This window comes from Impatiens glandulifera, chromosome 5 (assembly GCF_907164915.1).
Source record: "Impatiens glandulifera chromosome 5, dImpGla2.1, whole genome shotgun sequence".
In the NCBI taxonomy this organism is placed as follows: Eukaryota; Viridiplantae; Streptophyta; class Magnoliopsida; order Ericales; family Balsaminaceae; genus Impatiens; species Impatiens glandulifera.
Window position 1 is genome coordinate 16,863,404 of NC_061866.1, and position 72,089 is coordinate 16,935,492.

The 72,089-nt window shown below is 34.6% G+C and overlaps 2 protein-coding genes across 3 annotated transcripts; one reads left to right on the forward strand and one right to left on the reverse strand.

Moving 5' to 3' along the window:
* Nucleotides 1-22,313: 22,313 nt before the first annotated feature.
* On the forward strand, nt 22,314-25,421 carry LOC124938038 (WPP domain-interacting protein 2). Its single transcript, XM_047478402.1, has 3 exons — nt 22,314-22,507; nt 22,837-23,835; nt 24,659-25,421. The coding sequence occupies exons 2-3, from the start codon at nt 22,854-22,856 to the stop codon at nt 25,261-25,263; spliced, it is 1,587 nt and encodes a 528-aa protein (XP_047334358.1). The 5' UTR covers nt 22,314-22,507; nt 22,837-22,853; the 3' UTR covers nt 25,264-25,421.
* A 20,205-nt stretch (nt 25,422-45,626) lies between these two features.
* LOC124939923 (phosphatidylinositol/phosphatidylcholine transfer protein SFH13-like) lies at nt 45,627-53,037 on the reverse strand. Of its 2 annotated transcripts, none has more exons than XM_047480385.1 (16): nt 52,722-53,037; nt 52,025-52,093; nt 51,483-51,786; nt 51,040-51,139; nt 50,601-50,867; nt 49,548-49,625; nt 49,313-49,417; nt 49,177-49,226; nt 48,988-49,087; nt 48,390-48,488; nt 48,198-48,311; nt 47,491-47,629; nt 46,752-47,143; nt 46,227-46,301; nt 46,097-46,119; nt 45,627-45,889 (listed from the first exon to the last, which is right to left on the reverse strand). In XM_047480385.1, the coding sequence occupies exons 2-15, from the start codon at nt 52,029-52,031 to the stop codon at nt 46,099-46,101; spliced, it is 1,851 nt and encodes a 616-aa protein (XP_047336341.1). In that variant the 5' UTR covers nt 52,032-52,093; nt 52,722-53,037; the 3' UTR covers nt 45,627-45,889; nt 46,097-46,098. The 2 variants fall into 2 exon arrangements, with proteins under 2 accessions (XP_047336341.1, XP_047336342.1); XM_047480386.1 differs by lacking the exon at nt 52,722-53,037 and adding an exon at nt 52,645-52,671.
* Between the last annotated feature and the right edge of the window lie 19,052 nt (nt 53,038-72,089).

Genomic DNA, 72,089 nt, shown 5'->3' on the forward strand with positions numbered 1-72,089 from the left:
TTAAAATAATTTTAGAAAAAAATCAAGGATTAAAATAAATAATTTAGAATGAACTTCAAAATTATTTATTTAACCCTAAAATATGCCTAAAAAAATGGTAAAATATTTGCCATATTTATTTAATTTTTTGTGTATTTAAAATTAACAAAAATAAAGCCAAAAAGGTGAAAGAAAAATCAATTTTCAACAAACTTTTAAGGTTTTAAAATAAAAATAAAATTCATAATTGAGTATATCCGAAATCGGAAGATAAAGTTACAGTCGCAACCGAAGCCATTAGATGAACATCGAATCTCCATCTAACGCTCCAAGCATGCCCTCATAGCCCATTGTTGCGGAATGAGCACGCACTCGTGAAGCACAGGATCGGCTAATGCCCGTTAGCCAGATTGCTAATGAAACGCCTAGACGCAACGACGCCTTGATGGATCGCTGACAGAATGCGAAACGCGTGCAAAATGACACCATTTTGGCCTCCGATCATCTTCCTCATCACAAAACCTCGGGGATAAGGATGAAGATCTGTCTTTGATTTTTCCAACTTGGAAGTCAACCGATAGTTCAATTCTTCGACTGATTCAAAAGCTTGAAATGATCACCTTTTCACTTTTAAGTTTTCTAAAATTATTTTGAGATATTATAGGTACAACATTTATCCCAAATAATTTTATTTTTTATTTTGGCCTTAACCCTTTATTAATTTGATTAATTAACACATTAATTAATTCTAAATAAGTTTTAAATAGGTTTTGGCCATGGGAATAATTATTTTGACTTCATTTATTCAAAAATAAGTCAAAATAAATATTTTAATATTATAAATTGAGATGTAAATTTGTAGTTCTTAGAGTCATTAACATAAACAATTTATATAAATAGTTAATCTAATCTTGTTTAAAATTGGAAGTTGATGTGGTAGGTGTCACCATAGGCGAAATTGAGTCATTAAATAATTTAGCTTATCTTGCATGCATGCTTGGTTAGCTTTCATAATATCCACTTCTTTCTCAAGATATGCCTTATTGAATCAACTCCTTCATAGTATTAGGCCTTATACCTCATCCCATGTCGGTTACATGGCCATGTATCTGTGGTCCAAAAGACTTCTCAACCAATTCAATGGTTGAAATCATAGAATCTATTCTATGACTGCACATTGTATCTTTCAAAAAGTTATACTCACAACATAAATTAAGTATATAAAAAAGATATAAAAAATTATAATATTATAATACTTACATATTTTTCTTGTGTATCAAGATTAACTATATTATCTTTTTTTCTTCAACTATCAAAGAATAGTTCTTGAAAACTAGGAGCTTGTCCATTTTGTATTTCTTATAAATATTAAATCAAACACAGTTTTATGTTGTAGCTTATCTACAAAACAAATATAATATCTTACCATTTTATATTCAAGTTGTGGAATGAGTTTGCTTCTGGTTCGCTGCCCCATACTTTTATGTTTTTTTATTGTTTGAATTTGTTTTTCTTCTTTATTTTTTCAATCAATATAATTTTAGAAAATATAAATATTTAAATTACAAAACAATATATATAACAAAAATAAATGAGATAAGATTACTTAACCTTGTAAACTTCGCTTAAAAAGTGATGGTTTACAAGCTATTGCCAATATTCATTTTCAATCCAGGTGAAACATTTTGTAAAATTGTCCTACGTCTGCCATCATATTTCTTTACATATTGTGTATACAAGAAACATCTATCATCTCTCCATCTCTTTTGCATGTGTTGTAAGATAAACTTGCGATATTCATCTATATCATCATTGTACGATTTTTCTAAAAAATAAATAAATGTTTCAAAAAAAATATATTTAATATATTATAAAAGTAAATTTAACTCACCTTTATTAACGCCCACGTGTTTTTTTTTTAATCTTTTTCACTAATGTGTGTCCATGCTAGAATCTTATTGGGACAAATTGTTGGATCTCGAACAATCATGCCTAAATGACGCGAAAACTTATCCTAATTCACTTTACCTGTTCGTTCTTATTATGGAAATCCTAGACTACATCTTTAAAATTCTCATAAGGAACCATAAATTCAAATTTCACCCCTACTGTAAGTAAGAAGCAATAACAGACGTTTGTTTTTGCTGATAATCTATTCTTAGTGTCTCACACAGATGTCGAATCAGTTGATACAATCAAGGAAGCAATGACAATATTTTCTAGTATTAGAGGTTTATTCATTAATTAAGACATAAGTAAAGCTTTCTATGGAGGAGGAGTGAAGGAAGATTTGAAGTAGAATATATTTAATATCATTGGGATAAAAGAAGAAACACTTCTAGTCAAATATGTTGGAGTCCTCTTATCTACAAATCAACTTCAAAGCTCACAGTTTCATCCACATATTGAAAATGTGATAAATTCTATTTTGGGTTGGGCTACAAAAAACCCGTCATACGTAGGAAGAATAGAGCTTGTGAAAAAAAGTTATTATGAGAATAATTGCCTACTAAACAAAACAAATAGTCATTCATAAAAAAATCATGACTGAACTGGATAAGTTGATAATATGCTGGGCCTTTAATCGTATTTCTTCAAATGATACATTGGCCAACTCAATGAGATGGGCAGAAACCTGCTCCTCTTCTTTGGAAATAGTCAGATCACCTTCAAAGATTTGCATCTGCTCGTCTTCAATAAAAGAACTATCATCAAACAAATTCAACCTGGAAGACTCGGTGCAGTGAACGTGTTGAAGGACTATGGAGCAGTAGTTATTCATAATTAAATCAAGTCGCTTCAATGCATTCTGCTCTGCAAGAGCGTCCCTATCAAGCGGGTTGAAATTGGCCTTTCTTGCCTCAAACATGAGAAAGAGAGCACAACCCATGATATTCGCCACCACGAGATCCTTTCTTTTGAGGGCTTTGGAGACCTTAGAAGTCTTTGCCCTTTTCAGGACTCTCTTCTCCATCTTGATCAATTTCTTCCACTCCTTTTCAATCTCGCCCCCTTGGATAATTTCATTAAATTGAGTGACTAACTTGTGATTCATCCCGGTATCGAAGATTTCAATCTTCTTAGCCCCTTTCACTTCAACTTGCTCCATGATAAGATTAACAATGAAGATAACCTCCGAAACCTTTTCCGGAATATCTTTAGCAATGCCTTTTCCCTTTCTAGAAACTAAGGATGGTTTGGGAGTGGGAAAAGGTTCTCTGATGGTGATGCCATGAGCGCCCCTAACTGCTCTTATGATTTTGTAAGGGGACATAACCTTCGGAATGGCCTCTTTTAGAAGTATATACACTCTTCCCGTTCCCTTAGCATCGGATTGTTCTTCAACAATTTTTTTAATAAGCGGCTCAACATTCGGTTGAATGGGAACTTGTTCAGAGGATATTACAGCAGCAGGAGTTAGAGCACATACCTTCTCTGTTTCATTAACAATATTGGCATAACAATAGCCTCAGCAACTACTGATTCTTCAGAAAGGACATGTGATAAATTCCTGTCAAAGCATTTAATATTTGGACCAACTTGTTCAACAGTCGGTCCTTCAGCTTGATCCAACACAGGAACATCAATACTAGGCACTACGGCCGGAGGAGTAGAGGAAATTACCTTGTTATACTTCTTGGATGCCTTAGACGCCTTAGACACCTTCGTCTGATCAACAACATGACCAGAGGATCTAGCCTGCTTCTTCATCAAGTTGGGGGAGGGCGAAAGAGACGAGATTGAAATAGCGGCAAGGGGAGAAATTCCTTGTCTTGCCCTTCCAGAAATTGAGTCAACTGCTCCAGAATCATTTTTTGACGTACTCTTTTGGTTATTAGAGCTACCCGAAGACTCCATGAATGAATATTTGTCTCTTTTAGTGCCCGTAGAAAGGATGGATGTAGCCTAGCGTTTAGACCAGGTGACTAATTGGCCACCCGTCTGTTGGCTAGATGAACCATAATTCATTTCCTTCGAGAGCTTCAATCTTGAAAGGGTGTTCTTCATGGAGAAGTTAGTGAAAATGCGACTAGGGCTAATATCCTCGCCCATATGAACACCCACATGCTCCTTGAACCAGCCGAGTTGGACTAAGAAGCCTACACTCTACTTGTTCCTTGAATAAACCAACTGGCATATATTAGAAAATAGGGTAGATGCCTAGTTGATTGACATACCTTTTGAAATAACCGTCATATAATCGAAGTGGTTTTGGCTATACAGGTCGAACGAACCTGCCCTGCCTTGAAGTGCTTTCGAAACAATGTCGTTTAGAAGAATAAAATGCGGCTTCAGGGCCTTTTTCTTCCCGTTTAATCTGATAGAACTGCCATAGTTTAAGAAGACGATCTGTATTTCAGAAATAGTTTCGACTGGTAGCGCGATGTCAAAGGTGTGACCCTCTGATGGAAGTTCAAAGAACTCAGCATACACCGATTCATCGAAGGAGCTAGACTTTCCGTTCACCATTGCCGTTATCGAATCTCCAATCACATTCGCCGTCTTGAAAATTTGCGGACCTCTTTTTCGTAGAAAACATAAGGACCGCCGAGATACTTCCTGAGGCTGGAATACTCGAGAGAATAGAACATTTCCACGATATCCTATTAATTGAAAGAGTAAACAGAATCAAAATCTACCTGTAGGGTATTGTGAGCAAGAGGGATAAATTTATTTTCAGCCATTTTGAGAGTAGGAAACGGATTAGTATGAAAATAGGCAAAATTTCTTAAAGAGAAGACAGAGAGAAAACTAGGGTTCTAAGAGAATATGAAGCGTTAGAACTTAGAATACACGCAAAAGTCTTTAAATAGGATTCGAACAGTCACATGTTTAACCGTCCTTTATTGAAAAAGAAACCCATCAATTAATTTTAGACGTCCTTTCCCAAAAGTAGTCATCATTAACTTAGTTTTTACCAAAAAATATCTTATTATTTAAGGGTATATTAGTTATTTTCTTTAACATTGAAAGACATGTGTCTTCAAGTTATTCGTATTTAGAAAATAACTTTTTTAATGTTTGGGCGGGAAATATTAGATGACAGCGCATATTGACAATTGTCCTCAATTAATCTAAAGATGGAGCGTCTAACTACACACGTAATTAGACATCTAACTTTCTATCTATATTATGGCGTCTAGGTTGTATAGGCATCTATTAGACGCGGGCATCTATTAGACACAGGCGTATAATTATGCTTGTCTTACAGACGTCTAGACGTCTATTATATGTAGACGTCTAATTACGCTTGAACACCACGTGTTAGACGTGTGTTTGGTTAGACGTGAGTGTCTAACTACACTTGTTTTTTAGACGTCTAACCTGCGTAGGTTTTAAACCAAGACAATTATCCAACTCATAAGCACACACTGCATAAGCAAGTATACGTCTAAATACTTGCTTTTCTTTTAAACGTCCTGTCTAATAGACCGATTAAAGCTTTCGTCTGCGTGCATCTGTCTGAACATTTTAAACATTAAATTTCCCCCTCAATTTATGCATATTTAAAATAAATAAATAAATAAATGATTTGAGGTCCTCAAGACCTAAAATAATTTTAAGGATGAAAAACTTATTCATGGGAGTGGCAAATGTGCCACTTGTTGATCTTCTGAAGCATGTTCTCAAAAGAGTGTGCTCCAAGTTTCCTCCATACAGCTGTCATGTATAACCTACACAAAAAATGTATTTACACCTTTTGGTACCCACATTCACTTGGGTCATCGGTTAATCAGTCCCTTAGGAATCCATATTTGAGTTATTCTTATGGACTTCCCATTTTGTGTTGTGATTAGTGTGTATGATTTAGGCTTAGCAGACGTCTTTCTATTAGCAACTGAATTCTTAACTTTAGAAGATGGTTTTTGTTTAAAACTCCTTGACTTCTTGTTAGGTTTTGATATGCAAGACTTTCTAGATGCTTCCTTTCTAGGTTTTAACCAGCTTATAGTTGAATGAACATAACTAATCTCATCCTTTAAGGTTAGATCCCGGCAGCTTGGATCAGTTCAATTATCAGTTAAACTCAATTTGACAAAGCTTATTGGTTTAAACTTGTATGTTTCTGAGTTTAACTTTTCACTGGACTCATCTTGGATAGCTTTATCATATCCTAAACCATATTTGCATCCGACAGGCCTTAATAGACTAATATGATATTTGACAGCTTCTCCAGACCTTGTCCAAGAAGTGACAATATAAGTTAAACGTTGATTTTCAGAAAAGATTGTTTGAACCTTTTCTTTAAGTTTCTCATTTTCAGATAAGATCTCGACCATGTTGTTTTCAAAAACTTTTGAATCAGTATTTTAAAATAAAATAGGTTTATCGATTTCAGATTTTGATCTTATTTCATTTTGAGATTCAGATAACTTTCTGTACTCCATGACCATGTCATTGAGTGCAGTAACTAAGTCATCTCGTGAAAACTCTTCTGAAGAAAAATCAAATACCTCAGAGTCTTCCTCTTCTCTTTCCATGAAGCAAGAAACCTCTTCATCATCACTATCACTAGATTATGAGTCATTAGAGTCGCTTTGGTTCCACTTAGCCTTGTTGTCAGCCGCCATGAGGACCTTTAGTTCATTTTCGTTGTCTTTCTTCTTCTCATCATGTTTTGGCTTCCTATACTCCGATTTCTAATAACCTAGTTTGGCATAGTTAAAACACTTCATATTAGCCTTAGAGTTAGTCTTATCATCATTGTTATTATTTGAAGAGTTTGAGTTATAATTTCTCTTCTTCATGAATTTGCCAAAATTCTTCATGAAGAGAGCCATCGCGTCGCTGTTGAGCTACTGCGCAACCGTCTTTATTTCAGTGGCAACTAGTGGCTCCTTAGTAGTCACCAAAGCCTTGGTAATGATGGTGGATGTGGGGTGCTGCTCTTCATTCCTAGAGTTCGACTCGAACTCATAAACCTTCAAATCGAAAAGCAAGTCAAAGAGCTCTATCTTATTGAGGTATTTGGACTCCCTCATTGCCATAGTCTTGATGTCCCACTCTCTGGGTAAGGCTCGCATGACCTTTATAACAATCTCTCTGTTGTTGTAGGTCTTTCCCAAAATAGATAGAGTGGTAACAATTTTTCTTAATCTTGCATCAAACTCAGACATCGTTTCTCCAAGACGCATCTTAAAGTTGTCGAACTGTTGGGTGGAAACCGTACTCTTGTTTTCTTTGGTTTGCTCGTTTCCTTCATAAAGTTGAGTGAGTCTTTCTCAAACCTTTTTTGGCAGACTCACATGATATGATGTAGTTAAACATGCTATCTTCTAGAGATCTGTATAAGATATCCATGGCCAAGTTATCGAGGTTATTCTTCCTTTTGTCTTTATTTGTCCACTTAGATCTGTCTTTCTCTATCTTGATGGGACCTTCTGTTACGACACTCCACATGTCATCATCTATGGAAGCAAGATGAGCACGAACTCTCTTCTTCCACATGATGTAGTTTTCTTTCGAAAACATAGGAATCTTGGAGGAGTTGGCGTCTTTAGTCATGATTCAGGTTCTTGTTGAAACTTGAGAATAGAAAACGAGACTCTAATACCATTTGATAGGATTGGTGCTAAAAATAGAGACTAGGGTCTGACTATTGATAACAACTTATGATAAAGGATTCGATAAAAATTATGTGAGGGATTAATATCTGTTTTATTCATCAGAAATCCTTCGAACTCTTAAAACGGATTCAAGTGCGTAATTATTCGTCAGATTTGAAGCTTTGAACCGATGGAAGATAAATAAATAGCAGAAAATAAAGAACACAAAAAGTTTTTTATGGATGTTCGGAGCAAACCCTCCTACGTCGCCCCTTCTTTCACAACCGGAAGGATATCCACTAAATACTTTGAATCAAATACAACTTACTAAGCTAGCTAACACTCTGTTGAACAGAACAGCCTCTGTTCAACTTACAATATTCTCAACAATATTCTCACAGGTAGACAATAATTAATTTTCTCTCTTGAGCTTGAATGATGATAGATATTAGTAAGAGCAAGAGTAAAACTTGTGAATTCAATAACTGGTAAGGTTTAGAAAGTGTTTCTTTCGTTGTCCTTGAGCATCTATTTGTAAAAGAAGGGAACCAACGGTCTAATATTCTTCATGGACACGTGACAAGTGTCCATTGGAAGGCCGCCCATAATATCAGAATGCAGCAAACTCTGAGCAAATGGATTGTGGCCGTACCAAACTTGTAGTGTGTCGAATATCCTCTGAAGTTGTCTTGTACTAAACAGGCAGTTGGAAAGATATTTGCATATGTGGCGTTCGTTCATTTGATACAATTAGCTTGCTTGTTAGACTGTACAGAAGTGGGTGGAGCAGAAATAGTAGACAGCTAGTTGATCGTGGTTAGACGTATGCTTTCTTTAGACATCTGCTAAAGCAAGGCATTAGACGTGCTCCGTTAGACCAAGTCTAAAGGAGTTAGATGTCTTCGTCTAACTGCGCGTTCTTTAGACAAAGTCTAAAGAAGTTATACGTTCTCGTGTAACTACACATCCCTTTAGACCAAGTCTAAAGGAGTTAGACGTCCTCGTCTAACTATGCGTCTCTTTAGACATATCTAAAGGAGTTAGACGTCCTCATCTAACTACGTTTCCTTTTAGACCAAGACTAAAGGAGTTAGACTACCACGTCTAACTACGATTCCCTTTAGACCAAGTCTAAAGGAGTTAGACGTCCTCGTCTAACTACGATTCCATTTAGACTAAGTCTAAAGGAGTTAGACGTCCTTGTCTAACTACGCATCCCTTTAGACTAAGTATAAAGGAGTTAGACTTCCTCGTCTAACTATGTATCCCTTTAGACTTATCTAAAGGAATTGGACTACCTCAACTAACTACGCATCCCTTTAGACCAAGTCTAAAGGAGTAGACGTCCTCGTCTAACTATGTTTCTCTTTAGACCAATCTAAAGGAGTTAGACTACCACGTCTAACTACGATTCTCTTTAGGCCAAGTCTAAGGAAGTTAGACTACCACGTCTAACTACGTTACCCTTTAGACAAAGTCTAAAGAAGTTATACGTCCTCGTGTAACTACACATCCCTTTAGACCAAGTCTAAAGGAGTTAGACGTCCTCGTCTAACTATGCGTCCCTTTAGACATATCTAAAGGAGTTAGACGTCCTCGTCTAACTACGTTTCCCTTTAGACCAAGACTAAAGGAGTTAGACTACCACGTCTAACTACGATTCCCTTTAGACCAAGTCTAAAGGAGTTAGACGTCCTCGTCTAACTACGATTCCATTTAGACTAAGTCTAAAGGAGTTAGACGTCCTTGTCTAACTACGCATCCCTTTAGACTAAGTCTAAAGGAGTTAGACTTCCTCGTCTAACTATGTATCCCTTTAGACTTATCTAAAGGAATTAGACTACCTCAACTAACTACGCATCCCTTTAGACCAAGTCTAAAGGAGTAGACGTCCTCGTCTAACTACGTTTCTCTTTAGACCAATCTAAAGGAGTTAGACTACCACGTCTAACTACGATTCTCTTTAGGCCAAGTCTAAGGAAGTTAGACTACCACGTCTAACTACGTTACCCTTTAGACCAAGTTTAAAATAGTTAGACTACCACGTCTAACTATGTTACCCTTTAGACCAAGTCTAAAGGAGTTAAACTACCACACGTCTAACTACGTCTAATTAGCCTACTTAGACCACATCTAAGTTAGCATAGTCTTATGCACCTGCACAAAGCAAAATAGATAACTTAGCTTTATTCTAATTAAACATCTAACTTTATTCTAATTAAACATCATCAAAATTCAGTTGTTTAATATTTTATAGCTTTCATTATTTCTAAGTTAATTAATTCTCACTTAATTAACTCTTTTTTTTTACTTTGTTTTTACTTTTTCCCAACAGTATCACGTAACCTATCATTAACTATCATCCATATAAAACTTGGTGCTACAATATTATTGTCTTTTTATAACAAAGCAATAAAAAAATAAAAATGACCAAATATTTTAATCAAATTTCAATAATATTAATGTAACACATTAATCTAATAAAATCCAACCTCTACATGTTATAATTACTGGTCAGAAAAATGGAATTCTCACGTTTGTATAAACTAAACTATGATAACTATTTGTTTAATGAATATTAACAGGGTGAGCGAAAGATTTGTATCTAGTGAAATAGTTTCTCTCTTTAATTTTAAATTGTACATGTCACCTAAAAACATTTAATAATTTATGGTTCTTCAAATTTTATTATTTAAAAAAAATTATTTCATATTTTCTCTCACTTTAAATTTTTTATTATAAAATTATTATAAATGACGTCGTTTCACCCTATGTTGTCATCTTCATTTGAATTTTCACTCGAAATGACGTCGTTTCACCCTATGTTGTCATCTTCCTCGCGACCACGATCGGGATAAGAACAATCATATCACCATGTGTTTTTTGTTTCTCCATCTTTTGACTTCGTTCAAAACGTGAAATGATCACCCTACTCTGGTGATCATTTCCCCTAAGCTTAGGAGCATCATTTCTACCTACACCAACATCTGACCAAAAATAGCCAAAAGACCATCAATGAGCAATCCAAATGTAGGATATCCACTCTCAAGCCCTCAATCAAGATTTTTAAAAAAATTTCCATTAAAGCTTCAAACATTCTATATTTTCAAAATTTTCTTGTAAAGCCTTAAGTCTTTGATCTAGGCATTCACAAAACTTTCTTGAGAGTTAAGAAGTGTTCTACAACTCTTAATAAGCTTCCAATCATCCTCTATTTTGAATTACCAGTTTAGATTGAAATTTGTACATTTTTTTGGGGAAAAACAACTTAACGTTATTTCATTAAAAATTTCCAAATATGGAAAAAAATCTAATGAGTTTATGTATTTTTCTAGACAAGTCTAAAAAAATTTTAGTTCGTAATAGACTGAAACAAATGAATTACACAACACACAAACAATTGAAATCGTATATCTAAATAATTTTTTTTGTTCTCGTGCCTTCTTTGAATGTGATTTTTCACATCCATCTTAGTTTCCAGCTTTTTTCAATCATGGGTACTCGTCTCAGCATTTATAGATTTGAGTTGTTTTCAAATACTATGTCTTCCCATGTCTCCTATACACTTGTTCTTATTCTCTAGTGCACCATTGCATTCCTTTCTCGCCATTTGTGAAAGACGATTGTACTGAAGCCGCTTTTGAAAACACTTGACTTAAGTGATCTATTGTTTCTTCATTCCCTTCACATAATAGACAACTTGGATCGGGAATTTTCAGGTTCTTTCTGACGCAATCTCTCATGTTTAGCCTTTCCCGAAAATCAAGCCATATGATGAATTAGTGTCTTGGGATAACCTTTGACAATCAGACCATATTAGCCCAATCTACTATTTTTTTCCTTCTCTCGGATGGTATTCCACACTTTGCTTGAAATCATCTTCTCGTTTTCCTCGTCTTTCCATCGGTGTACGTCTACTCTTTCGTTGAATTGGATGTTACTAATATGTTTGAAAATGCGACGCCCCACCAGTATTCATCTAAGTAGAGAATTCTATAGCCCGTCATTAATGTCTCTAACCTTGGCAGCTAGGTAATCCCGTATGATCCTCACGTTTCTGAATTCCTCTTAATTGATTAGTGGTTGGTCCTCATACCATGGATCATGCCAAAATAGTGTGTTTCTGTCGTCTCCCCCAACTAATGTCAAAAACTCCTACAATATTGTTTATTAACTTAAGGATTTTCTTTAATGACCATCCCATACCTTCGCTTATTTTGGATGAGAGAATGGTTTCTTCGTGTTTCATAAACCAGGTGTGGACTCACTTGATCCAGAGTAATTCTTGTTTTCTCTCGATGGCCCATAGGTGCTTATTCGTCGACGCTTTATTCCATTCAACACAGTTTTTGAGTCATATGCCGCCTTCTTCCTTTGCTTTTCAATGTGTGGCCCACTTAACCTTCTTACTGCCTCTCCCGTTGCTTCCCCAAATAAAGTTTCTCATTAGCACGTCAAGTTCTTTCATTACCTTCTTCGAGAGCACAAGTTTTTGCGACTAGTAACTGATGATTCTCATTACCACGCTTTTGACCAGTTCAATTTTTTCATTTTCTCGATTAGTGGTCTGTAGTGCGAGATTTGGATCTATTTTTCCTTGAGTGGTATGCCTAAGTATCTTATCGGGAAGTTTCCTTCTACGATGCCCATGATGTTATAGATGTTTGCTTTCGTTTCCTCTTTTACTCCTCCATAGAATGTCAAGATCTTGTTCTCATTGATAGTCAAACTTGTAACCTCATAAAAAAATATTAGTGCATCTCATACAGTTTTTATGGAACCAACGCCAACATGCGCGAGAATGAACAAATCGTTAGTAAAGCATAAATAGGGATCTCCTCCTCCTCATAGAATGGGTGGAAGATGTATGGGGTATTCTTTCAGAACGTCGTAAAGACGTTCTCAAAGATCGTCATGATGACAAAGAAAAGGTATGATGATAAGGTATCTCCATGCCTCACGTCGTTTTCACCATTAAAGTAGCCTCCATGGATCTCATTGATGCTAACTATAAAACGAGAGGTAGAAACGCATTGCATGATTCATTTTATAAAAATCATGGGAAAACCCGATACGACCATAAAGTCCTAAATGACTTCCCATCTAACAAAATCAAAGACTTTTTTATATCAATTTTGAAAGTCACTCTCGGAGATATTTTTCTCTTTCCAAAACCTTTGAGGAGGTTTTGTATGAGTAGAATGTTATGTGAGATAGTACGACCGGGAATAAAAGCAAATTGATTTAAACTAACTGTTTTACAAATCACATTTTTAAATTGTTTTGAAAGAATTTTTGAAATTATTTTGTAAACAAAATTGCAACATCAAATCGGTCTGAAATCTTGAACCTTTTCGGGAAATGAGGTTTTGGGTATAAGAGTCAAGACTGTAGTATTCCACTTCTTGAGAATATTCCCGTTCTTAAAGAATTCTAGAACCCCTCCCATACTATCGTGACCCATAACCAAACAATTTTCCTTGAAGAATTGAGCATTAAAACCTTCTGGACTTGGGCTTTTATTACCATTGATGTTGGACATAGCCTCTTTTACCTCATCCTGTGTGACAACCCTGATTAAGTCTTGAGTGTCTTCAGAAGAAACCTTTTTTTTATCAATAATCACGTATAAGGTGTTCAGATGACTTGATTATGCTTTCATTTTACTCATAAGCTCTTTATAGAAGTTGATGGCTAGATCTTGTACCCCTTTCTATCCCTATACATATTCACCCTCATCATTGTTTAGCCTGTAAATATTGTTCCTTAGATTACTCGCCATAAATTTATGATAGAACAAGGCAGTATTCTTGTCACCAAGATAAATGCCTTAATTTCTGTTTCACAAAGTTCTCTTCTAATAAGCTCACCTTTCTGAAATTGCCAAGTGCATCTTTTTCTTCCTCGTTAAGTTGCTCATCATTTTTCCCCAAGTAACTTGCTTTGGACTTCTACTAACTCAATTTTGGCTTTATGGACTCCTTTGAAGATGTTACTAAACTTCTTCTTGTCAAACTTTTTTAGTTGAATTTTTAGAAGTCCGAGTTTTTCTAAGACCCTAAACATGTTTGATCCCTCCACATTTTTGGCCCACACTTTACCCAATATATATTTGAAATTATTACTCTCCATCTAAAAATTAAAAAACTTGAAAGGTATTTTGAATCTCTCCTCCTTCTCCTAGAATAGTTTGATAGGGATGTGATCTGAGATTCTGAGATTCAAAACGTGTAGTTGGCTTCTCGGGAATTGAGAAATCCACTTCTAATTGACAAGACTTCTATCAATTATGATTTTTCAAATATGTCCATCTCTTGAGTTGATGACCACGTAAAGAAGTTCCCTGAGTTGGTTGGTTTCGATGCATCCTATGTCTCTGGTGAAATCTTTGAAGTCAATCATATCTTGGGTAATATAAGACTCCAAGCTTCAGTCAATTTCGCTTCTCGTAGCATTAAAATCACCAAGGACAGCCCATGGTTTATCGCCATTAATCCAGTTCCTAAGACAGCTCCAAAGCAGTCTTCTCTTGGTACTAGAATTTCTACCATATATGATAGCAAGTTGGAACTCAACTTTAGTGATTTTTTCCTTAATCCCAACTAGTATTCTTTGATCATATGAGAAAAACAACTTGAATTTGACAATCATTAGATCCTAGACAACACGGATTCTTCTAGTTCTCGAGTTTGAATTATGAATGAGTTCCCACCTACTATCAACGCACAACATGCGAACCTTGTCAACATTATTGCTTTTGATTTTCGTTTCCAGAATCCCCATGATTGTAACCTTCTGATTCTCAATAATCCTCTTAATTTCTTTCCATTTGAGAGGATCATTCAGACCTCTTATGTTTCATGTAATGATATTCATGAATGGATATAAGGGTTTGGTTCCTGTATTTTAAGACTTTCTTGCACTACACGATATGTCTCATCATTAGTGAAGTCATATGCATCACTGTCCTCATTATCTTCAATGACTATAGATTGTGTTCTCTGAAATTCATACTCATCGGTGATTGGATATGCTACATCCGGATCAACTTTACCAGTGCTAGTAGCCCCTTCTTTTTGTTCGTGAGTGTCTGCATGTTCTCTTATGTTTGGCCTTTTTGACTTTGGACTTCCTCAATACTAGATTCTTGAGCAGTTCCTATTTCGATTCGACTCACTTCGGAACTTAAGCTTTCTACTTCAATACCTCTCTTGTTTAGGTTCAATTCTGGATTTTTAAATTCTTTGAAACCAAGTATTTATAGGTCATGTTCAATAGTTTCAGCAAAAATTCAACATTTTTGAGCCTCGGATTTTCTTGGTCACAGTCCAGAAAAGTAGACTAAGGTCCAATACTTCCTTATTCATTCTTGATTTTTAATATATTTCAATTTATGCATTTTCTGTCCTTACTTGTATTTCCAGCAACGTGAGGGCTAGACCCATGGCCTAGAGATGTGGCTTTGTGAGAACCTTGAAACATTCGGTCTTGACCCTTATTTATATCATCTTTAGCACACTATTGTAGCTTCTGGTTTTCTTGGTCAAGACCTGGCTTACTTGCTTCATAGGGACCCATAATTCCACGGTCCTGAACCACGTTTTGAGGGTTCAGGATTCCTCGGTTCAGACCTATAATTTGAGAGGTTTATTGGCTATGGTTATGATTTCCTCGGTCGCTTCTGGCTTGAAGTTCTTTGTTTCTTTATCATGGTTAATTTTACTATTCTCTTGGGCTTAATGGTCATTACAACATTGATTGATATTTCTCGCATGGTTTTGACCGGTACTTTTGGGTATCTCTTCACCATGACCGATATTAATAGTGTTCTCTCGGTCCAGACCAGTTTTTTGGAGCGATGCACAATTCGGACCGATAGTTTTGGTACCCTGAGTAAATCCTTTATTAACTTCAACATTCCCAATACCTTCCCTAACATGACCGATGGATGAAATCTTTTCCTAACCCCAGACCCCTGATGCATACCCAGACCTTTATTCTGACCCAGACCCTCAATACTTTCAACCAGATGCTAATCTTAATCCATAGCTAGACCTTGATTCTGACCCTCAGCCTGGTGCTGATCTTGACCCATAAGTGGCGTTTGATTCTGATCCAGATCCTCATTGTTTTTAACCTTGTGTTGATCATGACCCTTAATTCCAATATCCATACCTTTATTATTATCACGACTTTGGTTCCCAACATTCTTCTATGCCCTGACCCATTTCATCTTTTTTGTGATTTTCCTTTTGACCCTCATTTGGCCTTTAGCTTTATTTTGCTCTTGATTTCTAGTTTTGTAACCTTCTTCCTGTATAACTTCTTTAGCTTCAGTCCAAGGATGATTTCCTTCATTGACAGTTTCAGTTTGGACTTAGTTCATTTTCTAATTATCTGCAAGAATGTTAACATTGGAAGAGGCTTCTTGTGTTGTTCTAGTTCTAATGTTCTGATTACCCTTGTTGGTATCTTATTCACTTCTTCTAGATGCATGATTGCTTAGATTGACATTTCGAGAATTATTTGTAGGGCATTTATTTGTTGAATGAGTGAATGTAATGTAATTCACACACCTATTCAGATGTCATTTGTACCTTGCACCAATTTCAAATATTTATCAGTCTATCCTTAAGCTCCCCCTTCAGCGGAAGAGAGCTTCTTGGGTGAATCACAACGCTTACCCTGGATATAGAGGCTCTTTCATAGTCTTCCATAGCTGGATCAAACATCAGTGGCTTGCCTATTATGCTAGAAATATAGGCAAGGTTGGTCGAATTACACAAATGTGGAGGGATATTCTTTAGATTGACCCATATCATCTCAAGCTTTGGAGGTCTGTGATTAGTGTTTAACTCCTCACTCCATTTATATAGTATTAAGCGTTGACCCTTAATAAAAGTGTATTTGTTTCGTTGATTGACTTGATCTTGCTTCCGTTTCTGAAAGATAGAATGTAGAATCTATGGTCATTACCTGTAATTCTTTCAATTCCAGAACTTTCACATTAATGCATAAGGTTTGTCTTCACGGTTGGATAAGGAACTTTTGTATTTCTCATAAAGTACCCAATAATAATAGAGTCCCAAGCTTTCACGAATTTTTCTTCAATCTCCGCAGGTAGTTCAAATCTATATGGATAATCAAGGGTGATAACTCTTGGGACATAGTATCTATATAGAACTTTCCCTTCTCTGTATCAGGTTCAGACCTATTGCTCCACACCTGGTCATTTTTCCACGTTTTATTTGGGTTATTTCTGATAGTATACATTGTCGTTTTATTGCACTTTAAGACCTCCTTCATGGTATTAACCGACCACTGAACTATCTCATCATATTGATCTTTGTTGAATTTGTTTCGGTCTTTTTGATAGAGACCATTTTTAAGTAGAGACCATTAAGTAGAGACCATTTTTAAAAACGGGCACGAAGGATGAAGCGCGAAATTCCTTTCCTGAGTATCACCAAACTACGAACCAAAAAGAAACTCTAGTTACAAATACGTTTGTATACGTATCATTTTATTGATTTTAAACTGAATTAATTAACGACTCACTATCAAATAAATAATCTTTTAAATTAATTATTTCTACTTAATTTAAATACATATTTCTAAAAATAAATTTTAATTTGATTATTCAAAATTGAAAGATTATTTGAAATTTGATCTTTGATTAATTATTTTTATAATTAATTTGAAAAGGTCAGATATTCTTATAAAACTTTTTAAATAATGTTTTATTTAAAAAAAGAATTATGACATGTAAATCGATGTTGAAATTTTTAGGTTTTCCGGGTTATAAAAATAATAATATTGTTATAGTCTAAAAATTCAAGTACCAAATTGATGATTAAAACAATCGCGAACTAATCATCGATATCGCGACGATATTACTTTAAAAAATAATTAAATTTACCTTTATTAAGAAATATTTAGAACAATTCTAATACAAATTCAGATATTAAAAAAATAAAGATTACATGAATTTTTAAGTAACAAAAAAAATATTCTTATTTAAATGTTTATAATAAGATAACAATATTTTCCTTTATTTTTAAACACCCATAAATTAAAACGATATTAAGATTAATATTTTACTGCTAGCATATATTATAATTAATATTATCAATATAATTTGATTTAAGTTATTTAAAGTTATTCATACGAGAATTTACTTCTAGAATAAGTTATATTTATTTTAATTAAGATAGATGAAATAAGTAAAAACATTGCAAGTATAATTTAAAATCCAAGCAAAATTTACTGCCTTCTTACAAGTGTTTGTAAATTTATAAGATTTATTTGTATTAATTTTAAATTTGGTGAATTTCCGTGCTAATTGTATGAAATTTATTTATTTTTTAAAAATTATATGAGATTAATTAAATCTGATCTCGTTATGCTTTAGTAAATCTTTCAGCATTTTAGAAATATTAAGCATATATTTACTTGATCCATTAAGATTCTTTGTTACCTAGCTATAAATATTCATTTTACTTATAATTCATAAAGTCTATAATTAATAATACTTTATTGTGAATATTAATATTCACATTGGTCACTTAATTACCAAAACAAAACAGATTCACCGCATTTCAAATTAATTACTAAGTATAAGAAAAGGTTAATTATTGACCCAAAAATCTCCAATCTTGTCATTTGACTATCATCAAATTTCAATTAATATACAACTTATAAAAAGTTGAAAAATATTTCAAATTTATAAAATTATGGGTTTTAGTGAGTTTTTTCTTCTTCGATTTGTTTACAAAAATAATTGATGGTATCTTAATTTATTATTCTAAATAATACAATTATAGAATTGGGGTCAATAAGAAAAAAAAACCCTTAAAAATGTAATACATTTTGATTGATAAGCATATTCTCTTATAAGTTGAGACTCTTTAATGATTACATAAAATTAATACTATGAGAAATAATAGAATTAGATGTGTATTTTTTATACAATTTTTATTTTGTATATTAAAAATGTTTTAATATATATTTTGCAATTAATTAAATATTTTATCATCATATTATTTTGGAATAATTTAAAATTTTATTATTTGATTGGAAAAGATTATGCAGTCAATTTAATAAAAAAAAATTATATCAAATTAAAAAAATACACTGTAATATCAGTACAAATGAAACTAAAAAGCACTATAATATAATATGAATTGTGATTTTAAAGAAAATCTTTTAACAAAAAAATAAGAATTACTCCTAATTTTAACTTTGACTATTTACAATGACATCGAGATTTTTAAAAATAGGCCCGTTCTCAAAATATTTTTATTGTTTTATATTTATCATAAACATATTAATTTACAACTTAAAAAATATAGATTATAAAGAAAATAGTAGGCTAAATTCAATTATAAGACATCGAAATAATGATTTATTGACATCAAATTTAATAATAATTAAAGAAATGTAAAACAAAATGAATAACATTTTAATGAGGTAGCAATAAAGATAATTTCTTAATATTATTTTTGTTGGTTAATATCAAAAATAGGGTTTTATATAGATGTACCTTGCATTAGTTTTTATATCTTGAGGCCTAATTTATTTTAGTAAGAAATAATAATTATAATTTACAATATAAACATAAATCCTAAACACAATTACTATAACTTAAGAACTTAGTTTTGTCATACAAATCACCTCTCCGCAACACTTTCTTCGTCTAGCTCCACATTTATCTTCGACTTATCACGAGCGTCTAGGTAATAAAATCAATTTACATGTGTTTCTACTCGTTATCTAATTTATTGGGTGTTAATATTTTATTCAACTCTAATTGACGTCTCTTTCACAATAAGATAATTGAAACACCAGATCGACGAAGTTCGAGCTCGTCATAGAGGAACAAGTCACCACACAATGACGCTTTATGACAGTGACTAGTAGGTTGCAGTAACATTTTAGGAATGATGATAGCTATGTATAAATAGGTAAAGTCAGACATCCGCCCAATGTTGTTGAGGAAGGAGTTACTAGATCCGTTCTAATTGACCTATTTTCGACTTTATTTGGCTATGGTGAATCATCTTCCGCAACAACAGTAAGTTTAAATTAATTTTTTTCTTACTAAACATGCATGAATAGATTCATAAATTTAAGTATTAGGTTTTATCAAGAAATGAAAACAACTATTTATTTAGCTACATGAGATTGGAACGAATCAAATTAACAAGCATGACACTATACATCCATGTCCCCACTTCCGTTCAACTTTCTAAATGTTTCCAGTTGAAATTGAACTCTTGATATTTTGGTCTCTTAAATAAAAAATTACCACGAGACTATCTTGGTTATCAGTTAAAATCAAAAGAAAAACTTGCGGATCATGGTGTGCACGATCATTATAGTCACTCTCTAGTACGTTGCTCATGCGATCTTCAGCCGGACAGGCATGACTCTATAGCAGAACGTTCCAACTTATGTAATGAACGTCGTCTTCTCTTTATCTTCTAAAGCCATCTGTACTTAGTTGTAGCCTAAGAATTCATTGATGAACGAAAAGATTGTATCTCCTCATTTGTGGTAAAAAGAAAGCTATCATTGAGACTCGCTTTGTTGAGGTCTCGATACTCCACGCATACTCGAATCTTTCTATTCTTCTTCACGACTGGAACTACATTGGCGATCCACTCTAGGTAGTCTACAACTTCAAGAAATCTAGCACTGATTTTCTTCTGGACTTCCTCTTTCATCTTCTCCATGATATTTGCTCGTATTCTCTAGAGCTCCGATTTTACCGGCTTGGCATCCTCGTACAAGGGTATCTGATGCTGAATAATCTGACGGTCGATACCTGACATATCTTTATAAGACCAAAAAGAGTACAAAATCGTTATGTATTTCTTCAACAACAAAAAGTCTCAAATTATATGGTTTGAAAAGAAAATGCATGAAATCCAAATTATAAATAGCTCAAATTTGACAATTCTGTCAAAATAAAATATAGTACTCTTTTACAATATTTAATTGACTAATATTTGTAATAATAAATTTTAATAGTATAATTAATAATATAATTAACTATTTTTGTTACATATTAATAAGAACTAGTTTCAAAATTCTCAAACCTATATAATTAAGTTAGTAATATTAATATTTTATTTATTTATAAATGTCTGGTAATAATAAATTAATAATGTTTTTACCGTTTAGTCAAAACTTTATTTTATATAATTTTAATAATAATAATTTCAAATTATGATATTTGAGATAAAATATTAGAAATACCAATTGTCCCAAGAAGAAATCCCAATTTGATAATTTGATCCCTAATATGCAGTCTAGATCTTTAGCTACCAAATTCTCTATTACTCTATTTTGGACCAATCATAATGCAGTATTAATATTATAGTAAAAACTCTTTCACCAAGTAGTGCTTGTTTCACTAATTTGAGCGTTATAAATACCTAGGTGAAGTTTGCTTCACCGGGTAACTCTTGTTTTAATTTTTTTATTTTTTTGCAGAATTACATGAAAGAATAAATGCTTTTACATTAACGTATGTTTTAACATAAATGTGTTAGTGGTTTTACATGAATATTTTTTTTATATATTTAATATATAATTATATAAAATATAAAATAATTTAAATAATGTTTTTTTAAATACCTTACAAATAAATTTAAAAATATTTTGTTTTACAAATTCATTTAAATATTTTACAAAAAAAATTGAATATTTTGTTTTACAAATTCATTTAAATATATTTACAAAATAATTTAAATATCTTTCAAAAATAATTAAAAATATGTTGTTAAGTGTATATTTTTAATATATAATTATATAAAATTTTAAATAATTTATCAATATATATTTCCATACATTACAAACAAATTTATGTATATTGAATATATAAATATATGTATTATGAAATAATTTGTACAAATTAATTTGAATATATCACAATTATAAAATATAATTATAATCATTCATACAAAATTAAATTAAATATCTCAAATCACATAATTTATGATTATTATTTTAAAAAAAAAATCTTCAAATAAAATTATATTAATTTATAATTATTATTTTATATATATCAGAAATAAAATTATATGAATTATTATTCCATCGTTTAAATACATCATAAATAAATTTTTAAACATAATTTATAAATTGGAGTGAAGTTCGTTTCACTCAACAGTAAATATATGTCAATTATGAACAACCTCATTTAAAATGGTGTAGATCGTCTCTTCAATTGGTCATGTAAAACGAAGTGAAGAAAAGAAAGCTTCATTCCTTTCCGCTTCTACTGAACCCAGAATGAAATACGGTTCCGAGTTCTCTTTCATCCTTTCAACACAGTTTTAATTTATTAATATAATAATGCTGATGAGTTTTGATTAGTCCGCAACAGGGGAACACCCCGTTCGGTAGCAGAAAATCTGATCGGATAATTGTAACTATTAATTTGAAATTTCCTTTTCCAAATTTTCTCTTTTTCATTTGACAAGAAAATAAATCAAACAAAGCTTTAGACCAAGTATCTACAATCTTTCCGGGTTGAAGAAAGAAAAGGAAAAAAGAAAGCCGACAGAAAAAAGAGAGCTGGAGGTCGCGACAGTGGGGACCAGGCAGCGGCAAAGAGTTTTTCATGATCTTCGTACAAAATCGATCATGATGGAAGCGAAGTTTGGATGATTGAATCGTGACCGTTGCTGAGAAAAGGCCGCACGTGAGGAGCCCTAGTTGAAGATAAGAATCTACTGCGTTTCTTTGGGATTGGGCTATTTAAGCTGAGAGAGGCAGACGTCACCATGGCTAAAAATCGCGAAAAATCCTAAGAAAAAGACCTCCTTTGCGATCTCTTGAGTTTATGTGAGCTATGAGGGGCCTCTTCCATTGAAGATCGCTGCTAGAGGAGCAGGTGAAGACTTGGAGTCCTTAGATCAATTTTGAGCGGTGGATTCTTCTTTGATTGATTTGGGCTTGGATTTTTCTTTAAGGTACAACCCTAATCTAGTATGTAATATCTGCTAGATTGTGTATTCAAGCTGAATTGTGGATAGAATGTGTTAAATTTTAGATCTTGATTCTGATTACGATCAAACGCGGCTTCCCTCACTTAAATTGAAGATCTTGATTTTGATGGCGATCATGTGTGGCTTCGCTCACATGAATTGAAGATCTTGATTAAAATTAAGATCTGGTTGCCTTTTCATTTGCCTTTGCTTAATTTTCATGAGATTTTCTTTTTTGGCTGAATTTTGACTTTGGTAGCCATCTAAGGCTGAAACTAAAGATAGTCTAATTCTTCGATGCATTACGCTTGCAGGCAGCATAGTTCTGGTGATGGATTTGCAAAGTGAGAGCTCTGTCCTTGAATCAGTGGAAGCAAATGGAGCGCTTGACTCTGACAAGCTAGTACAGGTCAATGAACACCAGACAGAAAACAATGGAACTTTGGTGGTTAATGTTCCAGCTGCTTCTTTTACCCCACCTGCCAAAGCTAAAGGATTTGGGTTGAAGAAATGGAGGCGGATTAAGAGGGAAGTCAATAAAGATGGATGTTATAGTTCAGATGCTGGTAAGACATTGAGACGTGGTTCTGTAACTGTAGCAGATAAGCCTACAGGTTTGTCTGCTGAGATTTCGATCAAGAGTGATGGATCTTTATCATCATCTACTAATGCAGAAATGAGAAATGTTGGATTCAATGCTGGGATTGCCTTCGATTCTGGATCGGCAATTGGACACAGTTTTGATGCTGAGACAGATTCAGACAACAGTGAGGACCACAGTAGTAAGTCATCTACCGCAGCTAGTATTCCAAAGTTGAGTCGCAAGACTGCTTCATGGATGGGATATCAGCCTGATAGTAATAGGGTGAAGAATCAAAGTGATATAACTATTGTAGCAGATCCCTTTCAACGGGGAAAAAGCCAAAAGGAGACCAGTAAAAAGGCAAGAGGAGAGCGAATCAAAATTGAAAAGGAGGAGAACTCTCGTTCCAGCATGGAATCTGACTCTAGAAGCACCAATGTTTTGTTTATTGATGGAAAATTTTCTATGAACAATGGGAGGAGATTCAATGGGAAGTCAACAAATTGTGATGAAGATAACTTGGATGAAATATTGGATGGAGAACCTAAAATCAACTGTGAACACCAAGATGATTACGATAAAGAAAATGGAAACTCTGAAGATACTTTGCAGGATGATTTTGCTTGGACTGCTAAAGGAAAATCTGACAACTGTATATCCTCAACTGCCCATGATCCCCTGGTGGAGTCTATACTGGCATTGCAGTTTGCTCAGGAAATGCTTGAAAAAGGTGTGCCATTCTTCCTTAATAGAAACTGTTCTGTTTTATTATGTTTTCAAGGATTCTAGGTATTCGTGCCCTGCTTTTTGTTGTATTGCGTGTTCATTTTTATTAAGGCACGTTTGGTACTTTAGTGGGGGCAAAATGAGGATGTCCCTTGACTAGAATTATCACACGTGTTTAAAATGGAAAATGGATCTGCCTTGTAATGGATTCAATCTGTTTGAGAATGTTTCAGGTTTCATGCATGTTTAAAACAACATTTATTGAGGGCCTATTGTCGTACTTTGCTGTTATTGCTAACCTAAAAATCTATTTAATGATAATGTAAGAAGTCTATAATTGATTGGTATCTACTATATTTGACATTCTATGTCACAGATGAGTAGGATTTTCTTCCACATTAAATTCTGCTGCCTTGGCAATATGAGAGACTATTATGTTCCTATTGACAGGAATAATCATACTAACTGATTTTTGTGCAAAGAATGGGGTATGGATACCCACTCATCATTTTATTGTGCAATTTCCAAGTGTTGTTTGGGAAATAAATTATGAGAAAAATGGCTTGGTGTAATTTTTTCTTTATTTGGCTTATTTACCTTTTTTATAACCATATATGTGAAGTTTATTATTATTTTATTGTGATACTCTTCAATATTGAGCATCTTTTCTTTTTGCTTTTCATCATTTTGTATGTGGCTGTCTTTAATTTATTAAGTTAATGCCCCAGCCTCTGAAAAAAACTGTTCTTTCTATATATGATGATTGCAAACCAATTTCTGGTTTTGTAATAATTTTTATGTGTTAACTATGCGACATACGATTGCAGAAGTTGTAGGGTTAAAGGAAGTCGAGATTTCTCTGCTAAAAGAACCAACTCAAAATAGCTGTTTGCATTCAGAGTTGATGGGTGAGAAATCATTTGATCTTTTGGATAGCAAGGTCATAAGCTTAAAGTACGAACTGAGTAAATTAAAAGACAAACTGGAGGAGTCTGCAGCTTTTCTAAAACAAAAGGAGGATAAGGTTTTTGAACTTGAAGAGGCCCTAAACTTGAACAGTTCAACCATTGATGACATGCAAGATATCCTAAAGGGGCATCAGAAAAAAGAGACTGATATGGAGGCTGAGATTGAGTGTCTGTTCAATCAGAAGATTGAAACAGAGATTCAATTCATTGTAGTATCAAGGTCAATCCATAAGTTTGATGATGAACTTGCATTCGACGAGGAGGAATTGATGCATGAAGGAAAATTTGAGGAGGTGGAAACTCATTCCACAAAGCTTGTAGAATCCGATGAAGTTTTAAAGTTGGAGAATAAGGCCTACCAGGTTGGTTTATATTCTCTTGTTCAGCTCATATTGTTTTTTGTTGTATTTGTACTGTTTTTTGGGCAGTTGTCCAATTATTATTCAGGGATAGTACCTACATAGTTTTGACAGGGAAAGTAGTCACCTTTTTGTTTAGCTATATCTCTGTGTTATTAAATGTCAGAATTTGCTTTCATATTTGAGACGTAAATTACCCATTTTATATTTGTTTTCCTTCATTCTGAACATTAAAATTGGAGTCTTTTTGATATCCTTTGACAGATTTGATTTTCATTATGATAATTATTTTCATATTTGAGATGTAAATTAACCATTGTATATTTTATTTCCCTCATTCTGAACATTAGTTGGAGTCTTTTTGATATCCTCTGACAGATTTTATTTTCTTGGATAAAAATGATGAACCTCTTATTAAAGAGCTTTATAAGATTTAGTTTCTAGATTGATTTACTTTATGAGGTTTAGTTTCTAGTTAATTCCTTGTGAAGGGGAATGGTTTTTGTAGAGGAATGCATTCTGATTCTCTTTCTTTTAATAGTCCAATGGCCTCGTAGACCAGATCATCCAATAGTCTCTTTCTTTCTTCAGTTTTCATTATATAGTGTGGCCTTCTTAGGCCAAAGATTTAATTTTTCTTAGGAACAAGGGAATTCCTTTTACTAGAACAATTCCAAATTTGAAAGTGTGTTTTAGTGACTTAACAGGTTAAGTCCCCAAACATAAAAAAAATTGCACCATTAAAAGAGAAACAAAATGTAAACCAAAATTCTCATTTTGAAATGAGAAGCACTTGAAGTATTGCTTATGCATATTAATAGAATTTTCCAGATGTTCCACACTTGATCTTCCTTCCTTCTAATCTTCCCTCCATATTTGATAAATATGAGTTTCAAATGAGCGTTAATATATTCCACATTTGAGTTTCTCACTTAGAACACCTTAGGTTTAATTGAATGTTATTAATGCAAGGAGCATTTTAGGAACTAGAAAATAAACTTTTCCTCTTTGTCTTCTGTATGTTCCATTCCTAACATTACTCCAAATACCCATATTTACTCCTTTTGAGATGATTTTTGAAAAGAACAATAAAAAAGTTCACTCGTTTCATTCTCCTTTATATCCATACATGGGAAATCTGTAATTGTCATGAATTATGGTCATTCAATCCCTTGTCAAAAACCTCCCATTAAGGGCTAGCCGTGCCAATTTATTTGTCCGAATCCCTTCTCAATATAACTTCCCCAAAGTCATGACCCCACTTCATTGCACACAATATCTTTTTAAATTTGAGAAAGTGTAGTTATGCCATATAATTAAGCTGATTGAAAAGGAAATGCTCCGTAACCCAAAAAACAAGTACACCACTTTTTCTCGAGAAAGTAAATGCATATATAAAACTGTATAACATTAATGCCTTCAAATAATTAGTATTGTTGGAACAGTGTCTGAAGAAACTTAAAAAATAATTGGACCAAGATTAATTGCTTTGAAAACAATTGAAAATAAGGATTAAAGATACTTGGCAACAAAAAGTTAACAAGTTTGATGCACTTGGTAAGAATTAGATCAAAGTGTTTCAGTTTGGACTCTATGTCCTTTTCCGTTACCAAATGCTCCAGTCTGGACTCTAGGTCCTCTTCCGTTACCAAATGTTCCAGTCTGGACTCTAGGTTCTCTTCCGTTACAAAATGCTCTAGTCTGGACTCTAGGTCCTCTTCCGTTACCAAATGCTCCAGTCTGGACTCTAGGTTCTCTTCCGTTACAAAATGCTCTAGTCTGGACTCTAGGTCCTCTTCAGTTACTAGCGCCCTCTGACCAACCAACTCTGAAACTTCAACAATGGAGTTTCGAGTTGACAACCATTCTGTGTTTAAGTCGTTGATCTGAGCAAATATGGAAGCATCGTCTTCAGCGTTTGGGGCTCCCACCAACGCCTCCAGGCGCCTCAGCCTTGGCTCCATCTTCAGAGTAAGGCCTCGGGTTGCTATTCGCAGGCCCAAGGGTTGGGCGTGGCCCGTAAAAAAAAAATTCATGTCACAAGGGATTATTTCGCAGCGGTTTTTATTATCTTTTTCACCCTTTGTGAGACTTGTTTCGCACACCAAAACAATCAGTCAAACACCAGTAAACAATAAACAATATAACGAACAGAAAGTAAAAGAGACACAAGGTACGGGCCACGCTCAACTTTATAATTCTTATTCACTCACCAATATGATTTATAAAGAGACTATAAACTCTCTTGGCTGCACACAAAACGGACTCTCACTAGCTGTAGGTATTTATCTACCAAAACATACTAAACATTCTTGTGCAGCTCAAGAGATATTTATAGCCCTCGGATTACAACATGCTTATGGAAAACGACCCACTTCGCAGAGTGGGTAAAATCGGTTGGCAGTTATTGCAGATCGTGGGTCTAACCGTCAATAGTGGGTCTCAACCGTCCCACTACTTCAGTATCACGTTCCTCCATCGGTCCTTCTTGCTGCTGAGCTTCTGGACGTGGGTAGTGGGCTGTAACCGTCCACTAGACCCACGTTTTCCATCCATCCCAATTGCTCTCGACATTTCCGTCACAACTATCCATGATGCCGACTTTTTCGGGTCTTCTCAAAACCGTCACAAGTCAACTCCAGTTCTTTCCCGTGCATCTTCTCAATGCACTAGCCGTTGCCACCCTTTTGTGCCTAGGTCGCACGCACACGATCAGACTTAGGCACCTGCTCGGTCCTGACATTCCGCAATCCTGCCAAGACCGAACCCTTCCAAATATGGTTGTAACACACCACCCCCACTAGAAGAACTAAACGTCCTCGTTGAGGCCTCGATTGATCCCTTTTCCGCCATGTATTTTTGTAGTTCCTCGTTTGGTTCCATTTTATACCAAACAACCTTGATTCATTAATTTGAGCCTATAAATTATTTTAGAAAAATTCCAAAATTCAAGGATGGTCAAAACTTTTATTTTCAACAAGAATAATATTTTTCTACAATTTTAAGGGCTCATTTGGAAAACGTCTTAACTTGGAGAGCTCATATCATGAGTTCTACAAGTCGAAAATTGAAAATTTTCTACAACGGCTCCACAAAATTATTTTTAACCTCTGTAGAATTTTTAAGAATTTTCTTAACAAGTTTGGAAAAACACTCATTTTAGTAATGTCATTTATTAGGTTCATTAGCTCTTAAAATTCCAAACTCGAGTGCAACGTGCTCCTAAATTATTTTTTTGACATTTACAAAAAATTTCAAAAAATTCTAACATCTTTGGAAAAATTCTTGATTTTGATTGTGTTATAAACGAGGCTCCAATCATCTCTAATATTCAATCCTCATCTTCTTATACTTGTGAACTCATTTTCTACAAGGATTCACAATTCGAACCAATCAAGAAAACAATCCAGCAACGTGCAAATTAGCGGATTCACATTGTTATTCACATGTGCTGGAGAAGCATTTAAGGTTTCATTATATCCTCTTTGTCTAAGAAAAACCCATAACGGGAGTTTAAAGTCATCTCTGAATTAAGAATAAGGTTATCTTTCTAAACAGACGTAAGGCATGATAATGAAAACTAGGAGAATTCAATGGGTTAATATCAACCTTGTCTAAATCTATTAAAAGCTTGGAGTCAGTTTTTAGCAAGGAATGTGGCGAATCCTTTAGTTTAGACACAATGTTAGGATATTCACAAGCAAACGAATTTTGAACAAAGAATGCATGTGTAATATAGTTTCACAAAATACAACGACCAATTACATTCGAGTAGAGACTATCCTTTTGAACAGGCGCATAGGACATAATACTACGACCCTTTGTTAATGTGTAACTAAGCATAGGACTCTTAATATGAGAATACTATGATTTTTTTCCCTTTAGTTTATTTGTGAAGTAAACTAACGTGGAGAGTCTTAAATTCAATTAGCTTATTATATTTCTACACGTACTAATCTAAAACCTGTATGAGTCAATCAAAAACTCTATGTTATAGAACTCCACTTTGGTTCATCATCAATAAGATAGGATAACATCATACATGGATAGTCTTCCTATTTAATTTTTACGAGATTCGAGAATAAGGTAAGCCAAGGGGTTCTATAATATAACTTATAAAGAAGAATCTTATTTAAAACAATGCACATGTTGTATCTACCATTCAAATCTTTCGATGTGTCTCCTCTGTGGGCGGATCACTCGAAATAAAAGGTAAGGCATGTGACCAATCAACTTTGGATCGCACAAATCGCCCTTAAAGATGGGGCATTCGAATGGATAAGAAACTTATTTCATTAGGAACAGATCCTTTCACGTCCAAAAAGGAGAAAAGTTTTTTTTTTAAATCTGAAGTAAAAAATGCGAAAGAAAACAATAAAAACAGTCTATAGAAAATTGACGACTCTACTATGGACGAACTAGATAGTTAGCTCAAAATATGTATTTGGTCAAACTACCATAATAGTGAAGGATGTTACACTCCTCATTTCACGATAATCATTTTTAGAGGGCATAAAACCCGTGAACACAATGTGAATCTCGTATTTACATTTTCTTGTTTGTTTTCTTGTCTATTTACAAGAAGATTTAACCCATCAAGGCACAATGCCTCTTAATTGATGAGGTGTGTGAACATAAGTGTATGCTCAAACACCTTTGTATGTCAAAGTTATGCAGTCAAAATTATCTGAAAGATGCTAACTACACCAGTAAGCCCTTGCACCCAAAATGTTACATCAAAATACTGAGATACATCTATCTCTTTCATCTAATTTCTTCTTGATTATGACAATAGTTTGTCATAAGACAATCTACGTGCAGAGTCTCCAATTAAATGCATGTGTTTATTTCGTCTCTTACGTCCACGATGTTTTCTATACGCGGGTTTTCTTACGTGTCTACCAATTTTAGGGTTCATCGAATGTCTTTTATTTTAGAGCATGAAATGATCAGTTACTAAGAGTAAATTTATCCATTCGAATTCTATGTCTTTAAGAGAGGTCTATGCGATCTAAAATTGGTCGGTCTCATGCCTTACTTATCTTTTCGAGTGCTCTGTATGTGGAGGGAACGTAACAAAGGAATTGAAAGGTAAATACGATCGGTGCACTTTTTTGAAAATATTTTTCTACAAAAGTTATGCAATAGAACCTCGTGGTTTACCTTCCTCTTGAATCTCACAAAAAGTAAATGAGAAGACTATCTTCGAGATGAGAAACCAAAGTGGAGTTTTATATCATATACTTCTTTTTATTGGCCCATATAGGTTCAAGATTAGTATGTGTAAAAACTTAGTAATCCTGTTGACTTTAAGAGTCTCCACTTTTGTTTACTTCACAAAAAAGCTAAAGAAGAGAAAATTATAGTATTCACGGATTAAGGGTTTCGTGCTTGGTTATGCATGAGAAAAACAGTTATGTCCTATACGCCTATCCTGTGGGATAGTCTCTACTCGAATGTAGTTGGTCAATTATTTGTGAAGGTACGTTACACTTTGCATTATGAGTTCATAATTTATTTGCTTATTAATATGCTAACCTTGTATCTAATCTAGAAGGAGTAATCTCAACTCTAATTAAATTTCAATAAAGGTTGACATCAAGTCATTAGAATTCCCTTGGTTTCCATTAACATGTCTTAAGTCTATATAACAAGATGCCATATATTTAGTTTAGAGATGACTCAAAACTCTTGTTAGGTTTTACTAGAAAGAAGAAGATATAATGGAACGTTTAATGCTCTCCCCGGGCACACATGTGAACCACAATGTGAAATCATCGCTTTTATATTTGCTTGGAAGTTTGCTTGTTGATTTGAATTGTGAATCCTTTTACAAATATTCTTCACGAGTGTATAGAAGAGGGGAATTGGAACCCCAATGTATGCGACAACCGAAATCAAAATTTTCTCAAAAGGGTTGGAAAATCTCTAGAACAACTTTATGTATGTCGAACATGTTTTTAGAAACACTCCACTCACGAATTCAGAATTTTTTGGGGTTAGGAGACTCCCGTTATGACTCTGCTAAAATCAGTATTTTTCTGAAAGTGTTCCAAAAATTCTAAAAAATTTCATCGAGGTCAAAAAAAATCTTGTGAACCTGCTGCAATTTTTTTTTTATAATTTTCTAGTCTATGGAGCTTAAGATATGAACGTTTCAAAATAAGTCGTTTTTCAAACGATCTCCACAAATGATGGAAAACTATTATTTTTGTACAAAATAATATTTTTGACCATATTTGAATTTTTGGTATTTTTTAAAAATCATTTAAAGGCTCCAATAGAATCTCTAAAACATCTTTTTCCTAGTTTTGCATCGTCATTAATTTAAATTAAAATATATATATGTCAACACTATGGGCATTTTAAAAAAGTAAGTTATTATTAAATGACGAGTAAAATCCTAAGTCGGCATTTTGAGAGGAAAATAAATTATCGTTAATAAAAATAAATTAATATATAAAAACAACCCATTTTTTCACACTAGGTGCATCTTTTTTAAAATTATAAAAAAATATTAAATAATGAGTAAACTAACTCATACACTATGGGCATTTTATGAAGAAAATACATTGTCATTAATTAAAAACATTTATGTCAACACTAGTGACATTTTTTTTAAATAAAAAGTATCATTATTTAAAAAAATACCATATGATCATATTAGGATATTTTTTATGAAAAAAATATATCTTTCAAAAATAATAATAATTGTAAGTACTAAAAATTTACGTACCTAATTTATAAATTTGAAAATAATTATTTTAAATAAATAAATTCAAAATAATTAAAACCAAGGTTGTAACCCCTGAGAATCCCGCAGCAAACAGACCGACGTGTTAGGCACATGCGCATGCGGGCCCAGAGTGGCTCGAGGTTCGATGATTTCAGCCTTGGTTTGCATGCTTAACATCATTTTAAAATAAAACATTATTTTAAAATATTTTGATAACACCTTACAACTTTTAAAATTAATTATGCAAAAATAATTAATTTTTTCACATTTTAATAATATGGGAATTTGTTTATAATCAAATGACAATTATGAAATCTTGTTTAAATTAATTAAACATAATTAATTTAAGAACGATTATTTATTTGAATAACAGAGTCGCCAATTGATTTTAAGAAAATCAATAAAAAGGGATGTACGTGTACAAACATATTTTATACCAGAGTTTTGTTTGGTTCGAAATTTGGTGATACCTAAGAAAGGGTTGTATAACATTTGAATTTTTAACCGATTATTCTTCCGGTCTTAGTCATGCTTTTAGGTTTTAACATTATTTGAAATATTGTAACAGTAATATTTTAGAATGTTGGTACCTATTGCGGATGATCGCTCGGGAGGATTATACTTGAAGAATATCAGTCATTTTAAGAGTGTTAAGATTTAGAAATAAATGCCAAACGAACTTCAGTTAAAATATTTGTTTAGGAAACATCCTAGAAATATTTTAAAGTCATTTCCAATCTCTCAAGATTTTTAGAAATTGATTTGGGGTCCCAAAATTACAAAAATAATTTTAGATTTTTAAAAGTGGAACCAAACAAGCCTTAGGACCGAAATCCTAAGGCTTGGGTCCAATTTTATCGGTCGGGATCCGAAGACTATTGGTCTAGGCACGGGAGCTCTTAGTCTGAGTACTGGAGTCTCTCGGTCAAGATGTTAAGTATCTCGTTCTTTGGCTATTCTTTGGCTGAGATTACTAGTCTATGTGTAAAAACATATCGATCCTGGACTAGTCTAGGGTTAAGTTTCTCAGTTGAAGTGTATAAACCTCTTGGTCCGGGGATAGCTCTAGGCTAAGTCCCTCGGTCTAAAGCTTGGGATTCTTAGTCCCGAGGTTAGACCTCTCGGTCATGGGTCTTAGGAGTCTCGATTCCGAACTCAAACCTCTCGGTCCTAGGTGCTAGGAGTCTCAGTCCTAGGTTTGAATTTCTCGGTCGTGAGTCTTAGGAGTCTCGGTCCCGGGCCAGACCTCTCGATCCTATGTGAGAATTCGCGGTCGGGTATTTCAGTCCTAGGTATCGGTCCTAACTCAATAACATTGGTCCTAAGTCTCAGTCCTAGCTCAATTTTCTCATTGCTTGGTCTCGGTCTGGACTGAGAATTCTGAATCGAATCTCTCGGTCCTAGGCTAACAAGCCTCGATCCTCAATAACACAAGGATCCATTTTTTTAGCTTTGATTCTTTGATCCAAGAGATTGGGTAGCTTCACACCGCTCTTAATAACATATTGATCATCATCTCAAGGTATCAATCGACCTGAATGATGATTAATTTGTTCAAAACAGTTTGCGATAAAAATTTGAAATGGTTATTTAAAAGTTGTTTGGAAGTAAAATGAGTTATCCAATAGCTTCCTTATATCACATATACTTGATTGGTATTAAAACAAGAACACTGGTTGTTCGTTTGGACCAATTCAAGAATTCAAAATTTTCATTTATTTTGATGATTTTGATCAAACATGATCGGGATAGATCAAACATGATCCAAACAGTTGCCCAACATGTTTACAATCATGTTGGAATGTTTTTTAGACTGTGATTCAACAGAATTAACCCAAGAACAATAAACCCATTTTTAAAAATTTTGAAATTCAAATTTGGGTTTTTGTATTTAAATCGATTGATTGATTCTATCATATCCAGATAGTTCCTTAATGATCATATGATTCATTTCCATCCATAAAATACAATGAACAACAAGCATACAAAATTTTGTAATTTAAAATATAAAAATTTCAAATTCAAACTGTGAATATGAATTAAAAGGTGATTGAAATAATACCAAGGATTGGAGAACACTCCTTAGACATTAAGAAAACATTTGGGATGTTGGGATCCAAACTTTAAGGTCTTAAACTGATTTTGAAAAAATCCAGAAGCTTTGAGCTTTAATGGCAGATTTCTGAAATCTTTCGATTTGAAGGTGGAAATTGGATTCTCTGCTTTGGGAACAACTTAGGGGTGTATTTATACTCGTCCTGAGTTAGTGGAGGCATCTAGTGGCCTAAATCGGCCAAAAGTCATTAATGACTTTTGGATGTTCTTGGCTGAAGTCGCCAAAATATGGAAGATTCATTCCTATTTTGATAGGTAGAAATGATCACCATCGTAGGGTGATCATTTCAGGCTTTAAATGAGCCGAGATGGTGAACTAACAAAGGAGTTCCAAAAAGGAGAAATCGAAGACGGATTTTTGTGTTTATCCCTCCGGTGTCGCGTTAGAGAAGATAGTGGCGCATAAAACGACGTCGTTTCATGCGCTTTAACGCGTTTTGTCAGCATTCTATTGATGGTCGAGCGATCCATTAGCTTCTCGGCTAACGGCCATTTGTCGATTGCTTGAGTCGCGGATGCACGTGTCTTCAGTTGCAGCGGGCTATGTGGAAGTGCCTGGAGCGTTGGATGAAAATCCAATGCTAATCCAACGTGCACGATTGTTGCTGCAAATCATTTTTTTTGTTTTCGGCCACACTCGATTACATATTTATTTTTATTTTAAAACCTTAAGGGTTTATTTGAAATTGATTTTTCTTTCACCCTTTTGCTTTTAATTTTGATCTTTTCAAATACACAAAATATTAAATAAACATGGAAAATATTTACCATTTTGTTTGAGTATGATTTTAGGATTTAAATAAATAATTCTTTTTAAATGAAATAGATACAACAATTCATCAAAACTATATATTTTTTTCCTTTAATTTTTTTAAAATTATTTTGAGATAATATGAGTATAACATTTATCCCAAATAATTTTATTTTTTTTATTTTGGATTTAAACCTTAATTCATTGATTAATTAGTACAATAATTAATCATAATTAATTGTTAAATAGGTTTTTGACCACGAGGTTAATTATTTTGATTTTATTTATTTAAAAATAATTTAAAATTAAAATTTTATTATTATAAATTGAAGTATAGATATTTAGTGCTTACAAAGAAAAACACCAAATTAAACAATTAATTGGATTAATTGTTGTGATAATTAAATCCTAAATTAAATAGAAATAATGGCCAAGCAAAATAAATAAAATTAAATTAAATAAATGTTGTACACATTTTATCTTAAACTAATTTTAGAAAAATCAAAAGAGATTAAAATTAATAATTTAGGATAAATGTTATATCTATTTTATATTAAATAAATGATTTATTTAACCAAAAATTATACAAAAATAAATAAATTGGCAAAATATATGTCATATTTATTTTAAATATTTTATATAATTTAAAGAGTTAAAAACAAATTCAAAAGGGTGGATGAAAATTCAATATCAAACAAACCCTTAAGGTTAAATAAAAAATAAATACATGTGATCTAGTGCAGCAGAAATCTAGAAATATTGATGTAACTGAAACCAAAGTCTTCGGATACGCACTGAATTTACATCCAACACCTAGGAGTTGTCCGAGTCGCATGCTGCAACGGAGAAAAGGCGCACTCGTGACGCACGGGATCAACAAACGCACGCCCCAACGTCGTTAGATGAAATGTGACGGAACGCCTGGTTGTTGACAGAACTCGGACATAATGCCAAAGGAGTGTCACGCGTCTGATTTTACGTCCGAAATGACGACGTCGTTTCGACTTGGTTCGTCGTCTTCCTCGCAACGCCGGACGGATAAGAGTAGCAGTCGTCTTTGATTTTTCAAAGATGGAACACTCTATCATTTCTCTACCTTTTGACCTCGTTCAAAAGGTAAAATGATCACCATATCCGATGATCATTTCCTCTAGGCCTACGATCTCCGTGATGGCCTATGTCGGCAACTGGCCGAAAATAGCCAAAATAGCCTTACGGTTGTTTGACTCAAATGAAGACCACTTGTTCGATGAACCAAACTTGGGAGGCTATAAATAGCCTCTCTTGACTGATCTGAAGGTAAAAGATCAACTCTCAAGTTTTTGGATTTTTTGAAATTTCGTGTAAGGCCTTAATGTTTGGATTTAGGCATCCCCAAAGCTTCATCAATGTCCAATGAGTGTTCTCCAACTCTTGGTAAGTTGTCAATCATCATATAATTCAGTCTTCCAGTTTGAAATTTAAATTTTTATATTTAAAATTTCATAAGTTTTTATACTGCCGGTTGTTAATTTTTTTTATTTAAAAACGATCCTAAGATCATTTACAAGTTTTCTGTTCAAGCTAAAACCGATTAATCAACTTTAATAAAAAAAACTCCAAATTGGAATTTGAAAAATTCAAAATCAGGTTTTCTCTTCTTTAATATTACTCAAGAACAACAACCTACAAAGTTTCTCAATATGTTTATAATGATGTTGAGAACCTATTTGGATCATGTTTGATCCATTCTGATTATTTTTTTTTATTAAAATCAAAATTTTCAAAAAGGTTTTGAATTGGTCAAAATGAACAACCAGTGTTCTTGTTTTGGTTTCAATCAATCATATGAAGCATATGAAGTTGTTGACAAGCTTATTACGCTTCATTAAAGCCTAAAAACTAAGAACTAAATTTTTACATCAAAATTGTTATGGTTGAATGGAACATTATCCCGATCGAATGAAACCTCGAGATGATGTTCGTAATGATCTAGAGAGCTTTGTTAAGCTTCCCATGCCATAAAACCTATAGGTTTGATATTCTTGAGGACCGAGGAACCTAGCTAGGTTCGGCCAGGACCGAGAGATCCAACCGAGAATCCTCGAACTTAGGACCGAGAAGGTACGAACGAGAATTCCCGTACCCGACCAAGAATTCCAGACCCTAACCAAGGATTTCAGACCTGACCGAGAATTCTCCCACCCGACCGAGAATTCTTAGACCTTGACCAAGGATTTTAGCACCCCGATCGAGGATTCTAGCCTCAAGATCGGGAGGCCTTAGCACCCCAACCGAGAATCCTAAGCTAGGACCGAAGGAGTCCCGACCTCAAGACCGAGGGTTTTAGCCCCGACCAATAAAAAGTGCACTTAGGGTTTGGAAGAGTAAATGCAGTGACTTAAGCGGGACATTAAGAGACAACTGTGATATTGAGATATTAAGAGCATTTACTACAAGTGATAGAGTGTGCTGTTCTAGAAAGCCTAAGTGTTGAAAGTTAAAGTGTGTTTTACAATTTCGGTGTAAATTGTAAGAGTGTTATCGAGCAGGAAATAAGTCTCGATCGGCCTGTACTTGTATTCCTTAGTGAATATCCTTCTCGCGGTTTCGAGAGGAAGGGGTGACGTAGGAGTTTTATCTCCGGACATCCATAAAATCTGTCTTGTCATTTACTTTCTGCCGGCTTCATTATCTAACCGATTAACTTAACCACACCGCTCCAAACCGACTCTATACTAACCATACCGAATATCCAGATTACCGAAACCGACCCACCATTTCCAAATCTTCATCATCCGAAACCGACCGTGCCTATCATACAAGCGTGCCGCTTCAACCTGAAAGCAAACCTCTTCCGCGCTTGAACCTAGTTCAAGGGTTTGTGACAGGTTGTGTAGTATTGAAACCCAGGTGTTAATCTCTAACCGGATTAACCACCACCCTACGAGTGAGAACCGCTAACCGGTCCAACCCCCGGTCCACCAGCGGCGACCTAGATCCTAACATAGTGTTTGTTTGGTTGCAAATTTTATTTTCCAAAATTATTTTTGTAATTTGGGATCATCAACCATTTTCTAATAATTCCAAACAAATAGAAAATTATTTCAAAATAGTTTGGAATATTTTCAACAAAAAAAAATTGATAATTTGTTTGAGGATTTATTTTTAAACCCTAATATCTTTAAATACTAATGTCTTTAGACATATTCCTCTCTAGTCATCATCATTAGTTACATGTACTATCATTTAAATATTGTTGTTACAATTTTAAATACATTAAAAACATGTGTATATCTAGGACGAGAAGAATAATTAGTTAAAATAAAATATTATACAAACAGTTTTCAAAAGTTAAGACTTTATAAAATAGAAATCATTTTTAAAACGGGTACGAAAGATGAAGCACAAAAGCTCTTTCCCGAGTATCACCAAACTACAAATCACAACGAAACTCTAGTTAAAAATACGTGTGTACACGTATACCGTTTTATTAATTTTAAAAATAATTGGCGACTCTTTATCAAATAAATATTTTTTTTTAAATTAATTATATTTAATTAATTTAAATAAAGATTTCTTTAATTATTATTATTTGATTATTTCAAATTAAAAAAATTATTTGAAATTTGATCAAAAATTAATTATTTGAATAATTAATTTTAAACTGTCAGACTAATTTAATAAATATTTTAAAATAATGTGTTATTAAAAATAATTTTTAACATGTAAACAAATGTTCAAATTTCTCGAATCTCGAACTTTTTCGGACAAATATTTTTCGGGATAATAATAATAATAATAATTATAATAATAATAATAATTATTATTATTATTATTATTATTATTATTATTATTATTATTATTATTATTATTATTATTATTATTATTATTATTATTATTCAATTCCCTCCCCTGTTAGAGGAAATGAATGTATTAGAGGAAATGAATGAAATGGGTTTTGGATATTATAGTTTCATCCACAATACTATAGTCTGAAAATTTATAATGTGTTTCTTTTTGTTTCAAAAAAATTCCCAAGAATTTCATGATAAGCAATAAGAAAGTTGAAACTATTATGCCAATCACAAATGATTTCTTCACCAAGTCCAACACAATCTTGAAAAAAAATTAATATTTTCTTGAATACCTTTATAGTAACCACAAATTTTCTATTATTATTCTCTTTTCTAGCTATAATAAGAGATAGATATTTTCAATCCCCCTAAAATTTAGAGTTCATGCACGTCAAATGACAAGTCTTACACCTGATTAAATGATTAAGTATGTTTGCAAGATATTATTTAATCCACAGTCTCATTTATTGTTCCCAAAATTTTTTTCTATCATCTCCAATCGCATAATCGATATCACAAGTTCCAGTGATTCATTCTTTGGAACATAGATCTAGAAAAAGAAGGCCGGTGAGTTTTTGTTGGGTCAGCTCATTTGGTAGCTGGGCCTAACAAATTAATAAAGCCCATTAGGGCATATTTAATTAAGGAAAAAAAACACAGCAGTTTATGGGGTTTTTTTCTCTTTCTCTCTTCCAGCAGTTCTTTCTCCATTGAAGCAGCAATTCCTCCATTGAAGTAGCAGGTGCTATTATTCGATTTCTACAACAAGTAGTATCAGAGCTGAGTTCGTTTGGTGGTGATTCTTGTATAATTCAAATGGAAGAATCGTTGAGTAGTAATGGCACGATAATCAAACTCACAACTACCAATTACACAATCTGGAAGTCACGGATGGAGGACTTATTGTGTAATTATGATTATGAAGACACTATTTTGGGTGATAAAGGAAAACCAGAGGCTATGACAGATGTAGATTGGAAGAAGCTGAACAAAAAGACAGTTGGTAAAATCAGGCAATGGGTTGACAACAGTGTGTATCAGCATGTGGCTACTGAAGTTAATGCTTATAAGGTGTGAACTATTTTGAGTGAACTGTATGAGAAGAACAACACTCAAAACAGAGCATTTCTATTTAGGAAGTTTTGCTCGTTGAAATATCAAGATGGGTCTTCTATGTCTGAGCATCTAAATACTTTTCAGGGGATTCTAAATGAGTTGGCTGCGATAGGAATGAAATTTGATGATGAGCTTCATGCTATGTGTTTGATTAATTCTCTGTCTGATAGTTGGGAAACACTTGTGGTTTCAATTACCAATTATGTTCCACAAGGTAAGCTCTCTTTGAAAATGATGAAAGAGAGCGTGCTGAATGAAGAGGCTAGAAGAAAAGAATAGGGCTTCTCGACTCCAAGTCAGGTGTTCGTGACTGAGAAAAGGGGTAGAAGTAAAAGTAAAACTCCAAAGAATCGCAGTGGCAGTTCAGACAGGTCACGGGGAACATCCAGCTCGAGAAAAGAGATTACATGTTATCATTGTGGCAAGCTAGGATATAAGAAGTATCAGTGCAGATCTTTGAAGCGGGAACAAAAGGAGAATAAGCAAGATGGAAGTAGTAAGGTTGCAGATGTGGGTGGTAACGACATCGATATTGTTTACGACAATAATAGTATCAACCTTGTTTCTCAAGATACACAATGGGTGGTAGACTCAGGTGCTTCTTATCATGTCACCAATCGTTGTGATATATTTGCTTCTTACACCAGTGGACATTTTTGTTCAGTGACGTTGGAAAAACATGTTACGTGTAAAATTGTTGGAAAAGGAGATTTCTGTTTGGATACTAACACTTCGTGCAAGCTACTTTTGAAGAATGTTCGACATGTTCCTGATATTCGAATGAATTTGATCTCTACTGATACTCTTGATGATGAGGGCTATCATAGTTACTTTGGTGAAGGAAAATAGAAACTCACTAAGGGGTCTTTGGTGATAGCTAAAGGAAAGAAGGTTGGTTCTCTTTATGTGACAGAGACTAAGTCTTACGGGGGAGAAGCAAATGCAGTTAATGATTGTTCAGCACAACTTTGGCATAAGAGACTTGGTCACTTAAGTCAGAATGGCATGCAAGTTCTCTCCAAGACAATTGATCTCCAGGGCTTAAAGTCCACAGATTTGAAGACATGCACAAATTGCTTAGTTGGTAAGCAACATAGAGTTTCCTTCAAAAGTTTTTCTCCATCTAGGAAGCCCAATATCCTAGATATGGTTCACACAGACATATATTTTATGGATTCCTTGACTTTAGGTGGTGCTCATTATTACATCACTTTTATTGATGATTTCTCAAGGAAGGTGTGGGCATATTTCTTGAAGACTAAGGATCAATCATTGGATCACTTCAAGTTGTTTCATGCTGAAGTGGAGAGAGAAACTGGGAAGAAGTTGAAATGTGTTCGTTCGGACAATGATGGCGAATATAGAGGACCATTTGTGGAATACTGTAAAAGTCATGGGATCAAGCTTTTGAAGACTGTGCCAAAAACACCTCAACAGAATGGAGTCGCAGAGAGGATGAACAGGTCTATCAATGAGAAAATTTTGTGTATGTTGTCTCATGCTAAGTTGCCAAAATCCTTTTGGGGAGAGGCAATGAAGACAGCGGTTGATCTGATAAATCTTTCACCCTCAAGTCCTTTAGATGACGACGTTACAGAAAGAGTTTGGAGAGGTAAAGACGTTTCTTAGGATCACTTGAGAGTTTTTGGTTGTAAAGTGTTTGTTCATGTTCTTCGAGATGAGAGAGCTAAGCTTGATAGCAAGACGAGACAGTGTATCTTTATTGGGTATGGCCACGGAGAATTTGGGTACCGATGTTGGGATCCGGTTAACAAGAAACTCATTAGAAGCATAGATGTGGTATTCTTTGAAGATCAGACCATTGAAGACTTTGAGAAAAAAGAAAAGCCGAAGTCTACGGAGAATGAATTGCCTGACAATGGTAGGATTCGTACACCACAGTCACAGCCCAATGATGTGGAAAATGCCCAAGTTGAGGTTGATGAGACTCCTCTAGTTAATGCTGAGCCAACAGAGGAAGCTGAACAAGATGATGATAGTTCTCTAGAGCCACCTGATGATCAGCATATTAGAAGATCTAGTAGGCAGCGACAACCTTCTAGTAGGTATCCTCCCAATGAGTATGTGATGTTGACTGACGGGGGAGAACCAGAAACCTATCAAGAAGTATTGTCTCATGAAAACAAGAACAAGTGGTCGGTGGCAATGCAAGAAGAGATAAATTCCTTGCAAGAGAACGAGACTTATGACTTGGTGAAACTTCCAAAAGGAAATAAGACTTTAAAAAACAAGTGGGTATTCAAGTTGAAGCACCAAGAGAATAGCTCACAACCTCGATACAAAGCAAGACTGGTTGTGAAGGACTTTGGACAGAAAAAGGGGATTGATTTTGAAGAGATCTTCTCATCGGTTGTGAAGAGGTCATCCATCAGAGTTGTGTTAGCATTGGCTGCTAGTCAAGATTTGGAAATTGAACAACTGGATGTGAAGACTGCATTTCTCCATGGTGACTTGGAGGAAGAGATCTATATGGAATAACCTGAGGGTTTTAAAGTTAAAGGTAAAGAAGATCTTGTCTGCAGGTTGAGGAAAAACTTGTATGGGCTCAAGCAAGCGCCTAGACAATGGTACAAGAAATTTGACTCTTTTATGGAAGCAAATGGGTACAGTAAGACTACTTCTGATCATTGTGTTTTCATCAAGAGATATGGTGTTGATGATATGCTGATTGTTGGGCAAGATATTGCAAAAATTGAGAAGCTCAAAAGAGATTTGAACAAGTCTTTTGCGATGAAGGATTTGGGTTCAGTGAAGCAGATCCTAGGCATGGAAATCACAAGAGACAGAAAGAATAGAACACTTTGGCTATCACAGGAGAAGTACATTGAGAAGGTACTTGAGATGTTTGCAATGAAAAATGCAAAACCGGTTTCAGTTCCACTTGCATGTCATTTCAAGTTAAGTTCTAAATAATGTCCTACAAGTGAGAAAGAGAAAGATGAAATGAATAATGTACCTTATGCCTCTGAAGTTGGTAGTCTTATGTATGCCATAGTATGTACAAGACCGGATATAGCACACGTGGTTGGTGTTGTTAGTCGGTACCTCTCCAATCCGGGAGAAGAACACTGGTTGGCTGTTAAGTGGATTCCAGATATCTTCGAGCCTCTTCGAAAGCACGTTTATGCTTCGGAAGTGATACTCCTATTTTGGAAGGCTTTACAGATTCTGATATGGCAGGTGATGTTGATTCAAGAAAATATGTATCAGGTTTTTTGGTTACCTTTGCAGGCGGTGCTGTTTCGTGGCAGTCATGGTTACAAAAGTGTGTTGCTTTGTCTATTACAGAAGCTGAGTATATTGCAGCTACTGAGGAATGTAAAGAGGTGTTATGGATGAAGAAGTTCCTACAAGAGTTGGGCCAAAAGCAAGAGAAGTTTACTTTGTTTTGCGACAGTCAAAGTGCTATTCATCTCTCAAAGAATTCAGCTTTTCATTCGAGATCCAAACACATCGACGTGAGATATCATTGGATACGTGATGTGCTTGAGGAAAAAGAGCTGAACTTGGAGAAGATTCATACAAGTGAGAATGGTGCCGATATGTTTACGAAATCCTTGCCTAAGGACAAGTTTGAAGATTGTCGGGAGAGAGCAGGTTTATTAGAGCCCGCGAAGTTGCGCTGACGGGGGAGATTTATTGGGTCAGCTTATTTGGCAGCTGGGCCTAACAAATTAATAAAGCCCATTAGGGATATTTAATTAAGGAAAAAAAAACACAGCAGTTTATGAGTTTTTTTTCTCTCTCTTTTAGTAGTTCTTCCTCCATTGAAGCAACAATTCCTCCATTAAAGTAGCAGGTGCTATTATTCGATTTCTACAACAGTTTTAAACCATAGATAATAAGAGAATGAAGAGTTTAAAGAAATAGAAGAAGACGGGAAATGGATCAACAAAGTCAGTTTTTTTTTAAATGAATACCTTATAAGTGAGGCTCTTAATTGTGAAGACAGGACAAGAAGAAAGCAGTGAAAATGGATAGTCAATTATCGATTCCGTATCAACTGATTCCGTATCGACTGATTCCGTAAATAGATATTCATTCACCCAATCGATTTGACATGGAAGAAGAAGAACAAAAATGATAGAAGGGAAAGTGAAGACATTGCTTGGTATACAACAATTTCCTTCTAAGCTAAGCCAAGCCGCCTAAAGATAAATAAATCTCAAAATAAGAAAATAAATAAATGTGCTAACGAGATTTATACCATCATCCAAAATGTGTTAATCTACCATTTAAGCAACTAGATTATGTTACTTAATAATAATAATAATAAATTATTTTATTTATTTTATATAAGGCCTTGTTCGGATTGAAGTTTTTGAAAAAATCTAAACAGGAAAAAAAGTAATGATTGACGATGATTTTGAGAAGATAATTATTATTTTGGGTAAAAGGACTTAAAATGTATTAATATATAAATAAAATGAAAAATAATAATTTAAAATAGAGGATATTTTGGTTAAAAAAATAAGTGATGTATTATTAAGAAGTGATTGATTGAAAATTTAATTTTGAATGATTTTTTTAAAAAATTCAAAAAAAAACCGACCTAACATAAAATATAATTAATGAAATAAATAATAATAAATTTATTTTTTATTATATAAATAATAATAAATAAGACTTCAGCACCATTATCACATCTATATATATATAATGATACTTAATTTTTAAAGTGTCCGGATTGCCGGGTCGAGAGCTGTGGTTAATTTGGATATATGTGAGAGTAAATGGATACTTGGGTCGGATTGTGGGTTGACCCGCCCATAAACATAAAACGGTTAAAAATAAAATTAAAAATGCTATAGATATGGTTCGAACTTGCAACCTAACAAAACAAATACAACCTTTTAACCAACTAGGCTAATAACACTTTATATTTTAAATTCAATCCAAAATTTGATAAACGCGTGACATTTTAACAATATAAGTTCAACTTTTTAACTAACTAATCTATATATATATAATGATGCTTAATTTTTAAAGTGTCTGGATTGCCGGGTAGAGAGCTGTGGTTAATTTGGATATATTTGAAGTAAATGGATACTTGGGTCGGATTGTGAGTTGACTCGCCCATAAACTTAAAACGGTTAAAAATAAAATTAAAAATGCTATAGGTATGGTTCGAACTTACAACCTAACAAAAACAAGTACAACCTTTTAACCAACTAAGCTAATAACACTTTATATTTTAAATTCAACCCAAAATTTGATAAACGCATGATATTTTAACAATATAAGTTCAACTTTTTAACTAACTAATTTATATATATATATATATAACTAATTTATATATATATATATATATATATATATTATGATACTTAATGTCCGGATTGTCGTGTCGAGAGCTGTGGTTAATTTGGATATATGTGAGAGTAAATGGATACTTTGGTTGAATTGTGGGTTGACCCGCCCATAAAAATTTTACCGTAATATTTTTTCACAATTTTTTATATTAATATTACTCGTGCAAATGCACGGAATACATGTTAGTTAATATTAATTTCAGCATCTAGAAACGAATTAATTCTAATAGATAATCCTTAAATTTCAATACTATTTCAAGAAATGATTGAGTATTCAAATTTCAAAAGCCCATTTCAAATGTGGTAACTGAGTATTATTATTTTGTTGGTTTGAAGTGAATCCCTAAAGGAAGAAGTGCAAATAAAATCCTTCATTCTTCCATACCTACTACAGATTTTGTGTTTCAACAAGTGATTATAAACATGCTTTATTGAGAATTTTCCCATCACTAATGTATACGTAAATGAACAAATGGGAGTCTTCTGTCTACATACAACTAATTATATATATGCTAACACAAGTCATTTTCTGCATTCTAGATTAACAAGCAACACAAGTAAACCAGACACAACAAAATATCCCAGCAACAATAAGTATGCTTCTTACCATTTCCTCTTTTTCTTTGTCAAACCTTTGTTCATATCTATAGCAGTTTCTAGGCTAATCCAGACTAGAATAAAACATCACATTACCAGAAGCCTTACATTATTATTATTATTTAGTGGCAGCATATTAACTCTCAACTGAAATTTAGTTATGCCTATTCTTTCAGCTATTATTATTATACTATATCTTCCTTCCCCATCCATTTTATGCCTTTACTCCACTTCTTTCATATGCATCCTGAAGCAGAATATATTGATCAATCTTTCAATAATACCAAACCATCATTGTACTAGATTGAAATGTCATATTTGGCATCTTATTTCGGTCGCAGGATAAAAGGCTGAGCTGAAGCATCTGCTATTTCTTTTCATATTTTCTATCTAGGACTTCCTCAAATTAAAACCCACTAATGGATGGAGCCTAATAATAATAATGCTTTTTTACCTTCAGCAGAAAAACCTCCTTTGCTGCAAAAAGAAACTTGAAGGTTTAGATATATGATAATGAATCTATAGAAATGACATAATAATATTTAGTGGTAAAATACCATTGGTAGAAACAAAGATTGACTTACACGACATCTTGATTGTTGCAAACCTCCAATAAATTGGGCAATCTCAAGTTGTTTAACCACAGCAGAATGAAGTACCTATAAGTATAAGCAGTTGAAAACAAAATATAAATCATACTGTAGAATGCTAGCTACCTAATTTATTTTTTCTTTGAAAAAACTAAAACAACATCCCACTTAAAGTTGTCATGACCCCCAACTTCTTAGTTGACCACTTGAGCTACCATTAAGATCTTGGATTTTTATTTGGGTTTGAGGTAAAATCGTTGTTTGACTTAAATTTTTTTAAAATTATTTTTCTAAAGTTTAATGACAATTATACCCTATAAATAGATGAGAGAGAAGATAATAAATAAAGGATATTTTGGTAGATAAAATAATTAATGTGATAGATGAAGTGAAAGGAGAGAAAATATTGGGTTTTTGGTAAAATCCCAAAAATATCAAATATCAAACCAGCTCTAAATTAAGGTGGGTCAATATTAGCAATATTTATTAAGTCCTGAAATGGTATGTATAACTTATTACCCCTTTTGTTTTCTCCAGGTCAAGCTCTAGATATTTTATCCTTTCCAAAGATTGAAGAAGCATTTGATCCTTCTCAAAAGGAATTTCAACTGGCTTGTTATCAACTTCTTTCAACAAGCTTTCAAGTCTCTGAAGACGATGTACAAATGAAACTACATCATCTTGCAAGACTACTTCAGTACTGTGTGGTGGTGGCGGCGACGGTGGCAACGGGACCATTGTTTCTTTCACTGAATTGGATGGATAAATACTCTTATGCCTTCTCAATGATTTAAAAACCATCAATTTGGCCATTGTTGACATCATTGCCTTCACAATAATACACAGCAAATCCCATTTGTTAACTTTTTCATGGACAACCTCAAGCCATCTGATCGGTGGTAACAAAGTACCTGAACCCAAGACAAATAAGTCAAGCATGCATAAAAATGAATTGTAGCATCATCCGAAAGTATATTTTCAATAACCAAGACAACATATTTAATATCAGATAGATAAACAAATCTCATCAGCAATACATTTCAGCCTTATTAAGTTCCCTATTTGGAAACAATTTTTCTTTTGTTTTCGTATCTAACTAAGAAACATTTGAAAAATAAATGACCGTCAAGGGTGAAAATTTTAACAAAAATGCACACGTTAGAATAGCTTTCAAGAATTTTCCTGCTCAAGAATATCGACAAGTAAATGGTTCTGCAACGTGGTTCATCAAAAGTCGCAATCTGGAAAACAATCTCACCAGATGGGTGTATTAGACTGATGGATTTAAGTGAGTGACTATGATCCTCTGCAATTCCAACCTCGGGATCAAGAGCTTCACCGGCTGGGACAAACTCATCATCACAGCTATAATAAGTAGTAGTTTCTGGTACAATTGCCTGCAGATCAACAAAGTCATCATTGCTCAAGCATATACCTACAGAAAAAAAGATAGTGACTCTACCTACTAGAAGGGGTATTAATTAATTAATTGGGAGCTTGTTTGATGTGAGTTTTATTGATAAACCAATTTTTAGATAGAAAAAGAAAAAAAATATATGTTTGATGAAAAAGAGAATTATTCCGGTTTATTTGGGTTAAATGAATTTGTAGAATTATCCCTCCATCTTCCTTGGAATTGGTGCAATTTACTTGCACTCAAAATGTTGCTTTGCTTATACGTAAACCATAAATTATATCTGAATAATATATCACTCTTCACTCTCAAGAGCTCAATTTCTACATAATTAAATATTAAGATGTTATCAAAAAAGTAAAGGATAATTTTATATTTAAATGATTTAATTGATGATAAGGGTTTAAAGGCCTCTATAGTTTAAGAGAACTCAACAACAACAAAAATAAAGAAGATGGTGAACCATTTTACTTAAAAGAAAAACTCATGTTTGAGATTGTACATACTGCATAGTATTTAGAGAAGAGCATGGTAGAGGTCTCACAACTTACTTCTTCATGAAGAGGTGCCAGGTGTGGAAATCTGAAGCTACACTCCCTAGTTGAAGTACAGGAATCATCAATATCTGAACCAGATTCTGTGTTTGATGTGTCAACAATTCCTCCCTGATATTCCAGAAGAATAAGATTTACATTTAGCCTTGAATGATATTAAGCATTAGGTTCCAACAATTTCAAACTTGCCTTAGGAGGGTGTATATAAATATATAAATCAGTTTTCCCACATTCATTAGAAGTTCTGGTTATCTGCTTTGAAAACTTCCCTTCTACATCATGTACAAGCTGCAAAGGAACAAAGTAAATAGTTTAGAATGATTCTCATAAATACCAAAACAAAAAATCTCATACCTCATTTTTGTAGAAAGTAAACTGGGTATTTAATAATACCCCAAGTAAAGACCTATTTCCAAAAAGAAAATAGTAAAAAGAACAGCCTGCTTTTAGAGGGCTGTTTTTTTGGCAAGAAAAGTTTCTATTTTGAGATGAGTCCCTAGAGGAGAGTAGTACAGAATCCCGCTGTCTTATACTCCCACCACAATCAAGGTACTTTTAGTGGGAATCGAACTTGAGTCCTCAAAATCTTATTTCAAGAGTCTTAACACTTGAACTATATTGGGTTGCTGAGGCAAGAGAAGTTTACCTCAACCCTAAAACCTCAGCTTTATCAGTGCAGACCACCACCCTCAAGCTTATCTTGTAGTAGTGTAACTAAAGGATAATCATTGTCCTCTTTGTCCAGGCAGTTTCTTGGGATTATGCAAAACATAAAATTTATGCTCACCTTCATGATTTCAGGATCTTTCCAAGGACCCTTGTTAGATCGAAGGCAGCCACCCTCAGCTGAACATGTACATGATCCTTCCAAAAAATCCGGCAATTGACTAAAAGTTTAAGATTGGAGAGGAATCAAGCAGCTATGACATACTATCAGAAAGATCAATGGTGTTAGAAAAATTACAAATCTGTAAACCTTGAATCTATTGTTTCAAGTAACTTGGACAAGGACTTGGGCTCCAGCACCTGCAAATTTAGAGAAATTTAAATATTATCTCAATGTGGAATAACAAATATATTCCCACAGAATTAAGCCCATTACAAATATTCACCTGTATTTTCGCTATGGTCTTGGAATCAAGGAATTTCTGTGCAGCAGGCCAAAGAATTTTCTTGAAGCTAGGACCAGCATTGACGATATACATCCTATGCAGCGTCTGCAGATAAATGAAGATGGGAACAGTAGTGAACCAACAACTTAGACAGTAAAGCAAGGTATGGTGATTCACACCAGATCCAAAGAAGCAAAGAATTAAACCAGTAAAGGAATCTTGAAGTGTTAAATACCTCAGGGTAATAACTGTTATCTATCTTTGACATAGATGCAAGGAGATTTGTTTCTTCCCTTGTGAAATTCTTAATGCCCTATGCATTGCACAAACAGTGTATCATTCCCACGTTGGGAAATTAAATTTATAAAAATAGAAACTCCAAAGAAGACAGATTCCTCATTTCACATTTGAACAACATAAATTTGATTTCTTCTTTTCTTTTTAACCTGATTATTTTCCCTGAGCACAAACATCTCACTATTGCGACCCCTTACTTCAATCAGTTTGGTTTCAGGTACCACTTAGGCTATCATGAGTGGGTTCACTTCATTTATTGCATAAACTTCAACATACTTAATGACTTGAACTAGTGTACAAAATATTACTACAAGCATGGCATATGAGGCTTCTGTTACAAGAGAAAATGGTTAGGGCTAATGGCGCCTACAAATAATAATAGTATAAATAGATTAGTCGTTGTTATGTTGAAGTTAAAATTAATTAATCGAATACTCTTGTTAGAGCTTTAATCTTATTTTTAAATCTCAATACAACTCTCTTTGATTAAACGTATCGTTTCATCATTTATACACTTCGATTCTAGATAATAAACACATCATTTATACTCTTCGATTCTAGTTATTAAACACAGTTTTAGTTCTAAGATCGAGAAGTATAATTGATTAAATGATACGTTGAATAAAAAATAATTGTATCGAGATGAGAAGATGAGAGCTCTTAATCTTAACAAGTTAAGAGCAATTGGATTAGATGGGAAGATAGAATCATAAATACTAGGGAGAATGCAATAGGGAAGAGAGAAACTCTAACAAGAGTATTTAACTAACTCATTTTATAAACTCAACATAACAACAACTAATATATTTATACTATTATTAATTGTAACCACCATTATCCGTTAGTAACAGTTATTTCAACCCTAGAGCATTAGCCCTAACCCTTTCCCCTTGTACCAGCTTCCTACCATGAAATCAGGACAAACATAACTAAATAGTAAGAATAGCCTAAGCTTATAGGCTAATATATCATGGTTCAACAATTTACATACCAACCCTTGCACGTCCAAAATAGTTGTGGTGGAGCAGATGCGTCTCCTTGCTGCAACAGAACATGCAGGAAATCTCTCATGAAAAGCCCTCTCAAACTCTTGAACATGGTATCTTAAGTAGCGATCAATTGTGGTAATATTCATGAGATTTTGGGGATGAGCTTGTCCAAGCCGCTGAATATAAACAGGCCTGCCTTCCTTGTCAACCCCGTGGTATCCTTGAGAATAATATTGCAACACCTTTTCTAATTCTTCAAAATCAAAGTCCTAAATATTGATTTTGATATGTCAATAGGAATAACAAGTAGGAATATATAAAGAACATAACTTCGGGTTTTTAAAATAAAACAAAGACCACTGTAATATAATTTACAAATCGGCTATAACTATGTGGCACACTTTCAAGAGGGTGTCTCACGTTGATGGCAAATGCTATTACCTCTAGTATGGTGTCTGCTCCATACTCCAACCTCCATTTAAGCATTTCGTCCCACATCTGGATCGTTTTCTCAATATCAAAATCTCTTGCTCTTAAGAATCTGTTAAAGAAACATATAAACTTTTTAACAAAACCACCATGCAATTCAAAACAATTAAAATCTAGACATCCTAATGATGCATCACTTATATTCCAGCTAAATTTAAGTTTTTTTCTCAAAACAAAACTATATGACAAGAATGTGTTGTTCCAATCAATAACCGTCAGATAAAAATGTTTGTTCAATTAACATTGATTTAACATCAAACCTGATTTTCTTTTTTGCTGTAATATCAAACAAGCATTTTATGGGATTTAACTATTCCCTAACCCTGTTATAAGAGGCATGAACTTCTGAAAATGATTTGACATATTACAACTATACAATTCAGAAATCAACTAACCTCAATAGCATGTAATAGTCATCATGTCTAAAGGGTAACAAGTTCCTTTCACGGAGCTTTAGACGAAATTCTTCTACAGCAACTTCCTCCTTTGTGTCACAAATGCCGTCAATGGAAACTGGTGGAACCCGGGACTCAAGTTTTCTCTTCCCTTTCTTCTTGAGAGAATGAGTAAATTTATTTGAAACGTTCATTGCTTTATTTCTCAAAGCACTGATCTTTGACTTCCTTCTCTCGTCATTGTAGTACTCAGAAAGAAGTCTTCCTTGTTTAGTTTCACCAAGAGTCCATTCTCCTTCAGGACCTGAAAGCCAAAATTTTAAAGTTTCCAGTCACATAAACCCATCCGCCCAAACAAAATTTGAAGCAAAACTTGCAGCTATAGAGTCAAAGCCTGCTTCCAAATAGACTCACTGCAGGTATTATCTTTTATAGATAATCAAACATGCATGAACTTCTCTTATTACAAAGATCACTAATCAACTACAACAGACATCCAACTTATATGCATTGTAAAATAGAGATCATGATCCTGAACATACCTAACATTTTTGTCGGTGCAACAGGTAACAGGTAGGTAGCCTACCAGAACATAAGTGACAGAACACAAGCTGCACAAAGCATAATCCTCATGTTAAAATTATGTTCTTAGAAGACAATTTACAAAAGAATCCGCATAAAGATAGTTAATAAACATAGAATATGGAAGGAAAAGAAAATGATAGGCATTCAACTAATAAGTGCAGTTTTTTTCAGTGAGATGAAACTGTGGAAGTGGTTGAACAAGATATGAAGATTTCACAATAATGTTTACATTTTTCATCTTCCTAAAACATATTGCAAGAAAAAACGTACGCCTTTCCATGAACTCAAAATTTAGCCAATATAAGCAATAAGTAAATTCACATTCCCTTTATATTGATTCTAATCTGCAAGTGTTTCCGTTGATCCTAAAAGTGGAGAGGGTGAGAGAGAAAATGTTTAGAATGAGTAGCCAAATTTCATCCTACATAACACTACTAGATGAAAAAGCTAGAAAGCAAACTAAACAGTGTGGCCAACAACTGTGCAATCATTATCAAATATCAACAATGCAAGTTACATTTCTAAAACACAAACGCCAAATATCAACAATGCAAGTTAAGAGCATATGAGATCTCACACATCTAACAAAACATTAAACGAAAAACCCAGTTCGCTCCGAATCTGAATCAAGCCGATAGAGCCGCAGAAACACACCTTCTTGTAGATTCGGCAGAAGAAAACACCAGTTGGATCCAAATGCGTGTTCCTTGGATTAAACGCAAATGAGAAACAGATCATACATTACTCGAAAGGTAATAACCCCTGGAACTTGTGAAATGAGACTGATGGAGCGAGAGAAAAGACGGAGGAAGAAGGAGATCTGGAATTCCTTTTCTCTCGTCTCTTCTGTACGTGACCTCCTTTTTCTCTCAACAAGTTCCAGGCGTCACTTGCTGCTTTTCGCGGTTGCTTAGTTTTATGGCGTGTCACCCATTCTTCTCGTTTCCATATCCAGGTTTACGTGTCCCTGCAATTAATGCCCACATAGAAATACTGGTTTTATTTTTTTGTTAACTTCATTTTTTCTTGATGTGGGAAAGATGACATTCCATTTATTTGAAAAGATTAATTAATTTTAAATATAAATATTTTTTTATTACAAAATTTAATAATATATATTTGTAAGTTTTTACATAAAGTAAACATTAGAACTGTCTATTATTAAGTTATTTGTATTATTTTTAAATAATTGTTCAGATATTATTTTATCAAAAAAGAATCCATTTACAAACTATGAAAATATGTTTAGTTTATTTGTGTAATAAATTGTTTTTTTTTAAAAAGTCACTTTATAGTATTATCATTTAAAAACAACTAAAAATTGAAACAATAATATTAGTTAAAAAAAACTAACATTTACCTTTGTGAATCAAATAAAAAAGATAAACCCATAAATAAAAGTGTACGTGTTTTTTATGGTCCCGAGATTCTTTCGAAGAAACTTTTCGTTTTTATCTATTAGGAAAAGGATCGGTTATATTAGTCGTTTTTTTCATTTGAATGCCACCTCATTAAGGGCAGTTCGTACAATCCGAAAATTGGTCGGTCAAATATCTTACATATCATTTCATGGAGGGGACTCAACGAAAGACTTCGATGGTAGACACGACCTCGAGGTATGTATTTTAGGAAAAACTTTTCCACGAAGGTTATGCGTTGGAAATGTGAGTCTGTTAACTTCCTCATTTGTGTTGGAAGAAATTTTCAAGACTGGCCACAGGTCCATGCAATTCTTGATGGAGCGTTGAGTGCCTCGAAGTGAACAACTTGGCTTACGGGCGACCTAGCGTGGACTGTAGATCGAACCGTGAGTACTACTTGGTGTCAAACGAAGTTTAACTCAAAGGTTTTTCTAATGGTATCTCGTTTGCTCAAAATGGTTGAGCCAAACAAATTATATAAATTTTCAAAGTCACCCCATGCTTCAGTTCGCTCCAAGAATAAAGTGGGTGAACCTTCTTCAGGTTGTTGGGCTAAGTTGACTGCCTTAATCGTTGAATGGTGACATGGTACTGGTGCCATTGGAATGGACTACGACTTAGCTTTCCAACCATATGTCACAATCCAAAAACTAAACACTACAACTTTAGTTATGAATTAAACATCGCAGGCATGTCTAGTTTGATCCTGTCTTGGTCACATCGTCTTCTATTGTCAATTCTAGGGGATTAAGAGCGTCCAATTTATTCCAGATACAAACAAACATCGTAGAGGACTCTTCAAGCTTTCTAAAATATTCAAGAACAGCTAATTCCGTTGAGTATAGAGACCTAGGTGATTTTTCTAAGTTGAGAGTCCCTTCAAGAATTTCCAGCAGAAAAACACTCCAAATGTACCAAATTTGGGTGTTTTTCAAATAATTTCGCGCCTTGCATCAGCATAACGTCAGCACACGCGTTTTTTTTTAACTCTTTGGCGCGCCACCTGGCCCGTTGACCCGCTCTTGACTCGCCTAGTTCAACTCGGTTTTTGACATTTTTGCCCTTTTGAATGTCTTCTGTACAAAATTGGCAACAACAATATTATACTCAAATTTCAAGATTTTTCAAACCGGTCAATTTGAACATTTCAAATTTTCCAATTCCGACTCTTTATGAAAAATGACGTTTGGACACACAAACAAGCCCCGAACTAATTGTTTGGTACATTTTGTCCAACAACAGTGTTACACTCGAAGTTCGTGATTTTTCAAGACGATCATTCTGAACGTATGAAAATATATTAAGCTCAAGTATTTTTAGAAATTGGTGTTTGGACCTCTACTCGAGGGTCACTATAAGCCGATTCCAAAAAGTGATTATTTTTTCTCCCTCGATCCAATAATCAAGTATGAACATCATACTAGATCGAGCAGACTTATTTTAATTTCGGGGCTTAAAAATTAAGTGTCAACAAAATGCCATTCTTGGACCAAGTTTGGAGAAGATGACCTCTCACTCTACAAAACTTGTGTCCAAGCTTTATCAAATATGCACTAACTTTGTAACCCCGACATGCAACCTATTAAAGAATAGAAGAAAATATACAACATGGAATGTGCATCCTCTATTTTGCTTTACCTTTCGTGACGATAGTGTTTGGAGGAATCGAAGGCGTAACTGTAGCAACATACCTACAAAATACATGTACAAGATAACAACATATGCAAACATAATATATTGCAAATTATGTGTCCTTGTATAGAGACTCTGTATATATCTGTACAACTACGTATTTGGGCAATTTTATCTAGCGAACAAATGTGAAGAGATACCTAACACAATTGATAACAAACTAACAACCATGAGCTGTGGTGTATCTTGTATTTTATCAATTACCTGATCACAATGATTTAGGAATTACATCAATGATAGAAGTAGAACCCAAGCCTTGTTGACCGAAATTCACACTAGAATGAGAGTTTGGATTTTTGTTACAATGGTTTCAATTATTCCACAATAATGAAAACCTACCAAAAATCACACATAACAATTGTTTTTGAGATGTTCATTTCTTACGTTCCCAAAGAATCATAAGAAACAACACATCTAAGAATTTTTCATCAAAACGATTATGAAAAACTATCAAGGAAATTAAGTTCTCTCATCGTAGGATAACGAGCAACTCACTAAGAAAACAATGAGTTCTCACACCAATAGATGATGAGTAATTGTTAACAAAATATAAAATCCTCACATCAGCGAGATGACAAGCGACTTTTCAAATAAGAAATAACAAACTCTCATATCCGATGAGATAATGAGCGACTGTTGACAAACATCAAATTGTCATACCAAAAGATAATGAAATATTTGTAAAAAATAAACAAGTTCTCACATCGGCGAGAAGATAAGCGACTTGTGTAACAAATATAGAATCTGTGTATCTTAGATAACGAGCAACTCCTAGAAAACACAAGGTCCTCATATCAAGCCAGATGATAAGTGACTTATGTAATAAATACAAAATCCAGCACACACCCATGATGGATATTCATGATACAAAACGAATGATTTTGGCACGCTTAAGGCTGCCAAATCTTGTAACAAAACAAATAAACTCAGCACGCTAAGGCTGCCAATTCATAAAACATTATAGATGAACTCAACACACTACGGCTACCGATCCATGGGATAAAACAGATCGCACTCGGATATGTGACACATACCAAGTCCATCACGTTAAGGCTACTAACTCTTGAACTGAAACAGATCGCACCGCGATCTGTTGATACACGACAAATCCAGCACGTTAAGGTTACTTACTCTCAGACTGAAATAGATCGCACCGAGATATGTTGACACATGACAAGTCCATCCCTCTAAGGCTACTAACCTCGGACTGAACTAGATCGCCCTCGGATCTATTGATACATGACAATTCCATCACGCTAAGGCTGCTAACTCTCGAACTGAAACAGATCTCATCGAGATCTGTTGATACATGACAAGTCTAACACACTAAGTCTACTTACTCTCAAGACAACCTAGGCAAACTCAGCACACTAAGGTTGACGATTTACGAAATAAAGACATAATAGATCCTATACGGGATCTATTGACGCAAACAATGAATTCAACACCCTAAGACTACTAATTCTCGTAACTCAACATATTACATCTAGGATCTATTGAAACTAACGAATGGAGATAATTCTTACATCCTGATATGAGAATTTCTCCAAACTCGATACCAAAGAAAATAAACAACCATGCGACATGTAAGTATTTTCCTCATTGATGCATGAATGCATGCTTGGCCCTGATGCCACGATTATGATGCATTTGTTAACCTCGACTAGTAACAATGAATTCATGTTTAAAATTTTAAAAACTCACAAAAAAAATTGGAAACAGATGATGCAGAATGCATAATTAACCTTAGGCTAAAATACAAGCTTAAAAACATGATTGGTAAATACCAAGACATTTTTCTTTTCTTGTCCTAAAAGTTAGTGAAGATTTTGATCCCATTGTTACATGATTAACTTGGGACCTAAACATCTTCAGCGTCACTAGACTCGTGAAAAGCGCTAGATTATTTTAGAGGAGGTCTGATTTTCTCAGCATTTTTTTCTCGATACAAGAGGAATTTTATTGGATTACATTCATAATTGTATGCTCGTGATTGATTTAAAAAATGGTTATTGATAATCAAAGTTTCTTATTGAAAATTCTAATTTTTTGCACCATTCATCTTTCAGGCTTGACATTTTTGGAATTCATCTGCTTTTATATGTTTTTTTAGAGAGAAATCTTCAAAAATCTGAACTTTTGCTCGGGGTGTTTAGTTGAATCGATATGTCTAGTGAAATTTCCCAGCAGTAATTTAAAAATCTTAACCATTGTGAGTACGAGGTCTATTTTTTTTACAACTAGGGTATATCTTACCGAATCGGCAGACATAACAATATTGCCTAGCAGTGACTGCTCAACCTTCACAGAAGTGACCATCATCTTTTCTATTTTGTTGAAGTATCATTAGTTATCTGATAGATCAACATACCTAACGAGATTTCCTAGTCATGTTTTCACAATCTCAACCTTGTGATGACACCTTGCTTGTTGATTTCTTTTTGCTCGATTGCTTAGTATTTCAAATCAATCTCTCTATTTATCATTTTTTAAGAAGGCAAACTATTTCCCTAATCTGCATAGCCTTGTACTAAGGTTTGAATGTCAGCACAACTTCTTGGAATCTAAAAAGTTTTAACAATCCATGAGACACAAGAATGAACTAGAATAGATAATCCTTCGTATAATTTTTTTAAAGAGATATTCAAACTCACTTTGCATCTAAAACAGTCTTTAGTTTAGGATTTGGTTATAAAGCTAACTCATTTCGTGGTGTCCATGATATGTTTCGACTTGAGAGATCTTTGTTTTCTTTTACTTTAGAACGACAAAATTTCTACAAACATACATGGACGTGTGATCAAACCTATATGATAGGTTGCCAACCTATCCTCACAAGATAGAAATCAAATCCACAGGTAGTTCCATTTCCTTTTTCAAAACCAAAAGCAATAGTTTGAAAATTCCGACCTTGGCACGATTGTCGAACGATAATGTAAATGAACGTTGTATGATCACTGGACATTAGTCGTGACTCATAAAATGATACAATTCTCTCTCAATCATATAAATGATGCATGCAATACAAATTTATTTTCTCTTTTTTCCTTTCGAAAAATACCCCTAGTATGAACTATGATCTCAAACTTTCATTCCCTAAGAAGGAAGAATCGATTGAGATGGACCAAACCTGTTGGGAGGTTTCCTACGTATCCATGTGAATAGGGAATCAGGTCCAAATGTAGTTCAAATCCAAGATAGAAAACTACAATGATCTAAAAGGGGTACTTTTGCATTCCAAGTCGAATAATTTCCAAAGACTTCGAGACTTCCATCCTACCAAGCTAGGAGAACAGATAGTTCAAATGGAAAGAAATGCTTTAGCCTTCCAAGCTAAAGGATCTTTTAGAGGGACATACCACATATTTCCACCATGACAAGGACACATGATATGATAATTAACACAAACAAACTAACTTAGTATCCAAAAGCTAGAGGATTTACAACGGTTATGAGACTTTCATCCTATTGAGGACGAATGAACGAACAGTTCAGACGAAATGACTTACCGGGGATTTCTATTCTACCAAGGATGCATAAATGAATAATTCGAATAATGAAATACCTTAACATCCGAAAGCTAATGAATTTTAAAAGGATTTAAGACTTTATTCCCACCAAGGACGAAGGAAAGGATAATTCAGACGAAAGGAAATACCTTAGCATTCCAAGCTAGAGGATTTCCAAAGGGACATGCTAAAAATATTCATCATGTCAAATATACATAAATGAATGATTCAAATAACGAAATACCTTAGCGTCTGAAATCTAAAGAATTTCCAAAAGGCTCTTAGACTTCATCCTACCGAGGACGAAGAAAATGATATTTCATACGAAATGACTTGTTGGGGATTTTTCATTCTACCAAGGATGCAAAAATGGACAATTCAGGAAAAGGTATTTTATAGGACATTCCATTCATTCAAACATGTAAAAATGGACAATTCAAACAAAGAAATTTACTGGGAATTTCCATTCTACCCAGAATGCAAAAATAGACAATTCAGACAAAGGGATTACTAGGGATTTCATTCTACCAAGAATATAGATATGAACAATTCATACAAAGGGGTTGCTGGGGATTTTATATTCTACCAAAGATACATAAATGAACAATTCAGACAAAGAGATTTACTGGGGATTTCCATTCTACCAAGGGTACAAAAACAGACAATTCATATAAAGGAATTTGTTGGCGATTACCATTCCACCAAGGATGTGGAAATGGACAATTTAGACAAACGATTTTGAGACTTCTATCCTATCAAAGATGAAGGAACGAACAATTCAAACACAAGAGGTTTTTGAGACTTTTATCCAATCAAAGATGAAGGAACAAAAAGTTCAAACACAAGAGATTTTGAGACTTTTATCCTATCAAATATGAATAAAAGAACATTTCAAACACAAGATTACCTTAACATCCAAAGCTACATGATTTCACAAGAATTTTATTCTTTTAATCTATAATAGATCAAGATCTAGACACCACGAGGGTACCCTAATGTCTTTAGCTACCAATTGGAATGTTATCACCTAAGAAAGGTTTTGATGCATTTTTCGGAAAAATGCCCCTAGTCTAACTAGGGTTCCGACAAACGATCCGAGTAAATTTGTATCTAGTGAAAAGACTAAAAGACAAAATGTAAATTTTCTAAAACTCTTCTAATGACATAAGAGTTTTCTCTTGCCTAAAATCTACTACATTTAAGAAAGGTCTACACCACCGAGTTGGGTATTGGGACACGCTTCTCACCGGAACAAATCTAGCATGGACTGGGGCCTCCGCTCATAGATTCTCTAGGGGTAATTTTGTCGACCTTTAGATGGTGCACACATTACATAGGAATTTTCTAAAAAAATGCCCCTAGTGCAGACATGTGTGTCATACACATTTGTAAGGATCTATACCTTTAGTACAACTACTAAAGAACATGAACATCTGCAACAATTATAATGAGACTAGGAGTTTCGCCAAACTGGGAATGTTCATAGCATGATCAAGAGTTTTCATGCAAAGGCAACCTACAACAGAAATAAATTCTTTTGAAGAACAATTTTCAAAAGCTTTCAAGATTCACACCTAAGAACACGACTCCTTGAGGAAACGAGACCCTTGATAATTAAATTCTTAGGACCTTGAAGTCTACAACTTATGGAAAACTCTAGTGGAAGTAAGAATTGTTACAAAAATATGTCCTTCTGGGAAGGGAGTTCATGACAGTTTCTTCCAGTATTTATTAACAATTGCGCACAAGCATGCGACTTCTAGAGAGGAATTATTGACAATAAGAATTCAAGAAATCTCAAGGATTGCGCATGAAAAGGCGGCTTCCTAAGAAAGAAGATTATTGAAACTCAAATTTAAGAGATATCTAAGACCATGCGCATGCTAATACGACTTTTTTTAAAATAGGAAGACTCTTGACAAATAGATTTCAAGAGATCCTGCAGCAATGTACATGAAGATGCATCTTTCTGAACGAATAAGATTCTTGACAAGAGGATTAAAGAGATCTTGCAACAATACACATGAAGATGCGTGTTTCCGAACGAAGAGGATTCAATAAATCTTGTAACAATACGCATGAAGATGTGTCTTTTCGAATGAAGATTATTCTTGACAAGTGGTTCAAGAGATCTTCCAACAATACGCATGAAGATGCATCTTTTTGAACGAAGAGGATTCTTGACAAATAGGTTCAAGAACACTTGAGAAATGATGTGCATGAAGATGCGACATTCTAGAAGAATAAGATTCTTAAAAAATGGGTTCAAGACTCTAGAGGAATAATCTATATGAAGATGCAGCTTTTTGAAAGGGTAAGATTCTTGACAACAAAAATTCAAGAACTCTTGAGGGACAGTGCGCATGAAGATGTAACTTTTTGGAAGAATAATATTCTTGACAAATGGGTTCAAGAACTCTTGAGGGATTTTAAATTCCAAAATTTCCTAGTTAAATCAGGAATTGCTACTCTAGTCCACCATGCTAGGGATAAGATTTTTGACAATCAAGTTGTTAGATTAAATTACATGAAGAAAAGAGAAAGATTAATTAAGAGAGAAATAATTAATTAAATTAAGAGAATAAGTTCGACAAAGTTTTCATGATTTGGTCTGAACAAAACTAAGTTCTAATTAAATAAAACTAAGATTTAACTCGTACAAAACTAGGTTGGGTAGTTTACTTTTGTGCAGGTAAAAATCTAATGAAGGATGCTTCTTCAGACACAGTCTGAAGCATGCGAGTAGACGTCCATTAATTACTTTAGGCATGGTCTAAGTAATGCGCGAGTAGACGTCATCCAATTAATTTAGACGTGGTCTAAGTAATGCGCGAGCAGACGTCGTCTAATTACTTTAGACGTGGTCTAAGTAATGCGCGAGAAGACATCGTCTAATTACTTAAGACGTTTTCTAAGTAATGTGTGAGGAGACGTCGTCTAATTACTTTAGACGTGGTCTAAAGAAGAGCGCGAACAGACGTTGTCTATTTTCATCAGACGTGGTTTGAAGTAGAGCGCGAGCAAACGTCGTCTATCTTCATCAGACGTGGTCTGAAAAAAGCGTGAGCATACGTCGTCTATTTTATTTAAATGTGGTTTGAAGAAGAGCGCGAGCATACGTCGTCTATCTTCATCAGATGTGGTCTGAAGAAGAGCGCGAGCAGACGTCGTCTATCTTCATCAGACGTGGTCTGAAGAAGAGCGCGAGCAGACGTCGTCTAAAGGAGAGCGCGAGCAGACGTCGTCTATCTTCATCAGACGTGGTCTGAAGAAGAGCGCGAGAAGACGTTGTATATCTTCATCAGACGTGGTCAGAAGAAGAGCGCGATCAGTCGTCTAACAGCGTCTGATGCCTTGCTTCAGCAGCCGTTTGAAGGAAGCACTCGTCTATCCATCCAGCTCATCTATAGTATTTGTTATCAGCAGTTTGACAAGCCAACTGACCTTAACAAATGAACGACTTCCACGCACACTATTATTCGAATTGTCCGCATGTGTTGTACTATCAAGTACAACACGATCTTAGAGAATATTCAGCGCACTATCTGTCTGGTACGGCCACGATCCCAACGATAATATCCCTAATGTACTATCTTGTACTATAAGTGGTCGTCGAACGAAAAGAGGAGACGTGTCCTAAAGGAATATTCAACCATTGATGCTTTTCAACTATAAATAGATGTCAAGGACAACAGACGAATCTCTCTCTAACTCTTGATCTCATTGCTCCGTGAATCTTGAACTCACATTTACTCTACTCACATTCGCTCTTGCTATCTGTTTGTTCAATCTCTCTCAAGCTCAATTGCGAATTAACTACTCACGTTGTGAACTTTCCATAACCCACTTACTATTCTTATGTGTGAAATCTCAGTATTGTAAGTTGAAAAGAGGTTGTTTTGTTTAATAGAGAGTTAGCTAGAAGTTAAAAAGCAGGCATGTTGTTAAGTCCTATGGTTTCTGACTAGGTTTGTGTAGTGTTGTAATACCGATCCGATTATCCCCCTCGGTCTATGTCCCGTTCCATAGTTTATCACGTGTTTTTGAGACACGTGGAAATATGGAAAGACTACCGCGAGGCAGCTCGAGGTTTGATGATTTTAACCTTAGTTTGCGTGCTAGGCATCTTTTAAAATGAAACATTTAGTTTTTAAAAGATTTTGAAAATACCTGGAGTGGTAAGAAATTAATTATGTAAAATAATTAATCCTTTATTCAAACATTAATAATCTAGGAGGCTAAATAATAATTTAACCAGAACCCAGTTTAAATTAATTAAACATAATCAATTTAAATATTATTTATTTGAAAATCAGAGTTGCCAAGAGATTTTATGAAAATCAATAAAATGATACTTGTAGAAACGTATTTATACCAAAGTTTCTGAAAAATGTGGTTTTTTGTCTGTTTATGCTCGGGAAAGGGCTTTTGCGCTATGTCCTCTATGCCCGCCTAAGGACGGTTTTCAAAATCCTTCTAAAATAAACAAAAGTCTGGCTTCTATAAATCTAATTATAATATTCCTTATCTTTAATTAGTAGTCCAAGGGTCCTAAATGAGGACAAACTTTAAATAATTGTACAAAATCATTTAAAGGAGATGTGTACCTGTTGCATTAAGGTTCAAATTTAATAAAACCTGGAAATATCAGGAAAAAATATTAGAGAGTATAATCAAACAAGACATTAACAAAAACATTTTCTTTGGGAAATATCCCCGAGAATCTTGAGAGTTTCTTCCCGACCTTGAGAATACCATTTTTTAGAAAATGGGGTTTGGTTCCAGAATAGTTTTGGATTTTTGAAAGTTGGAACCAAACTGGCCTAAGGATTAAATATTAGGTTCGAGTATGATCTTGTCAATCTTGGCTTAGTAGGGTTTGAGATGTTCAATCTTGAGTGAGGGTTGGGACTTAGTCCTAGGGCTGTAATGGTCCTAGGCTAAGTGGGGGTTTGATTCTAGGCTAGGGCTTAGTCGGGCGGCACGGTCCTGGACATGTTTTCTCGGTCCTAAGGTAAAATTCAAGGACCGGGTGTTCTTGTTTTGGTTCAAAACTTCAAAAGGCCATAACATTTGATTGGGATGTCCAAATCACAATCCGTAAGATGCAGTAAGTTCATATGATCATGAAGAACAAAAGCCCTAACATAAATTACAATTTTGAATATCATAAGAGTATCAATTTCAAAACACCATTTCTAGGTCAAATTTTGGGATCTTTTAAGTCCATTTCAATGCCTGATTTTTATTACATTAGCTTTAAAATGATGAATATAGTTAATCCATACCAAAACAAGAACATCATTACATAATTAAAATGGTTTTTGAAGATTGAATCAAAATCTAACTTTTTTAAAACCAAATTTGATCAAACATGTTCAAAAGGGTGAAACATTCACTTGAAATTCATCCCTACATGTTAAGAATCATGTATAGATTCTAATTAAATCAACAATTCCAACTTAAAAGCAAGAACATGAAATTTCAAACATCCAATTTTTTAAACATTTTTCAAAATTTCAATTTGATCAAACATGATCAAAACATTATTACATTTACATAGAAATTATCCCAACATGTTTATAAACATGTAATACAACTAATTGAACCAATAAAATCAGATTAAAAGCAAGAACATAGAATTTTCAAAATCCAAAATTTCAAGTTTTTTTTCTCAAATTCTAGTTTGATCAAACATGATCAAAACTTGATTACAATTGTTTGGAAATTATTCATACATGTGTAAAAACATTTATAGCAACTTCTTGAACCAAAAAGATCGAGTTTAACCCAAGAACACAGGTTTTCAAAAAATACAGTTTTCAAGCTAATTTTCTGAAGTTTTTGATTCATGGAGATTTGATCTATCTTCTTTCAACAGAAAGCATATATATGATATATAGAACTATTCTTAATAAATAAATTCCATAATCAATGTTCATAACAAGATCAAACCGATCAAATAAGAAAATTTGAAAACATTCAAAATTTTCAATTACAAATCGAAAATCAAGGCTTCTAGAATCATACCAACAGCTGGAAAACATTCTTGGGCAGTGTTGGAAGTGATCCAAAAGCCTGGATCGAAGCTTGGCTCTCCGGAGAAAGTTTTGTAGAAAACTGTTCTTGGACGGAAATTGCAAGTTTTCGATTGGGGAGATTTGATGTGTAATTTGTAGTTATTGTTTGATGGATTGGTAGTAGAAGGGTAGGAGACTATTTATATTGCTCGAAGGTCGGTTGTAGAAAGCCAATTTGAGTCGTCTTTGATCGCTGGCGTTCTTATCCCTAATTTGTGGCAGTCTTATCCCGGGGAAGATAAGACTTCTAGATAAGGGGGAAACATAGGCGCTGACGAGGGGATCACGTGGGCGAAAAAATCAACGGATTTGATCTCATGTGGACAAAGCTAGAGCTTTTGGAAGAAACGTGTCGGCGATGTCGCTATTCTGGCGACCCCTGTGTCCCAACAAAGAACATGAACAAAACGACGTTGTTTTGAGTAACAGAACATCGAGTTCCGTCTGGTTCTGTCAGCGGTCAGCCTGGTTGACTAACGGGGTTAGTCTGTCCCGTTAGTTGATCCGGTGCGGGTGCGCACACGTGGTTTCGCTATAGTTGGGTATATGGTGTGCTCTGGGCTGTCGGATGAGGTTTGGGCGCTCATATGATGGTCCAGGATCCTGCAGCAAAGTTTTAAACATAAAATCAGTCACATAGGATTATGCAATTTTAAATTTTATTTAAAAGGTTATTAAAAATCGAATTTAATTCCTTTTAAATCCATTTTTTCACCAAACATTTCACAAAAAAATATCTTTAGAATCATAATAACAATTATGATCATGTTTTAATTTTGGGGAATTTTTGGGAATTTTGGGTATTTTATTTAATTGGTTTAAGTCATGAATTAAACATAAATCATGAATAAATCATAATTAAATATTTTTAACCCCTTTCTTAGTCTAATTTGGGTAAAATATATACAAATATTTTATCCTCAAATTATTTTTGGAATTTTGTAAAGTTTCCTTAATTAAGGTTTAATTATGACAATAATTAATCCTTAATTAGATTTTAATTCCTTCTTTAAGTTATTTTGAATATAAAAATCCAAAATACTATTTTAATATTATTAAACATAATAATATTATTTTTCAAATAGGGTAAGTCAAATTTTCATGCTTATAGAATGCCCCTCTCGAACCGAGTTTGAATAAAACAATCTTAGTTTTTGGAAAATGTGAGTTCGAGTGATCTTCCTTCGCATGTTGTCTTCTTTCGGGGATAGACTATCACAATAGCCTTTTCAAGCGCCGGGAAGATGACAGAGTGTTGTGGGGATGAGTCATGACAATTGCTCATTCTCTTCTTTATTGAATCTTGCATAGGATAGGCTACGACAATAGTCTTATCCTATTAGGGAGTAAACGGGACTCCAACTAGGGATGGATTACTACAATAATCCTATCATAACAATGATTGATGGTGCATATTAACAAATAGGACTCACTTGGGGATTAAAAAGAACACTTTGTGGAGAGGAGTCTCCTACCAATAAGACTACCTATTGGGAGGTAGGACTCTCCTGAGGAATGATCTCTTAGGAATACAATCCCACGGGGATAGAGGTACAACTCTCGGGGATAATGATAACAATCATACCGCGTCCATCAACAAATGGAATCCACTACTAGAGAGTAGTCATTACAATGACTCTTGAGGATACTTGTAATATGATAAGGCTTACTGTAGGATATGATATCCACAACTATGACTTTTCTAGGGAATGAAGAGAATTCTCCATTGAAGATGAAGGAAGACCTTCTAGGTGATGTAACAACAATCACGTTGGGTGGTGATAACAATCGTGTTGTTGTGGGGACTGTAGCAACCGTCGCTCTATGGGGATGATTACAATTGTGCTGAGAATATAGGTTATAACAATAACCTATAGACAAGATGAGTGACAACAATCACTCTAGTAGGGAGTGGTCATGGCAATGACCGATATAGATATCTATCAAGAGATAGGGCTTACTCATGCCGGGGATATATGAACACATTCGCTCCGAGGGGAATGGGTTATAACAATAACCCTTATAGTCGCCAACCTGTTGGGGATGGGTTATAACAATAACTCATATGTAGACGCCAATCTGTTGGGGATAGGTTATGACAATAACCTATGTGGATGCCTGTTGGAATAGGGCTTTAAGAATCATAACAATGATCTTTTGTGCCTATTAGCTAGGGCTTTAGATAGGTTTTGTATGAAGTGACTTTCACATATGATTGAATCTCTTGCTTCCGCTAGAGATTGTTGACGAGAGGAGTTGTTCTAATCGACAACTTATCTTTCTTAGGCCTGGCAAAGTGTCCTTCTCAACTAGATTAAAACCGTTGACTCCGTGGGGATTTAACACTCAGGGAGCTTCCCATAGAGTTCTTCCTTTGGCCTTGAGAAGGGTCCTTCACAGCTGGGTGAAATTGTCGACTCTTTGGGGAGTTAAGGGAATGGTTTAACATAAACTTTTTCCCTTTGGATTAACAAAGCGTTCTTCATAACCTGGTTGACACATTAACTAGTTGTTTTATCATTCTGTAAGGTGGAGAGCTTTAATAAAAGTTGTTCGGGGAACAAACTATTCTTAATTCTGTCTTAGACACGGTTTGAAAGTAGAAGAAACCCTAGTCTTACCTATATAATAGGGTGACTTGGATTCGAAACGTGTTCGGGGCTAAGACACGAGCATTCCTATGTTGAAAGGGATTGTCTCATTTCAGAAAGATCTCGAGCTCCTTATTCTCCTATGTTAAGATATGGATGATAAATTCGATCTCGTGCAGACGATTATCCAAGATATTAACTTGCGGGGAAGGTGACTATGAGAATCATGTTTAGTTATATTTTTGGTTGCTTTTGCCGTGGGCCTCAATTCTTCGAAAGTAAGATTATTCCGGGTATCATCACAAAGAGAGTTCCAACTTTCCGTCTGGGGATTTTTTTTATTTCTTTTTTTACTACCGGGGTATATCTAGTGGAATCGATTCATTTTGCTCTTACAATAGACATCGGAACAACTGCCCGAGTGAGCATAAATGGCGATTTCAACACCTCAACCCACACGGGGGTACTATCTATTATTTTTTAGTCGTTGTGGGTATTGGGAGAACGACACGCTCTACTCTTACGATAGTCATCGGGACAGCCACCCGAGTGAGTATGAACAATGACTTTACCCCGATCAGCAAGTGATTTCTGTAGATATATATTTTTTTGGAGCCTTGAGTCTAGTTCTCTCTATTCTCTTATATAAAGGGGAATGAGACGTCCTTTTTCAAATTGCGGCTTTGGCTTGGCTTTTGGGGAGTTTATTCCATTTCTTTTTCTAAAACCTTCCCTTGAGGGTTAGTTTTCTAGATAATTGCATAGCACGAAAACAAGCTTATTAAGGATATCCATCGATAGGAGTTTTTTGGAAACTCAGATTTTGGTTCGGGAGATCAATCGTAGTTTGATTAAAGGAAATGCCCTTGACTTTCGCCCTTACTTGTTTCCTAAAATCCTTATCATCAGTTGGTAGAAAGAACCAGGGTTCCCACTATTCTAAGACCCTGTGGGGATAGAACTAGAAATAGTTCATTTATTTTGAGTTTGAGAATCTTGAGCTTACTAAGCTTCTTGAGCTTACTAAGCTCATTGAGACCGGACCTGCACAAAGGCTGCATACGTATCTTCCATTTGTTCTTGATATATTCTTTTATTTTCTTTTGATGAATTAGGTCTCACATAGTTCTCCCATTATTGATGATGCCGTAGTTGTACAAAACTATAGGTCGAGTAGTCCATTCAAAGTTGAGAACTAGCTGGGGATTTCCAACGCAGTAATACAACACTAGAGGTTGATTAGTCCACTCTCAGTTGGGGAATAACTGTTGGGGAAATGCCTAACAAGGCTAGAGCTTCGATTAGTCCACTCCTGGTTGGGGACTAGCTATGGGGGATTGACATAGATGTACAATTCTAGAGGTCGATTAATCCACTCCTGATTGGGGACTAACTTTGGGGGATTGTAATATGGTCCTACAAGACTAATGGTTCGATTAGTCCTTTAGAGGCTGGGGATAAATTCTTGAGAATGTTGACATAGTCGAACAAGACTAGAGGCCAATTAGTCCACTCTTAGTTGGGGACTAACGGATGGGAATTATGGCATAGACATACACCATTGGAGGTTGGTTGGTCCAAAAGGACTTAATCCTGGTAAGGCTGGATCGGGAGCCGTCGGGATCCTATTAAGGCTTGATTAGAGCCATGGTAATCATACTAAGGCTAGATTAGAGCCGTGGTAATCCTGCTAAGGCTAGATTAGAGTCGTGATAATCCTGCTAAGACTAGATTAGAGCAGTGATAATCCTGCTAAGGCTAGATTAGAGTCGTGATCACGAAACGATGTAGACATAATATCGTTTTAGGGCGTCTAGATTACTTGAAGCAATAAGTTCTTCGCCTTCAACTGTCGAAAGGCGAACCGCACCTCTAGAGAGGATTTTCTTGATGAGGAAGGGACCTTCCCATTGTGGTCGGAACTTGCCCCTAGGGTGTAACAGTTCACGGGTTACTTTGAGCACCAGGTCACCTTCTTTCAGGCTTTTAGGTCTAACAGTTCAGGTATCGGCCATTCGTTTCTGGTAAGCCTGAGTTTTGCATAATTCATCCAACCTGTGATCTTCCATCAATGTCAACTGGTCGTACCGAGCTTTTACCCAATCTTCTTCAACGACGTAAGATTCCAATAGGACTCTCAATGTGGGGATTTCAATCTTGATGGGTTGTACGGCGTCCATACCGTAAACTAGAGAATATGGCGTCTCATTTGTCGATACTCGAGCAGTCGTATGATATCCCCATAAAGAAAATGGCACCTTTTCATGCCAATCATTATATGTGTTGGTCATGTTCTTGATGATCCTTATCACATTCTTGTTTTCCGCTTCAACCGCGCCGTTAATTTGGGGTCAATAGGGTAAAGATTTGTGATGTTCAATCTTGAATTCTTTGAGAAGCGATAGAACCTTTCCTTGGAAGTGTCTTCCATTATCCGAGATAATAGCATGAGGTACTCTATACCTAGCTATGATGTTAACACAGATGAATTTTTCTACATGGGTAGACTTGAGGATCATATAAGATGATGCCTCGACCCATTTAGAGAAATAGTCAATGGCTACGAGTATGAACTCATGTCCATTGGAAGCATGGGGATATAATTTTACAATGACATCAATGTCCCATGTCGAAAAGGGCCATGGTGATGTCATGCAGTATAGCAAAGATGTTGGAGTATGATTTAAATTAGCATAAATTTGACATTGGTGGCAACTTTTTACATAGCTGACACATTCTTGCTCGATGTTTTCTAATTAATATTCGAGGCGGAGTATTTTCTTGGCAAGGGCTAGTCCATTCATGTGTGGACCACACACACCTACGTGTACTTATTCTATGATCCGTTGTGCCTCGGGACCATCGACGCAAAACATGTTTTGACCATCAAAAGATCGTCTATATAGTTTGTGTTAGGATCGGGGACGCCCTTGGAGGACCGGGGTGTTTCCGGTTTCAGGAAGGGTGGCCGCTTACACAACACAACACTTTGGTGATAGTCTGGTTAGAGACTATAACCGTTCTTAACACTACACAGATTGTCACAGACTCTTGAACCGAGTTCAAGTGCGGAAATGTCTGTTTCAATCTGAAGCAACGAATACGATTCGGTTTGTAGAGTATTTAGGAGGAGTCGGTTAGAATGGAGAAATAGACCGGTTTTGATTATTGGAGTAGGATTATATTTCGGTTAATGTATTTCGGTTTTTGGAGTAAATAAGCGGGAAATAAATAAAAGACACGAGACAAAATTTTTATGGATGTTCGGACCAAACCCTCCTACGTCACCCCTTCTTCTCAGATTATGAGAAGGATCTCCACTAACTTGAATGTTACAACACTCACACAATGCCGGACGAACCTAACTCGCTACTCGCCGGTTACACCACTCACTATTGATGTAATACAATAACACAACACAATACAACTTTCTCTCACTTAATAATTTTCAGAAACGTTTTTGACAATTTTATCGCTTTATTGCTTGCTTGCTCTTTTGATTACTTCTTCCTTGCCTTCTATTTATATGAAAAATATGACAACGGTCATATTTTCTCTCTCCAGGAGATTGGCCGCTGGGAACCGGTAATGATCAAGAGGCTTGCACGCCTCCCTCTTGGACAGATCAATTTGGACACATGGCGGACATGCGCTTAGCCGGTTTGCATGTTGGACACATGGCAGACATGCTCTTAGCCGACCGCTTGCCTGAAAGCTACTTGTGCCTGGAGATTGATTCTGGATTTGGACAAGCATGCCTGACAACTACCTGCTGCCTGGAGATTGCTTCTGAATTTGGATTACTCATTTAATAACCGGAGCTTGACAGCATTTAATCAACCGGAACCTACAACATTTAATCAACCAGAACATTTATGACTGAGCGGCTCATTTAATAACCGGAACTTTTATTACCAGAGCGGCTGCATTTAATCAACCAGATCATTTATGACTGAGCGGCTAATTTAATAACCGGAACTTTTATTACCAGAGCGACTGCATTTACTCAACCGAATCATTTATGACTGGAGCGGCTGCATTTAATCAACCGGAGCATTTATGACTGAATCGGCTGCATTAAGTGTTGGTTGACCGGAGCACCAACCGGTTGACTGAACTTCTTGGACGAACCGGTTGACCGATCTCCTAACTGAGCTCTAGTTGACCAACCGGTTGACTGAACTTCTTGGCCGAACTGGTTGCTTTTTACTACAAACCGAAGTCAAACAACCGAACGGTATATATATTTCCAACCGAATGGATTTTGCTCAATTTCCCTGAAATAACAAAACTTTAAATATTATTTGCAGCCAGTGGGATTTGATCCCTGGTCACCTGTGTGACAGGCAGAGGCGTTTACCACTACGCTATAACAGCTTCTTGTTATATTTAAACCAATTAATATACTTGATATAACTTAGCGGTTTAACATATATATTTGAACTTAGTTTTATCTATTCATTAAACTTTTCATAAGTTATAACAATTTTTTTCTATCAATTTCTCCCTTTTTGATTATTTAGAATAAATATTCAAAAATCGTAATGTGTGGCCGGTTTAAAATTAATCTACTTAATTTTTCTATCAATTTCTCCCTTTTTGATTATTTAGAATAAATATTCAAAACTTGTAATGTGTGGCCGGTTTAAAATTAATCTACTTAATTTTTCTATCAATTTCTCCCGTTTTGATTATTTAGAATAAATATTCAAAACTTGTAATGTGTGGC

Bases quoted from the DNA above. Each gene is read 5' to 3' on its own strand.
- LOC124938038 (XM_047478402.1), top strand. From the start codon at position 22,854: ATGGATTTGCAAAGTGAGAGCTCTGTCCTTGAATCAGTGGAAGCAAAT. The intron at 23,836-24,658 runs GTGTGCCATTCT...ATACGATTGCAG, and splicing joins TCAGGAAATGCTTGAAAAAG to AAGTTGTAGGGTTAAAGGAA.
- LOC124939923 (XM_047480385.1), bottom strand. The intron at 49,227-49,312 runs GTGAATATTTGT...CTAAATTTGCAG, and splicing joins AGACCATAGCGAAAATACAG to GTGCTGGAGCCCAAGTCCTT. The intron at 47,144-47,490 runs GTGAGATTGTTT...TCTTGGGTTCAG, and splicing joins CAGTCTAATACACCCATCTG to GTACTTTGTTACCACCGATC.